This window comes from Ovis aries, chromosome 3 (assembly GCF_016772045.2).
Source record: "Ovis aries strain OAR_USU_Benz2616 breed Rambouillet chromosome 3, ARS-UI_Ramb_v3.0, whole genome shotgun sequence".
In the NCBI taxonomy this organism is placed as follows: Eukaryota; Metazoa; Chordata; class Mammalia; order Artiodactyla; family Bovidae; genus Ovis; species Ovis aries.
In genome coordinates this window covers 215,427,310-215,496,559 of record NC_056056.1, presented here as the reverse complement: position 1 = coordinate 215,496,559, position 69,250 = coordinate 215,427,310, and the positions used below count along the sequence as shown (strand labels likewise).

Sequence of the window (69,250 nt, the reverse complement as noted above, 5' to 3'; positions counted from 1 at the left end):
TCTCAAAATGTTGAGGACGTTCCGTTCAGTTCAGTTCAGTCGCTCAGTCGTGTCTGACTCTTGTGACCCCATGAATCGCAGCACGCCAGGCCTCTCTGTCCCTCACCAACACTGGTAAATTGTCTTTCCATTGAAATTGTGGAAAATGATACAAAATTGTTATATAAAGACGTGATCAAAATCAATTAAGCCTTTAAAAAGAAAAAATAGAGGTGTTTAAGAAAATTAGGGCTTCATTTCTGGATTTCATGATGTTTGTATTGTTAGCTTTTTAAAATTACAAATTGTAATTGCAAGATTTCTCCCACAATTTTCGTTGTGATCCTTCGTTCTAAATAAATAAATCTCTTTCCTCTCTTGTTTTTGGTTTGTTATTTTCTGTTCTTTATTCTTTGCGTAAGGTGAAGAATCTGCCTTGTAATGCAGGGAACATGGGTTCCATCCCTGATGGGAACTAACATCCCACGTGCCACAACTTATGGAGCCCAGGTGCCCTGTAAACTAGAATCCACACACTCAAATGATGATCCCACATGCCACAATTAAGATCGAAGGAAGACAATTTTTTTAGAAAAGAAAGAAATCCAACTTTGACCTGAGAGGAGCTGGGCCCCCACTGTAGACTATGAAATGTCTGATCACGGAGTGTTTGATTTTGCAAGGCTCCCTTATTAATGGAAAACCAATACTTCAAAGGGAAAGAAACTGGGGGCAGACCAAAGCTCCCGGAATAATTTTACCTGAGAGAGGTACTGAGAGAATTTAGCAGTTGAAAAGCTAGCCTGTTTCTCTTGATCTTCTTTGGCTTGGGATTTGAGGCAGGAAATTCTGATGCAGAAAAGCCGTTAGTTATAGTTAATAGTCATCCTGGGCTCTTCAGCTCTGTTCATGTCAAGCCCCACTTCCCAAGAATCTTGAGTTTGTTTGTAGTTGATGTATTATCTTGTTTGTTTCACGCTCCTGAAATGATCTCAGAAGCCTCTGCTCACTGCCCTTTGGGGCAGTAGTATGTAGGCCTTGTGAGACAAGTAGCTGAGTCTTCATACAATAGAAGTAGAAGTATCTTTAGGGATCATCTGGTACAGGAGTCCACTAGACAGGAAAAAAAAAAGTAGCAGGCTGTTTCTGAATGTATGTTAAATTGTAGCCTTCTTTGATAGAGACTATTGAAGACTTGTTCTTGCCTGCAAATAAATATTTACCTACTTTTCTGAAAAGGGCGTGGCCCTCATTCTACAATCTAAAATAGCAATTCTCAAATTGTTAAAAATATAATTGTCATGCTCATATATATATTTCTTTGTCATGCCACATGTCTTGATTGAGGTGATAGTCACCTGAGTGTATACATTTATCAGAAATCAGTGGCCTTGGGTTAAACCGTGGAATTTTCTTGTATATACTTTAAACCTCAGTACGTTGAAGGTCAGGAACAGTGGCGGCAAGGAGATACCCCTCGTCCAAGGTAAGGAACAGCGGCTGTGCTTTGCTGGAGCAGCCGTGAAGAGATACCCCACGCCAAGGTAAGAGAAACCCAAGTAAGATGGTAAGTGTTGCAAGAGGGTATCAGAGGGCAGACACACTGAAACCATACTCACAGAAACTACTCAATCTAATCACACTAGGACCACAGCCTTGTCTAACTCAGTGAAACCAAGCCATGCCTGCGGGGCAACCCAAGACAGGCAGGTCATGGAGGAGAGGTCTGATAGAATGTGGTCCACTGGAGAAGGGAATGGCAAACCACTTCAGTATTCTTGCCTTGAGAACACCATGAACAGTATGAAAAGGCAAAATGAGGGGATACTGAAAGAGGAACTCCCCAGGTCATTAGGTGCCCAATATGCTACTGGAGATCAGTGGAGAAATAACTCCAGAAAGAATGAGGGGATGGAGCCAAAGCAAAAACAATACCCAGCTGTGGATGTGACTGGTGATAGAAGCAAGATCCGATGCTGTAAAGAGCAATATTGCATAGGAACCTGGAATGTCAGGTCATGAATCAAGGCAAATTGGAAGTGGTCAAACAGGAGATGGCAAGGGTGAATGTCGACATTCTAGGAATCAGTGAACTAAAATGGACTGGAATGGATGAATTTAACGCGGATGACCATTACATCTACTACTGCGGGCAGGAATCCCTCAGAAGAAATGGAGTAGTCATCATGGTCAACAAGAGTCCGAAATGCAGTAGTTGGATGCAATCTCAAAACGACAGAATGATCTCTGTTCGTCTCCAAGGCAAACCATTCAATATCACAGTTATCCAAGTCTATGCCCCAACCAGCAACACTGAAGAAACTGAAGTTGAACGGTTTTATGAAGACCTACAAGATCTTTTAGAACTAACACCCAAAAAAGATGTCTTTTTCATTATAGGGGACTGGAATGCAAAAGTAGGAAGTCAAGAAACACCTGGAGTAACAGGCAAATTTGGCCTTGGAATGCGGAATGAAGCAGGGCAAAGACTAATAGAGTTTTGCCAAGAAAATCCACTAGTCATAGCAAACACCCTCTTCCAACAACACAAGAGAAGACTCTACATATGGACATCACCAGATGGTCAACACCGAAATCAGATGGATTATATTCTTTGCAGCAAAAGATGGAGAAGCTCTATACAGTCAACAAAAACAAGACCAGGAGCTGACTGTGGCTCAGATCATGAACTCCTTATTACCAAATTCAAACTGAAATTGAAGAAAGTAGGGAAAACCGCTAGACCATTCAGGTATGACCTAAATCAAATCCCTTATGATTATACAGTGGAAGTGAGAAATAGATTTAAGGGCCTAGATCTGATAGGCAGAGTGTCTGATGAACTATGGACTGAGGTTCATGACTTTGTACAGGAGACAGGGATCAAGACCATCCCCATGGAAAAGAAATGCAAAAAAGCAAAATGGCTGTCTGGGGAGGCCTTACAAATAGCTGTGAAAAGAAGAGAGGCGAAAAGCAAAGGAGAAAAGGAAAGATATAAGCATCTGAATGCAGAGTTCCAAAGAATAGCAAGGAGAGATAAGAAAGCCTTCTTCAGTGACCAATGCAAAGAAATAGAGGAAAACAACAGAATGGGAAAGACTAGAGATCTCTTCAAGAAAATTAGAGATACCAAGGGAACATTTCATGCAAAGATGGGCTCGATAAAGGACAGAAATGGTATGGACCTAACAAAAGCAGAAGATATTAAGAAGAGGTGGCAAGAATACAAGGAAGAACTGTACAAAAAAGATCTTCACGCCCCAGATAATCATGATGATGTGATCACTCATCTAGAGCCAGACATCTTGGAATGTGAAGTCAAGTGAGCCTTAGAAAGCATCACTATGAACAAAGCTCGTGGAGGTGATGGAATTCCAGTTGAGCTGTTTCAAATCCTGAAAGATGATGCTGTGAAAGTGCTGCACTCAATATGCCAGCAAATTTGGGAAACTCAGCAGTGGCCACAGGACTGGAAAAGGTCCGTTTTCATTCCAATCCAATAGAAAGGCAATGCCGAAGAATGCTCAAACTACCACACAATTGCACTCATCTCACATGCTAGTAAAATAATGCTCAAAATTCTCCAAGCCAGGCTTCAGCAATATGTGAACCGTGAACTCCCTGATGTTCAAGCTGGTTTTAGAAAAGGCAGAGGAACCAGAGATCCAATTGCCAACATCTGCTGGATCGTGGAAAACACAAGAGAGTTCCAGAAAAACATCTATTTCTGCTTTATTGACTATGCCAAAGCCTTTGACTGTGTGGGTCACAAGAAACTGTGGAAAATTCTGAAAGAGATGGGAATACCAGACCACCTAACCTGCCTCTTGGGAAATCTGTATGCAGGTCAGGAAGCAACAGTTAGAACTGGACATGGAACAACAGACTGGTTCCAAATAGGAAAAGGAGTACGTCAAGGCTGTCTATTGTCACCCTGCTTATTTAACTTATATGCAGAGTACATCATGAGAAACGCAGGACCGGAAGAAACATAAGCTGGAATCAAGATTGCCGGGAGAAATATCAATACCCTCATATATGCAGATGACACCATCCTTATGGCAGAAAGTGAAGAGGAGCTAAAAGCCTCTTGATGAAAGTGAAAGAGGAGAGGGAAAGAGTTGGCTTAAAGCTCAACATTCAGAAAACGAAGATCATGGCATCTGGTCCCATCACTTCATGGGAAATAGATGGGGAAACAGTGGAAACAGTGTCACACTTTATTTTTTTGGGCTCCAAAATCACTGCAGATGGTGACTGCAGCAATGAAACTGAAAGACGCTTACTGTTTGGAAGGAAAGTTATGACCAACCTAGATAGTATATTCAAAAGCAGAGACATTACTTTGCCAACTAAGGTCCATCTAGTCAAGGTTATGGTTTTTCCAGTGGTCATGTATGGATATGAGAGTTGGACTGTGAAGAAGGCTGAGCGCTGAAGAATTGATGCTTTTGAACTGTGGTGTTGGAGAAGACTCTTGAGAGTCCCTTGAACTGCAAGGAGATCCAACCAGTATATTCTGAAGGAGATCAACCCTGGGATTTCTTTGGAAGGAATGATGCTAAAGCTGAAGCTCCAGTACTTTGGCCACCTCATGCGAAGAGTTGACTTATTGGAAAAGACTCTGATGTTGGGAGGGATTGGGGGCAGGAGGAGAACGGGACGACCAAGGATGAGATGGCTGGATGGCATCATAGACTCGATGGACGTGAGTCTGAGTGAACTGCGGGAGATGGTGATGGACAGGGAGGCCTGGCATGCTGCAATTCATGGGGTCGCAAAGAGTTGGACACGACTGTGCGACTGAACTGAACTGAACTGAACTGAAATTTCATTTAAAAATTATAAGTAAAATTAACAACAAATGACTAATGGAAACTCTTTGGAACTTCCACAGTAGATACAAGATTAATACCACTAAGAGATTAAAAACATAATTCTCATACCAATAAAGAGTGAGCTTATTTATTCGTTAATGAAGGAAGCAACAGTATGACAGACGTGGCCTGAAAAGAATTTGAGAGGAGTTGATGGGCAGAGAAAGTGTCGGACACAACTGAGCACACATGTACAACGAAATGCTGAAATATGATTGCTAGGCACTTGCTTGGTGGGACAGTGGTTAACAATCCATCTTCCAATGCAGAGGACCCGGGTTCAATCCCTGGTCAGGGAACTAAGAGCCCACATCTGCAACTAGAAAAACTCGCACGCCACAACGAAGATCCGTGCAGCCAAAAAATAGAAAGAAATATGATTGCTAAATTAGATGCAAATCTGTGTCTTGCCCTCCAGAGTAACAAAACCATAACTGTGGTGTTACGTTCTTTACTGGATGTACAAAAATCACTCTACCTTATCAGTTTCCTACAAGCTAACCTCTAACTTTACAGAGTTATAAAAAAATCGTCACTGAGTCCTAGTCAATTGTTAGTCAAAGTTAAATTTCCCCAGAAAGTCAGATGTCCCTTATGTAGGTTTATTAGAAATTCTCTAGAATGGCATTAAGAAGTCACACAATCACTGGACATCATGCTTTTTCATACTAAATAATTTTCCTCCACACTAGTTTTCATTATTCCACATTTGATGGAGACAAGTGATATTTTAATTTCCCGTTAGCTCCATTAAAAAAAAAAATCACAGGTATGAGGGCAAATGGCAACCGCCGTTAGTCCTCAAATGGAGGTAACAGATAGTGGTGGGGACTGTGGCAAACCAGAATACTATGCCCCATCTAAAGGGGAAAGTTGCTATGCAGCTCCAGCCAATCATTGCCATGTGGGAGAGTTGGTCATGTATTGCTATACTGTCTTATTTTTAAAAGAATCTGGAAATAAAAAGTTTTATGGGAAAGATCTAAGTTTTTAAATGTTGGAAACCAATTCAAATTGCTCTAAAATACTGTGTAGGCCAACAGGATGAAGGAATGAATGAAGGGAAAGCCAAGCAGGTGTCAATATCTGACCTAGAACAATACTTCTGATGTTAAGACTGAAGCCCAAAGAAAGGAAACACTCGTCGCCAGATTATGAAGTGAGTCATGGCAGAGTAGGTCTTAGAACACAAGCCCCTGGATTCCCAAGCAGAAGCTTTTCCCACATGGCAACATTAGAGGTACTTTCTTTGTCTCCCAGTAAGTGCTTCATGTTCTATTTGCTAACTGACCAAACAGAATGACTTGCATATGGATGCTTGCCGCACCCTTAGATCAAGTTCATGCCCGTGTGATATGCCCACAATTGCATACGGTTTGCACTGGCATCACCAACTCGACAGACACGAGTTTGAGCAGGCTCCAGAAGTTGGTGATGGACAGGGAGGTCTGGCGTGCTACAGTCCATGGGGTCACAAAGAGTCAGACACAACTGAGCAGCTGAACTGAACTGACCTGCACCCTAAGCTTCTTTATAAGAACAACAACTATCACACTTTGAGCAATAACTGTACCACAGTCTGTACTAGGTTCTTGTATCATTGGCTTTGATCACTGGTTTGGGAAGATCATCGAAACAAGAAATGGCAACCCACTCCAGTACTCTCCCCTGGAAGATTTCATGGGCAGAGCAGCCTGGTGGGCTACAGTACATGGGGTCCCAAAGAGTTGGACATGACTGAGTGACTGAGCATGCACAAACATGATACAGGGACCACTCTTACTTTTATTTTGTGGCTAAGGAAATTGATGATACGAAAAGGAAAGTCCCTTGCTCAGAGCCATAACACTACATATTTATGGTCCAGTGTTGATGGTCTTAACCACCGGGACCTGCTATCTTTACTCATGCATTCACTCATTCCACCAGTCAGCTAGTCAAATAGTTACAATAGGCTGGCTCCAGTTGCTGAGCCAGGCATTATGAGGGAATACTGCCAGGGTCCAGCCCTGGTGGATCCACGGTAATTCGAAGGGGAGACGGAATCAGTGTCCTAGGAAAAAACTTATTTAATTACAGATATAGAGAGAGATTAGAAACGGATAGTGTAGTCGGAAATATTAGTGGAGAAAAAGATGCTGAATAACTTGGTTTACGTGGAATACCAATAAAACTCCAAGACAAGGAATTTGCACCATCTACGTTGGGCCACCGGTGCCCGTTTGAATATTGGAGGGTGCCCCGCCTTGGGCTCCCTCTCTCACGGATCTTAGAAGCTAGGGCAAGTAAGTAGACATGATGAGTACCCATGCTCCAGATGGGAATTCAGCCAGAGGGGAAAGAAAGAACAACACGGGGGAATCAGTCTTTCCAGAAACTGATCCGAATTTTTTTTATTTTTAGATTTGCTTACATGCCTTTTGTTATACATAGAGACAAATGGAAATGTTAAAGTCACGCGGGGGTCAGCAGTCCTGACATTTATCAAAATCAGGTGCTTCACATAAATGTATATAAAAAAAGGTCTTAGGGGTTTTACATCATCTTATGGCCATGAGGCTTGCTGACATTTTACTATCCTTTCTTTCTGATAACCAAAAAACTTATTTTTTCCAAGGGTGTTTCTTCTTAAACCAGGTGCCACCCTCTGAAGGTAGCAGATGAAGTTGCATTCCTATAGGGAGAGGGTGTAGTGGGTTACAACTAAGAAAGGAATTTATTTAACCTAAGGTTAACATGATTAATCTTAAAGGTTAATACTTATTTCTTCTATATGCTAGTTATATTCATTATAAGGGCAGGGAATATGGAGATTTAGCAGCAAACATCAGCCCAACAAATGAAAACCCTTCACCAATGTTCCCCTTAAGATCTATTTAGACTTAAGATAGTGATAAAGTTACATTTTTACATAGCAAGGACACAGTGATTTATAACAAAGTACAGTGATCTATAACAAAAGAGAAAATTCATTAACTCAAAAAGTCTAGTATTGCTAACATCAAAAACTACTATATTTCCTTTTCTATATTCCAAATACATTAATATATTCCCAGGTGCCTAAGGATATGGAGGCCTGGCGGCAATCATTGACTCAACAATGAGAAAAGCCCTATGCTAATTAAGATTTTCAAAATACTCCAAACTCTGTGCTGTTTATGGTTCAGTTCAGTTCAGTTGCTGAGTCGTGTCCAACTCTTTGCGACCCCATGAATCGCAGCATGCCAGGCCTCCCTGTCCATCACCATCTCCCGCAGTTCACTCAGACTCACGTCCATCGAGTCCGTGATGCCATCCAGCCATCTCTTCCTTGGTCATCCCCTTCTCCTCCTGCCCTCAATCCACCCCCGCATCAGAGTCTTTTCCAATAAGTCAACTCTTCGCATGAGGTGGCCAAAGTACTGGAGCTTCAGCTTTAGCATCATTTCTACCAAAGAAATCCCAGGGTTGATCTCCTTCAGATTGGACTGGTTGGATCTCCTTGCAGTCCAAAGGACTCTCAAGAGTCGTCTCCAACACCACAGTTCAAAAGCATCAATTTTTCGGCGCTCAGCCTTCTTCGCAGTCCAACTCTCACATCCATACATGACCACTGGAAAAACCATAACCTTGACTAGACGGACCTTAGTCGGCAAAGTAATGTCTCTGCTTTTGAATATACTATCTAGGTTGGTCATAACTTTCCTTCCAAACAGTAAGCGTCTTTCAATTTCATGGCTTCAGTCACCATCTGCAGTGATTTTGGAGCCCAAAAAAATAAAGTGTGACACTGTTTCCACTGTTTCCCCATCTATTTCCCATGAAGTGATGGGACCAGATGCCATGATCTTCGTTTTCTGAATGTTGAGCTTTAAGCCAACTCTTTCCCTCTCCTCTTTCACTTTCATCAAGAGGCTTTTTAGCTCCTCTTCACTTTCTGCCATAAGGATGGTGTCATCTGCATATATGAGGGTATTGATATTTCTCCCGGCAATCTTGATTCCAGCTTATGTTTCTTCCGGTCCTGCGTTTCTCATGATGTACTCTGCATATAAGTTAAATAAGCAGGGTGACAATAGACAGCCTTGACGTACTCCTTTTCCTATTTGGAACCAGTCTGTTGTTCCATGTCCAGTTCTAACTGTTGCTTCCTGACCTGCATACAGATTTCCCAAGAGGCAGGTTAGGTGGTCTGGTATTCCCATCTCTTTCAGAATTTTCCACAGTTTCTTGTGACCCACACAGTCAAAGGCTTTGGCATAGTCAATAAAGCAGAAATAGATGTTTTTCTGGAACTCTCTTGTGTTTTCCACGATCCAGCAGATGTTGGCAATTGGATCTCTGGTTCCTCTGCCTTTTCTAAAACCAGCTTGAACATCAGGGAGTTCACGGTTCACGTATTGCTGAAGCCTGGCTTGGAGAATTTTGAGCATTACTTTACTAGCATGTGAGATGAGTGCAATTGTGTGGTAGTTTGAGCATTCTTTGGCATTGCCTTTCTATTGGATTGGAATGAAAACGGACCTTTTCCAGTCCTGTGGCCACTGCTGAGTTTCCCAAATTTGCTGGCATATTGAGTGCAGCACTTTCACAGCATCATCTTTCAGGATTTGAAACAGCTCAACTGGAATTCCATCACCTCCACGAGCTTTGTTCATAGTGATGCTTTCTAAGGCTCACTTGACTTCACATTCCAAGATGTCTGGCTCTAGATGAGTGATCACATCATCATGATTATCTGGGGCGTGAAGATCTTTTTGTACAGTTCTTCCTTGTATTCTTGCCACCTCTTCTTAATATCTTCTGCTTTTGTTAGGTCCATACCATTTCTGTCCTTTATCGAGCCCATCTTTGCATGAAATGTTCCCTTGGTATCTCTAATTTTCTTGAAGAGATCTCTAGTCTTTCCCATTCTGTTGTTTTCCTCTATTTCTTTGCATTGGTCACTGAAGAAGGCTTTCTTATCTCTCCTTGCTATTCTTTGGAACTCTGCATTCAGATGCTTATATCTTTCCTTTTCTCCTTTGCTTTTCGCCTCTCTTCTTTTCACAGCTATTTGTAAGGCCTCCCCAGACAGCCATTTTGCTTTTTTGCATTTCTTTTCCATGGGGATGGTCTTGATCCCTGTCTCCTGTACAAAGTCATGAACCTCAGTCCATAGTTCATCAGACACTCTGCCTATCAGATCTAGGCCCTTAAATCTATTTCTCACTTCCACTGTATAATCATAAGGGATTTGATTTAGGTCATACCTGAATGGTCTAGCGGTTTTCCTACTTTCTTCAATTTCAGTTTGAATTTGGTAATAAGGAGTTCATGATCTGAGCCACAGTCAGCTCCTGGTCTTGTTTTTGTTGACTGTATAGAGCTTCTCCATCTTTTGCTGCAAAGAATATAATCCATCTGATTTCGGTGTTGACCATCTGGTGATGTCCATATGTAGAGTCTTCTCTTGTGTTGTTGGAAGAGGGTGTTTGCTATGACTAGTGGATTTTCTTGGCAAAACTCTATTAGTCTTTGCCCTGCTTCATTCCGCATTCCAAGGCCAAATTTGCCTGTTACTCCAGGTGTTTCTTGACTTCCTACTTTTGCATTCCAGTCCCCTATAATGAAAAAGACATCTTTTTTGGGTGTTAGTTCTAAAAGATCTTGTAGGTCTTCATAAAACCGTTCAACTTCAGTTTCTTCAGTGTTGCTGGTTGGGGCATAGACTTGGATAACTGTGATATTGAATGGTTTGCCTTGGAGACGAACAGAGATCATTCTGTCGTTTTGAGATTGCATCCAAGTATTGCATTTCGGACTCTTTTGTTGACCATGATGACTACTCCATTTCTTCTGAGGCATTCCTACCTGCAGTAGTAGATATAATGGTATCTGAGTTAAATTCACCCATTTCAGTCCATTTTAGTTCGCTGATTCCTAGAATGTTGACGTTCACTCTTGCCATCTCCTGTTTGACCACTTCCAATTTGCCTTGATTCATGGACCTGACATTGCAGGTTCCTATGCAATATTGCTCTTTACAGCATCGGATCTTGCTTCTATCACCAGTCACATCCACAGCTGGGTATTGTTTTTGCTTTGGCTCCATCCCTTCATTCTTTCTGGAGTTATTTCTCCACTGATCTCCAGTAGCATATTGGGCACCTAATGACCTGGGGAGTTCCTCTTTTGGTATCCTATCATTTTGCCTGTTTATTGTTGTGTGTAGTGTAGTTGCTCAGTCATGTCCGATTCTTTGTGACCCCACAGACTGTAGCCTACCAGGCTACTCTGTCAATGGGATTTTCCAGGCAATAGTACTGGAGTGGATTGCCATTTCCTACACAATTATGTGCATAGTGGCAGGAGTGTGGATAATCCTGTCACACAAGCTAGTCTGCCAGCAGAGAGGTTTGACCTGAGACACCCTTGTCACGCCCAGGAATTTTTATTGACTGGAGCTGCAAGTTTACTCCTTCTCCGAGAGAACCGGTGGGGAACAGCCCCCCATAAAGTCAGAAGTGTAGGTGAGAGCATGAAACAGTAAAGTAGGTAGACTCTGGTTTTGAGGGTAGATGCTCGGGAACAGGGGGTTTCCTGAGGCTCGATCCCGCCTTTGCGTATGCTAAAGCCTCTTTCCGCATGACCTTTGCCATGGGCAGAGTTCCTCACGCTGGCTCCCGGCAGAATACAATTTCATAGTCCCAAGTTCTGCTCTAAAACTCAGCTGGTTAGGCTAACTGGGTCCACATCCAAACCCACATCCCATTCTTCCAATCCTAAATAACAAGTGGTTCTTGCAGTACACAAAGGGTTGGGCTATGCACTTCAACAGAGCTGACTTAAAATTTAGAAGTAACAGCAACCTCTAGATGTTTAGGGATCCTGTTTAAATTAAAAGATTTCTGACAATGCAAACATCTTAGGAGACCAGATGGCTTGAAGACCAGACCCACTAGTAGGAGATGAAGAGAATTGTGTTTTAGACACCTTGATTCTTCAAAGAGAGACTGGAGGGATGAAGATTATTTTGGAGGTTATTACACGGAAAAAGTTGAGGAATGAGTAATAAAGTTAATTCAGCGTACACTTGGCAGAAGTGAGGTATAAACACCCAGAAGTCACTTATATTCTCTGGAGGCAGGTTTCCAGTAGGCTCTTTATTAAAGAGAGCAGTGTGATGGAAAGAGAGGATTTTCTATGTTCAAATCCCAGTCCTCCAACTTTTTAGTCTCATACACTTGGTTGATTCATATGACATTTCAAGACTACAGTTTCCTATTCTGCTAAGTCAGTATAATAATATCTACCTGCTAAGGCTCTTGTGAAGGAGAACTAAATGGCATAATATATATTAAGCAGTTAGTAAATGGTACCCATTCAATGTTTCTTTCTAGATACAAATGAAGTTGACATATGCCCTTCTCCTTCATGGGCAGAGGAGAAGAAGAAGAAGAAGAAACATTTTTCTCCATATGTTACAATGATAAACTTTACAGTGGTGTTCTGAGAACACTGCAAAATCTGAAAGTGCTTTTCAACTGTCAGAAAAAGATTACATTTTCACTGCGCTGAATAACAAGGAACAACTTTTGCCGGGACAGTCTTCCTCTCAAGAGAGCTGGGCATCCGTGAACAAGTCCGTTATCTCTCTGGTTTCAGCCCCTCGTACCTGGGAGAGGTCGCTAAGCTCACCGTTAGCGGTTTGCGGAACACTTCCTTGTTTCCGGCTCTGACTTCTCCCATCCGACGTGAGCCTCTCAGAGCGTACTCAGTCTGATTCTGTGTCCGGGACTTAGCACAGAGAATTTGCTGGCTCAGTGATTGCCTCTCGGACTCAAATGTTGATCACTCTCGTGTAATGATGTTGAGTTACAGTGTTAGTCGCTCAGTCGTGTCTGACTCTTCGCGACCCTATGGACTGGAACCCGCCAGACTCATCTGTCCATGGGGTTTTCCAAGCAAGAATATTGGAGTAGGTTGCCATTTCCTTCTCCAGGGGATCTTCCCGATCCAGGGATCGAACCCGGGTCTCCTATATAGCAGGCATATTCTTTAACGTCTGAGCCGCAGGAAAGTCCTTGAATTACAGAATTCGTTTCTTTGTAAATTAGTGATCAACGCCAGGGTTACGGAGAGAACGAACGGAATTTGTCGCCTTTAAAAGCTATTACTACACGGTTCGTGTTGCTAGCCCCACATTTTAACGTATTCTCGTTTCCTACTTAACACTGTGTATTTGTAGGAAGTTCTTTGTTTTTTTTACGTTCATTGATTTAAACATTTTCTTCCTCTCCTTTTCTCCGGCTTCTTCACTTTTCTTTGTGATTGGCTGCAAATCATCTTAACGTGATTGGCTAGGGCATCTGCCCGTTATCTTTTCTTTGCTCCGACGGGAGAAATAAGAAAAAAAAAAGTCTTAAACTCAGCTATTTTATTGGCTCCGGTAAGGACGTACGGCGAGGGGATTGGGCAGCTCAAATTTGTGATTGGTTCTTATACCCATCAGTCACACTGCCGGAAACCAAGTCTATTGCGGCTGGTAGGGTTTTCATTGGTCCGGAACTGCCCCGCTCGCTCGCCCGCTCCCCGAGCCCGCCCCCCCACCCGGTTGCCGTGGTTGCAGGCCCGGCCCGCCAGCTCGTCCGCTGACAGCGAGCCTTTAGGGCGGAGGGAAGCGGGTCCGTTGGTCCGCCAGGCACGAGGCTCCGCCGGCGGCCAGGCCCGCGCGGAGCCGTTGCCATGGCAGCCGCCGCCGGAGGCGCGGACGACGAGTCGCGCTCGGGCCGCTCGAGCTCCGACGGCGAGTGCGCGGTGGCGCCCGAGCCGCTGACGGGTCCCGAGGGCCTCTTCTCCTTCGCCGACTTTGGGTCTGCGCTGGGCGGCGGCGCGGGCCTCCCGGGCCGGGCGTCCGGCGGGGCCCAGTCCCCGCTGCGCTACCTGCACGTCCTGTGGCAGCAGGACACGGAGCCCCGCGATGAGCTGCGCTGTAAAATCCCCGCGAGCAGGCTGAGGCGCGCCGCCAGGCCCCACCGCCGGCTCGGGCCCACTGGCAAGGAGGTGCACGGTGAGGAGCGCGGCGGGAGGCGGGGCTGGCCCTCGGCTGATCTCCCCAGCCGGCTCAGGATGGAGTCCTCCGACATCTGCGCTACGGACCTGGAGTGACCCCTGAGTCTCCTTCCAGTAGGAATAGTAGTCGTATGACTGCTAAGAATCATGAGTGTAAAAAAAAGAAAAAAATAGTCTTCCTGCTCAGAAACAGTCCCGGAGGCTTTTCACATTGGGTAGTTGCTGAGTAGAAACGGATTCCTCGCCCCAGGTGTAGATAATACATGGGGTAGTGGAGAATATTTTCGTATCAGAGCCAAGTCGTACCAGCTTCTTTAAATGGACAGACCTGGGTTGGACTTTTCTAGCTCATGGTGGCCTTAGGCAAACTACAGATCCTTTCAGTTGCAGTTTTCTTATCTGTAAAATGGGAATGGTATGCTTTACAGGAATGTTGACAAGAGTTAGGTAAAGTAGGGAATGTATAGTCAATATTTGGCCTTCAACGTGTGCCAGACACTGTTGGGTGACAATGTGGTCATTTTCTTTTCTTTTTAAGATTTATTTATTTATTTTTGGCTCTGCTGGGCCGTCTTTGCTGAGCGCAGGCTTTCTCTAGTTACGGTGAGTGGGGGCTGTTCCTTGCTGCCGGTTCCCAGGCTTCTCATCGCCGTGGCTTCCCTTGTTGCAGAGCACGGGCTCTAGGTACACAGGCTTCAGTAACTGCAGCTTCTGGGCTCTAGAACTTAGGTTCAATAGTTGTGGCGCATGAGCTTAGTTGCTCAGAGGCATGTGGGATCTTCCTGGACCAGGGATCAAACCCGTGTCCCCTGTATTGGCAGGCAGATTCTTAACCATTAGACCACCAGGGAAGCCCTGTGACGGTTTTTGATCCTCATAATAACTCATCAAGATCCAGATACCCGTTCCCACTTTACTGAAGATGAAACTGAGGCTTGGAGAAATTGTCTTGCTCTAAGTCACATCAGTAGAAATTGGTTGTGCTGGTATTAGAACTCCTGCTCTGATACTTCTTCCATATTGTCTTTTACATTTTATGGATGCCGTGGAAACCAACACCCTGAAAGACTTAAGAATGGAGACTTTTAGATTCCCTCTAGGACCTACTCATCTTAGTGGTGTTATGAGGATTGAGAATTTGAAAGTGCTATATGAATGTAAGGAATCATTATATATCTGAGTTGTAATTTTTGTCCATTTCTCTGATGATAAAAGTATTGCTTTCTATTACCCTCTAATATAGAGGTAGTGTCATTGTGGAGAAAAAAGTTTCTGTGTGGGAATTATCAGATTTAAATATGCCATTTAGGAGAGGCCTGTTTTGAAGGAGAATATAAGATTATATGTGTAATCAGCTCACAAAGAGCTTTGTAAATCATCTCATTTGATTTTTGCAACAACTCAGGACTGTCAGGACAGAGCTCAACCTTGTTTGTTCTTGATAGATCTGAAGCCCAGGGGCTTAACTAACTTGTTCAAGGTCACCAAGTGGCAGAGCCAAGATCTGGCTGCAAAGGCCTTGGAGGATTTGCTACAAAATGTGACTTTTGCATGAGCTGTGCCACATTTCAGGTTTCTCCTGGTTGTATCCTGGCACCTCTCTTTCCTTTTAGATGCTTTTTTTTTTTTTTTTTTTCCATTTGGCAGTGCTGTGCGACACGCGGGATCTTAGTTCCCCAACCAGGGATCAAACTCGTGACCCCAGCAGTGGAAGTGCATGGGTCCTTAACCACTAGACTGCCAAGAAGTTCCCAGGAAGCCATTACTTTCTGCTTCATCATGGCCGTTGCTGGGGTTTTTTTTTTGTTTGTTTTTTTAACTGGCACTCTTATTGTCTTCACAGCTCTGAAAAGGCTGAGGGACTCAGCCAATGCCAACGATGTGGAAACAGGTGAGTGTGCAGAGTGAGTCCGCTCCATGGTCTGGTTAGGGAAGGAAAAGTCCATGTAACCAGTACCTGGGAAGACAGCGCCTGAATTCTGCCAGCTCAGCCCTGGGACCACTGTATCTATTGTATAACTGCTGTCACCTTACAGATGACAAGTCTCGTTCAGATGCTTACTCTTCCCATGCTTGCCTGCCACTCCTTCCTGATGTCAGAGTGTTTATTACCCTGTGAGCCCCCTCACGGCGGGAGCTTTTGTATCCCTGGCACCCAGCTGCAGAGTAGGAGTTTTTGGGAACTTCTGGCTAAAAGGAATGAGTCGTCAACTTGAACCGCAGGAGAGCCACCATCTGCATAGAACCCTTCAGCTGCTCCCCTGAGGCTTGGTGGTAGTGGGGTTCGTGGTTCTCAAACTTCAGTTGACAGAACATCTGAAAGGCAGGGGTGGGGCTCCTAGCAGGACACGGCTCTGTTTTTTTGTTGTTGTTGTTGCTCTTCATCCTTTACTAGCTGACAGGGCAGTAGCAGCATCAAAGGTACAAGACAAGTTATAGGAAAAAAAAAAGATTTAATTTTATCCACTGACTTAATTCGTTCTGTGAATCAGGGAAAAGTGGTATATTGGTTTTCTGTAACTGCTGTAACAAATTACCACAGATATACTTGTGTAAAACAGCCCCAGTTTGTCATCATACAACTATGAAGGTCAGAAGTCCAGCTTAGGTCTCATCAGGCTGAAATCAGAGTGTCAGTGGGGCTGTATTTCTTGCTGGAGGCTCCAGGAAGAATCTGTTTCCCTGCCTTTCCCAGCTCCTGAGGTTGCCCACATTCCTTGGCTCGTAGTCCTCTCCCTTCATCTTCAGAGCCAGCGATAGTAGACTGAGTCTGCACACTGGTTCTACCAATGGGAGAAGGTTCTCTGATGTTAAAGACTCCTGTGTTAGATTGGGCCTGCAAACTCCAGCATAATCTAGCTGCTGCTGAGTCGCCTCAGTCGTGTCCAACTCTGTGCGACCCCATAGACGGCAGCCCACCAGGCTCCCCCGTCCCTGGGATTCTCCAGGCAGGAACACTGGAGTGGGTTGCCATTTCCTTCTCCAGTGCATGAAAGTGAAAAGTGAAAGTGAAGTCGCTCAGTCGTGTCTGACTCTTCTCAACCCCACGGACTGCAGCCCACCAGGCTCCTCTGTATATGGGATTTTCCAGGCAAGGGTGCCATCGCCTTCTCCAATAATTTAGCTAGAGGTCGCTAACCTTAATCCTGTCTGCGAGGTCCCTTTTGCCATGTAAGGTAGCCTATCCATAAATTCTGGCTATTTAGCCATAGGCATCTTTGGGCGTTGTGATTCTGCCTATCTCACGTGGCCATTATTCTATTTTGAGAGTGCGATGCTGTGGTCAACAGATAAAATGTAAGTGTGGATAAAGGGCCGTGGAGAGGAGGTTGTTCCCCTCAGGAGGGTGTTTTCTTGAGTGGGTCACTTATCCCTGGCAGATCATAGTGAGCAGGCCTAGAAACTGGAGGGGTTTTCAGTGTTCTCCAATTTCATCTCTTCCATGAACTTTAATATTGTGGAATATTTGGGTAGTAACCAATATGACTTTTCAAGGAAAAATGATATATTCTCTTTTAAATACCTCTAGTGTGTGGCCTTGGCACCCCACTCCAGTACTCTTGCCTGGAAAATCCCATGGATGGAGGAGCCTGGTAGGCTGCGGTCCATGGGATCGCTAAGAGTCGGATACGACTGAGTGTCTTCACTTTCCCTTTTCACTTTCCCGCATTAGAGAAGGAAATGGCTACCCACTCCAGTGTTCTTGCCTGGAGAATATCGGGGACAAGGGAGCCTGATGGGCTGCCGTCTATGGGGTCGCACAGAGTTGGACACGACTGAAGCGACTTAGCAGCAGCAGCAGCAGTGTGTGGCCAGAGAATATTTTAATTATGTTTCCCTTCCACAGAAAGTCTAGTTTACCTTTTTTTAATAGGTTTACTTACACTCTCTTTTAAATCCAAGTATAGTTGATGTACAACATTATGTAAGTTACAAGTTTACAGTATAGTGAGTCACAAGTTTTACAGGTTATACTTCATTTATAGTTGTTACAAAATATTGGCTATATTCCCCCTGTTGTATAATATATCCTTGTAGCTTGTTTTATACCTAGTAGTTTGCCCCTAATAGTTACTTCCCCACCGCTATACTGCCTCACCTCTTCCCAGTGGTAACCACTGGTTGGTTCTCTATGCCTGTGAGTCTAGCTTATCTGTTCTTTTTCACAACAGTAAAAGATGTTTATCAGCTTTCACAATCATTAGCCTGTGTCTAGCTTATGTTGAATCAGGTGTCCACATGGTGGTTTTATTATTTTGGTGGAAATGCTGTAATTTTCCATTCAGAGTCTGTGACACACCCATCTTCAAATCTAAGTAGCTCATGGCTGTTAGATTTACCAGGCTCTTGCAGGACTCTGATAGCGAAACTGGCTGTAGTTCAGCTTTTTCACTCCTTTTTACTGTATGGTTAGCATTCTGTTTTCTTGCTTCATGTTTGTTGGGTCTTTTGGTGTAGGTTAGCAATTATAGTGCATGTAACATTTCTACCCTCCTATGGTTAAATTGTAAGTACCTTTCTGTGAACTCACAATCATTTGAAAGATTGTTTTTTTGGCTGCACCAGGTCTTAGTTGCAGGATGGGGATCTTTAGCTGCAGGATGTCTTAGTTGTGGCGTGTTAACTCTTGGTTACAGCATGTGAAATCTAGGTCCCTGACCAGGGAGCGAACCTGGGCACCCTCTGTTGGGAGCTCAGAGTCTTAGCCACTGAACTTCCAGGGAAGTCCCACTGAAAAGATTTTAAATGTGAAAATGATATATGCGTTTAAAATGTTTTAAACATTAGAAAAATATACAAGAAAAACATTTTTGATGTCAGCAAAGAAGCTAATCTTTGTTAATATTTTGGTGAATATCCTTCCTGTCCTTTTTCCTGTGCAGAGGAATTTTCTTGAGCTTGTAGACTATGCTGTATACACAGTTTTACAGCCTGCTTAATGCTTTATGTATCATAAACATTTCCCATAGTCTTCATAACCATTTGTTTTTCAAAACAGAAGTGTCATTTTTCCTATTTATAGAATAAATACATAGCTGTACAATTTTTGTAAAGGTTGTAAAAAGCAGAAATTACCTTGTAATTCCATTCCACAGCTAAAACCACAGTTTGTAATGGATGCACACTATGCCTTCAAAGGGCCAAAGCAAGAGTTACTCAGTCGCATATTTGCACACTGGTGTGTCACTATGAAGATAAGTTCCTAGGAATGGGGTTTCTACATCAAAGGATACGTGTATCTTGATGGCTTCTGATAGGTGTTGCTAAAGTGCTTTCCAAAAAGACTGTTAGCTGTACAGATCACAAAAATAGAACCATTTACTTTATCTCGGGGATGCTGGCTCTCTTTTGCTGGCTGCACTGATGAACACCGAGGTGACCTGAAGCTCTTCCTTCTTCTCCACTCTTATAAACCTTTCCCATTCATTCATTCCCAAACCATTCATTCATTTATCCAGTCAGTTGGCAACATTTGTGGAACAGGTCAAGTCATATCTCCGTCCAGGATATTAAGAAACAAAATAAAAACCTACAGTATAGCTGGAGAAGAAGAGTATAAAGTGACACCATTTCTAAAAACAAACAAAAAACCCAAGGAAAGGGAAGTCGTGTGTTTAGTGGGAGAGGTGAAAGTCCTTGAGCAGGAGAAACCTGGGTTCCTATCCCAGCCCTCCTGTCGGCTTGGTCTGGAGTCTGTCTCCTAGCCTGTAGCACGGACATGGTGCCATGCTGAGTGTTTGATGGCAGGCAGGCGCCTGATGCCTGGTTGGCCCTTGGTGTACAGGCAGTTGCTCTGAAAGAGCTCAGCGTGTTATTGTGAGAGTAGCAGGATGACAAGGGCGCTACAGAGACGTGGGGGTCAGGGGGCTCATTCACCTTAAGGAGACGGGAGAGATCCATGGAGCAGGAGATTATCTGGGCTTCGCCTGGAAGGACTCGGGTCCTTGAGAGGTTCGCTGGGGGATTGCTAGGGCATTTCACTGCTTGCTCTAAAATGATGTTTGGCAGCAATTTCTACATTTCAGTTTGGACATGGGCACGCAATACATAATGCCTCACATTTTATAATGGCTCCAGACTTTTCAGAAAAGGACTTTCATATCCATTATTCTCATCATGGCAGCTCTAGAAGTTGACTGGGCAGAAATTACTCCCATTTGCTGGTGAATGGGGGCCCAAATCTTGGCCTTCCTGGTCCCAGCCCAGCTTTTCCCACTGCTGCACGCTGTTGGCAATGAACTCCTTTCCTTTTTGCTCAGCTCAGTCTAGGACTTGGACTGCATGGCAGAGCCCAGGCTCTGTCCACTCTAAAGGGCTGCCTCATGGGAGCTAAGTGAGTGTCAGCCCACAGACGTGTCCCAGTTGGATGGATGTGTAGCCAGACTCAGGTAAAGGGGCAGGACCAAAATCAGTACTGGGGATTTCCATGACTCCAGAATTCCTGACCCTGAGGGCCGAGATCCTTCTGTGATGCTCTGTCCCAAGACACATACTTGAGCACCCAGCACCCGTGGTGCTCAGTTGTGCCCTCAGGAGAACAAGTCCCCCAGGGGGGGCTGCATCCTGGAGGGACTAGCTCTCCCACACATTATGGATGCCTTGCTGGAAGGGGCCCTAAGCACCCTTGCCCACCCCCAGGGCTGCAGCTTGGCTAAGCCGCCACTCTCCCTGCTTGCTCCCTCTGCCTTGGCGGTGCCAGTGCAGCAGCTCCTGGAGGATGGCGCAGACCCCTGTGCAGCTGACGACAAGGGCCGCACTGCCCTGCACTTTGCCTCCTGCAATGGCAACGACCAGATTGGTGAGTCCTGGGGAGGTAGGGGAGAGGGGCTGGGCGAGTATTCTCCCCCCAGAGGCACTGGGGAACAGCACACAGAGGGTGGGGGGCTGCTGGAGCTGAGGAAGGCTGGGCCCTCCCACGCCTCTGGCCTGTGGAACTGGCACTGCCAGGCTAAGGTGGGGCTCACCTGGGGAAAGAACGAGATCGACCCCAAGGTTGGACCGGACCTTCCAGACATGCAGGCAACATTTACTCAGTGCTAAGGGCAGCAGTGGGACAGCCCGCCCCCAAACCCAATTTTTTTTTCCCCCCAGAGGTCTTTTTAGGATGTGGTATAACTGGCAAACAGTGAAGTCTCTGTATACATACACTGCTGTGTCCACCTCCTGGATCAAAATATAGAATCTTTTCAGTGCCCAGCATTCTGTCTTATGCCCCTTAAGAACCTTCACTAGCAGCCACAGCTGTTGGGAGAACTTTCTTTAACCCTAAAATCTCAGTCCCATAATACCTGCACGGGCTCAGGGACCCTCCCAGAAGCCTTAGTTCACAGTGCCCAGCGTCATGCACACAGGCCTCACGAGTGGGCAAGGGAGTGAAGCTGCACAGGGCAGTGTACTGGCTCTCAGTGTTCCGTAGAGGGGTGGAGGCTAGGATGCTGTCAGTAGACGCCCCCAGCGGCTCCTCTGGGGCTTTCCTGTTTCCAGTGCAGCTGCTTCTGGACCACGGAGCCGACCCCAACCAGCGAGATGGGCTGGGGAACACGCCACTGCACCTGGGTGAGTGCCTGGCAAGCTGCCAAGACAGGCTCCTTTGATGGAGAGCCCGGCGTCCTGCAGGCCCCCAGCAGGCTCTCCTGTCCCCTGGGGAAAGCCTGAGTCCCCAGGGCCACACTCCCCTTGGGCTGTGTCCGTGGCTGACCCCATCCACTATTGGTCGACTGTGCCCCAAGCAGGGCTGATTTCACAACCTGAACTGGCTCAGCAGCTCTGCCAGGGGAGGTTCCTGCCCTGTGGCCAACTCTCACCATGGCTTGTGGCGAGGCGGGTCCCACCTCCCAGCCTCAGTTTCCCCAGCTGTGTAGGGAGGGAGTTGGGTTTGATCGCTGAATCCCCCCAGTTGCTGCCTCAGTGATGCCTCTTGGGGCTTGATCTGGCACCGGAACCCTGAGAGACACAGTCCTGCTCCCTCCCGCGGGCACCCAGGGCCAAGCCCCCTGCGGTCCTGAGCTCTCAGTCCCTGTTCTCCTTCCTCAGCGGCCTGCACCAACCACGCCCCCGTCATCACCACGCTGCTGCGAGGAGGTGAGTGCTCCCCTCCCCGTCCTTCCTCCTCCTCCCCCTGCTCAGCATGCTCACCGCTGCCTGTCCCCCCAGGGGCCCGGGTGGACGCCCTGGACCGAGCAGGCCGCACACCCCTGCACCTGGCTAAGTCCAAGCTCAACATCCTGCAGGAAGGCCACTCGCAATGCCTGGATGCTGTGCGGCTGGAGGTGAAGCAGGTGAGCGCCCCACTCGGCTGAGCCTGCAGCACTGAGCAGGTGACTTCATTCATGGTTCATGTGGACCCCAGCTGACACCTGGTCCAGCGCACCCCTGGGCAGCAGCCTCTGGCTGCTCTGTGCCTGTGGGCACAGCCTCAGCCTGCCCTCTGGTTTCAGATCATCCAGATGCTGAGGGAGTACCTGGAGCGCCTAGGGCGGCATGAGCAGCGGGAGCGGCTAGATGACCTCTGCACCCGCCTCCAGATGACGAGCACCCGCGAGCAGGTGAGCGCGGCTGCGGTCCAAACCCCAGCCTGGCAGGAGCTTCAGGGTGAGCTGGTCGCCACTCTGAGGCTGGAGAGAGAGGCATGGCTGCTGGTTGCCGTCGTCTGTGGGCCTCAAAGCCTCTGTCCACCTCCTTGGAAGCAGCCTGAGTCCTTCTCTCTGGGGCAGCGAGGATTCACCCTTGGACAGCTGCTCCATAGTCCAGGGTGAAGCCCTCACAGGCCCTGTGAGAAGAGACAGTGCCTGCCTCTGCACCTGTGGTGCTGTCGGGGGAGACCCGGGGCACCCCACCACAGAGCCTTGGTTTCCTCCCGCAGGTGGACGAAGTGACCGACCTGCTGGCCAGCTTCACCTCCCTCAGCTTGCAGATGCAGAACATGGAGAAGAGGTAGCGAGAGCCGCTCCCTGCCGTCCCTCCTGCTGCCCGCCCCGCCCCGCCCGCTGCCCTCTTGCTACAAAGAAAAGGCCTGGCACCTGGGACCCCGTCTGCCGAGGCCTCATCCCAGCTGCTGGGAGGCAGAGGCGTTCTCTCACTGACCTCAGCGCCACTCACAGCCGCAGTCTGTCGTGTCCATGGGCCGAGACCACAGCCCCCAGCTTCTTCCTTTGGCTCCCGCAGCAGCACAGCCATGCCTCTGCCCTGGCTGACTTGACACGCGCTCTCCTCACAGGCCTCGCTCATCCCACAGCCTCCCTGGTGCCCTCAGCAGGCCCCAGACCCTCCTCTGAGTCCCCTCCCGGCCGTGGGCTTGTTGCAGCCAGCCGGGTGGGCTTAGGGCAGGCACCCTCTGGCCTAGGGGGCTTCTTGGCTGGCCCTGCACCTCTCACCAGCACTTAGATCAGGCTTGTCACCAGACTTGCAAGGAGACATGGCAGCTACTTTGTTTGGTTTGGAAGGGGCCAGGGGGGTGGTGAAGCCTAGACCTTAGAAATACAAGGTTAGGGAGGACCTTGCTGAACCCAAAGCAGAAAATCCCTGGCCCTTTTTTCCCCAATCACTGAAACACCGGGAGGGAGTAACCTTTCTGCAGCCTAGTTGTAGTAGGCGAGGAGAGGTCCTCAAGATGGCCACGTTCTAGTCCCAGGAACCAGTGAACACCATCTTATATGATGAAAGGGACTTTCAGATGTCATTAAGCTAAGGTCTTTAGACAGGGCAATTATCCTGGATTATCCAGGCAAGCCTGATGTAATCACATGGATCCTTATTAGAAGGAAGCAGGAGCTCAGAGAGGACGTAGGGGACAGGGTGACCAAATCAAGAAACGAGTAGCACAAGGCAGGGGTCACAAGGCAAGGAATGAGGCGGCCTCCAGTAGCTGGAAAAGACAAGGAGGGCTTCCCTGGTGGGCCAGTGGTTAAGAATCCACCTGCCTGTGCGAGGGACACAGGTTTGATCCCTGGTCTGGGAAAATCCCACTTGCCTCCAGGTAACTAAGCCTGCGTGCCGCAACTACTGAAGCCTGTGCACAGCAGTGAAGACCCAGTGCAGCCAAAAAATAAATTAAAAAAAAATAATAATAAGGCAAGGAAATGGATTCTTCCTTCATAACTTCCAGAAGGAACCAACCTGCTGACACCTTGATTTTAGCTCAGAGACAGGTTTCAAATTCTGACTGCCAGAACTGTAAGAGAATAAATTTGTGTTGTTTTAAGCTACTAGATTTGTGGTAATTTGTTGCAGTAGTGAAGGGAAACTAATACTCTGGTGAAGGCTCAAAAACACACAACTTCTACTCTGGCAGAAGCCAACATTCCCCTTGGGGCTCAGAGATGCAGAAGGCAGCGCCCTCTTCTGGCAGGGATCTGCCACAGCGGGGAAGCCTGAAGGGAAGGCTTGCGAGACCCAGCTGTCTCTCAGAAACATTTGACTACAGAGTTAAGATAGACTTTTCCCAAATTATCAGTCCCGGTTCTGCTCTGGCTCTGCCCTACTTTCCCTCTCACCAGACTTGAGTCCTGGCTGCTTTTCAGGAGGAGGGGAGTTTGTCTCCCAAATCCCAGCTTGATCAGATCTGAATTGAACTCATGGGACCTAGCTGTTCCCCAGACCCTAAAGAAGAAAGGACCTCTGGGGAGGCAGGGGGTGAGATTCAGGCCGGGGACTGCCTCCTGGGCCCTGGGAGAAGGGAAGCTGCAAGCCCCATTGGGTTGCCAGGGTTGGGGAGAGAGGAGGGCAGAGGATGCGGTGTTATCCTGCATGCCACAGCCGAATGAATAAGTAAACATTTAAAAAAAGAGCAAACACTCACGTGGGCCCTGAGTGGGCTGGGCTGGGCAGGGCGAGATGGAGAACCCGACAGGTTGCCCACACAGGAGTCAGCTCTCTCACTAACTGCTCCAGGAATTAACTGCGTTTGTGGGGGAAGCAGTGGGGAGCACGGTGGTGGCAGGAAGGAAAAAATCCACGTCTGCTGATTTCACCTTCTGGGTAGGGTCCTTTTCTCTACTTCCCATTTCATTCACATTGGAAGTACCTCTCGGGCACTTGCTTTACACTCACCAGGGTTCCAGGTGGGAGCACAGCAGGGGAAGAAAACAAAATCCCTGCCACGCAGATGGTGGTGATGCTTGGAGAAGGGTATTCATGGGTTCTTACAGCCATCCTGTGAGACAGCTGGCTTTCCTGCTGCTTTGGATGGGTAAGAAAAGGCAGGTTTGCCAGAGTGACCCAATGGGGCAGCTGGGCTAGAACCTGGACTCATCCCCAAAGCTCATGCTTCCACCACGCCTGAAGTCCGAGTCTTCTCAGAAGCAGTTTCCTAAAACTGAGGGCCACAACATTTGTTGAGCTCCTGCTACGTGCCAGCAGGCCCATTATACAAGCCCTTTGATTTAGTGTTTGCAGTCAAAGGGTAGCCAGTGCCCTTGCTCACTATATTATAGATGCACAAGATTGAGGCTCAGAGAGAGAGTAACTTGCTTGAGGTCAGATAGCAGCATGTGACCCAGCCCAGCCCAGGAATCTCTGCCAAGATTCCCAAAGTGCCAATCTCCCCAGTGTTCGTAAGACACAGTAGACACCCATGGACCTTACTGAGTAAGTCTCTCTCCCCATGTGGGGAGGGGCGGGCCCTTTCCTCGCTGAGCACGTGGTGCAGTGTGCCTAGTGTGCGAGGCCTGCACCTGGCCACCAAGGGAAGAGAGGACGGGGCGGAGTCATGGGACTGAGCTGGGTCTGGAGTGGTCTTTGCCCATCTTTGGTGGCTGCCCATACTATTATAGGCCTTCTGAAGTGGTCAGAGAGCTGGGAGCAGCAAGAGCCAGGCCTGGCAGACAGATGGACACAGGCTGACTGTGGGGCCAGGAGATGGCATGGGAAACGTGGGGCCCAGGAGCGTGAGGGGCTGGCCAGAGAGGGAGGTGAGACCAGGCCACAGAGATCCTGCACAGAGGTCAGAAGATTTGCCCTGGCGACAGAAAGCAGGTGACGCAGACTCACCTCCACCCTCAAGGTCATATGCGTCCTTACCCAGAGCAATCCGGGCTAAGACCGGATTGAGCTCCGGGGAAAAGACCCCTCCCACCAGATCCCCAAACTGCTTCAGAGGCTGAGCCCAAGCCAGGGTCAGGAGGACAGGATGCTGGACTGATACATACCTGGGTAATCCAGCAAAGTCCCCATCTCACTCCAGCTATAGGGAATGAGAGCCCAAAGGCCCTGATGCTAACTCTCCAGTGAACACTGAGGCCTCAGTACATGCAGGGAGATATGATCAGTTCACTTGACAGTTGAGGAAACAAACTCAGGGAAGCGAAGGAGTCTTGCCCAAAGCCCCAGACCAGGGCCCAGAGTGGTCCCTTGTCACTGTGACTGGCCCATGCCAGCCTGGTGATGTTCTCCCACTTTGGAAGCTGGGGAAGATGGCACGTTTATTAAATGTCCTAGGCCATCAGAATGCCCAGAGGGGGCATAGGCAGGTGAACTGAACCTCCTCCACAATTGAGTTGGATTGTGAGGGTTCTTGGGGTTTTGTTTTCTTTTTTTTGGCCACACCATGCAGCTTGCGGGATCTTAGTTCCCCAACCAGGGATTGAACCTTGGCCCCTGCAGTGGAAACTCGGAATCCTAACCTCTGGACAGCCAGGGAAGTCTCAGATTGTGAGGGTTTTTAGGGTTCTGATGGAGGCAAGGATCTTTCTGAGAGAGCCCTGGGAACCTCTCGTGTAGGTAGCAGCAGCCAGGAAGCAGCCTGTGGCGGTGTGCCTACCTCGCAGCCTGGCTCAGGCAGCTCAGTTCCACAGTCCCAAGAGGTCAGCTGCAAAGTGCAGGAGCCAGGATTCAAACCCGGTGATGTGGCTCACCGTCCGTGCCTTGACCCCTGCACTGTGCCACCTCTCTGAGTTGACCTGGCAGGCCCACCAGATGCCCAGTCCAGCACCCTCCCCAGAACCACAGCCATCCAGAGCACCCCCAGGAACTCCCAGCTGGCACCCCTTTCCCCCTCAACCCTTCCTCACAACCCTTCCTCCTGCTTCAGTCTCACCCCTACACAGAGCCCAATCTGCTAAAGCAAGGTGGCACCCAGCAGATTCCTCAATAAATCAGTCTTGTCCTCTTAAGCCAGAAACAATTCCACCCCCACAGCCAGTCCTTCTGGCCTCATGACATCTTGGATCCAGCCAGCAACTTGCAAATGAGCCCTGCATCCAGGCTGAGGACTAATGTTCATTCATAGGGAAACTCAGGGTGGTTAATTGGTATTTATGTCCCCAGGTACACACATTGAAGTTGATAGATGGTGCTGTTCCTGTCAGCCAGAGGCAGGGAGAGAGACTGGTTAACACAGTGTGCCAAGGTCCTCACCTCACCCACCCTCCCGGAGGCTGAGTTTCACCTTGGCTACATTTGCTACCCGGGGTGGGCTGGCAGTGGGGGTCACCATTGCACATCCGAATTCCTCCCTCCCCTTAAAAAAACAAAAACAAAACTATCTGCCTCTTCTCTTCCTTTAAAACCATGAAACTGAAATCACCAACTTGAATTAGACCCCAGCTCTGTCTGGGACTACCTCTGTGATCTTGGGCCAGTGACTTAATCTCTCTTTGCCTCAGGTTCTCCAAATTCAAACTCTAAAGCAGATGAGACACACCTTCCAGGGCCAAGTACAAGGTCTGAAATACAGCAGGTGCCCATTTCACCACTGCCCCACGGACACCCTCACCATGTCCCCCAGGCCCCTCGTCTCAATGGGTTCCCACCAAGCTCAACATCCCCCCACTGCCACCCCCAGTAGCCTAAGCCAGAAGACTGGGAGTTATCTGGGACATCGCTCTCCCCCACCCCATAACATTTAATCACTATTTAGCCCGAACAATTGTACCTCGTATGTGGTTGTCCCATCTGTCCATGTCTCTCTACCCACTGCCATGTCTTGGACACCTTCATCTCTCTGGGTTCTCACACCAGCCTCTTAACTAGTCTGCCTACCCTCAGCCTCATTCTGCTCTCCCTCCCCAGGTATAGTCTGCCTTGCAGCCAGAAAGAGTTCCCTCTAGAGTATATCTGATCCGGTCACTCTTTTGTTCAAAATCTTTCCATGGCTCCCCTTGCCCTTGAGACAAAGTATAGTCTTGGTTACAGATAGGATTTAGAGAATCCTTTGCAGCTGCCTCCCCCAACCTCTTCCACCTCACCTCCTGCTGGGGCTCCCTTGTACCCTGTCCCAGGCCCTGGGCTCGTCGTGCCGTGCCTGAGTCCAGGTGGAGGACTCCAGGTGATCTGTGCACATGTCCTCCTGTCTCTCCCTTCCACATCTGCCCTGACTTGCTCTTCAGGGCTTGGCTTGGGCATCAGCTCCTCCCGGAAATCTTCTCTGCCTCTCCAAGCTGAGTAGGACCCTCCTCTGGGCTCCCACAGTCCCCCATGCTTCTGTCTTGCTTTCCTGCAGGAGAACTCTGTGCTGAGTAGGTGTTCAGACTTGAATGCTGCAGGATCATCCCTAAGAGGTTGGTACAAACGGGAGGGTGAGAAGGTTACATAATTCAAATCTCCTTTCAAATAAGAGGAGCTCCCTCCTGACCCCCAGGCTGGCCCAAGACCTCGTAGGAGGCTCAGGTCAGGCGGATTCTCCTGGGCCCTAGGGGCAGTGGCTGGGGCTCATTCAGCCTCTGGACAGCCCGATTGCCTGCCTGTGGTCCTCCAGGACTCAACTCTCTCCACCAAAGTACTACAATTATCTGCTCTTCCACACATTTCATTAGCCTCCTGAAGCAGACCCAGGAGCCTCAGGGGCTGAGCCTAAGCCCAGCATTAGGCCATCAATCTTCCTGCCAAATCCATGGCAAAAATAATCTCCCAGCTCCAGGCCAGGCCCTTGGTGGTAGCTTTCCTGGCCCAGGGCTCACAGAGCAGCCTCTGGGTTGGATCCTTGCTGCCGGCCTGGCACCTCCAACCCAGCCTCTACACAGCAACTGTGGGCCCCTCCCTTCCTGAAAACCTCAGGGGCATCACTGCCTGCCTGAGAGGATGGAGTTCCTGCCCCCCCAGCTGACCTAGGAGGCACACATGACCTCACTGCACCCACCCTCCCTGCCTCCCCAGACCCTACCCTACCCTATCCAACCCTGCTTCAGCTACACAAATCCACGTACTGCTCCCACCTGTACCTGCCCTGGCCTTTGCTCTGCCTGGCAAGCCCGTCCCACCTTTTCCCAGGAAAAATGCCTATTAAATGTCATCTCCTCTGGGTATCCTGCTTGGACTGGCCAAGGAAGGGAGGCCTTTCCTCCTCTGGGCCCTGTGAGCTCTTCTGTCATGGCCCCATGACGCAGTGCTATCCTTTCTTCTTTTGGTTTTTGGTTCTCCAGCTAGACTAAGCACTCCCGCAAGGCAGGGGCCAGGCCAGATTCACGTCATCTCTGACTTCCGCTCGAGGGCTAGATTAAGGCAAGCACTCAAATGTTTGAGGGATAAAGAAGGAAGAAAGGGTCACGCTTTGCCTTCCCTGGCACCTCTGTCCTCATGTATCATATGTCAGCCATGCGCCTACTCTGGGCCAGGCTGTATGGCCCTCCATTAGTCGGGGTGTCTGGGCTTCTTTATCTAGCTCCATGGGCCAGGGAGACCCACTCAGAAGCAGGAGTCAGAAGCAGGTGGCCTCGGGGTCCAGCCAGGGCCCCTCTGCCAGGCCACTATGCAGGGCTTCTGCTGACGGACCCCTCCCCCAGGCCTGGCTCTGTCACTCCCTGGCTGGGCGCTTGTCTCCTGCCCATTCTCTTTGCAGTCGGTCACCTGTCCGTGCCCACAGAGGTGACTGTGGAGGAGCACCAGCCCACCTGGGTGGCTGGACCGAGCATGGCAGAGGCCACCCTGAGAGATTTTATTCTGCACTCTGACTTTGCAGGCTCTCACCATTGTCGTGTGTAGCAACCTTGTCAGATGCTCTTAGATATTTTTCCAACACTTCCTGGGCTGCCCAGAGAGCCACTCCTCTCGCCCAGTTAGGATCCTGGCTCTTCCTCAATTTTGCCATTTGGCTATGATCAAGTACCTCATCTCGAGCCTCAGTTTTCACTTCTGCAAATGGAGGTTATATCCCTTGCCTGTTGGTGCGAGGCACGGATGAGGCAGGGGAAGTGTGAGTGATGGCTGTGGGAGACAGAGGCCACCCTGGGGGCTGCAGAAGTGGCAGCATCACAGCCCCTGCCCTCCAGGAAACTTTCCCACTGCTGCAGCCTGCGTCAGTTGGGGACATCTTGGCAGAGACCAGGGAGAAAGAGCCTGGGACCAGGTGTCAGCCCTGGTGCTGGGCCCTGGCAGCACTGGCTCCCCAGCTGGCTCTCAGCCTCCGCCTGAGAAGGCTGACTGCCACTCTGATCTCTGGGTCTGTGGCAGGTGGCAGGCAGTGAGGAGGTCTCAGCAGCTGCCCAGTGTCAAGGAGGGCCTTTCCAGGGTGCCCAGCAGCTGGGGTATGTGTGCCGGGGAAACAGAGAATCGGAAGGTCTCAGCCAGAAGCTAATAAACAATATTGGCTTACAGTGAAGGAGGAAGTGGGCAGCTCCACAACCATTGAGACTGATCTATTGGTTAATTAGGAGGTTTCCACAGCCACAGACTATGCCTGCTGTGTGTAGGGCCAGGTAGGGAGGGGGCCACGGGGTAATCAGGGCTGCTGGAAGGCCAGCTGGGGTCTGAGTGCAGCTCAATGTCTCCCCTGAGCCAGGAGCCTTAAATGGCTGAGGAATAATGCAAGAGGTTGGGGTCAGGCAATGGACCTAGGACTTGATGCCTGAGGCATGCCCATCAGGACCTGCTGTCCTGAATATCTAAACAGAATTCTGCTATAGCAGGGGCTGGGTGCCCTCTGCGGTTTCCAGGGCAGCCAGATGAGTATGGGGAGCTATAGGTTTGGGGAAGAGAGCTGATGCAGAATCAGGAAGAACCAAGAAAAACACTGGAAACCATGGGATCTGAGAACAGAGGTCCCAGAGGTGGAGAAGTCGGTTCTTCTAAGCAGAAAAAGGTAAACAGAAGTAGGTTTGAATCCAGACTCTCCCAAACACTAGTTGTGTGGCAAATCGCTAAACCCCTCTGATTCCTGATGTCTACATTTTTAAAGAGGAACAAATGATATCTACCTTGCAAAACTGTAATTCGATTGAAGAATGTAATACCACAGTAGCTGTTCCCCTCTCCAGGGAATCTTCCCAGCCAAGGAAACGAACCCAGGTCTTCCACATTGCAGGATTCTTTACCAGCTGAGCCATCAGGGAAGCCCCATGGGATACATATGAAGTGCTTAATATTTGCTATATTTATTTTGTATCTGTTAGTATTAAGTTACTCTGACTTCCCTGGTGGCTCAGATGGTAAAGAAATTGCCTGCAATGCAGGAGACCCAGCTTCCATCCCTGGGTTGGGAAGATCCCCTGGAGAAGGGAAGGGCAATCCACTCCAGTATTCTTGTCTGGGAAATCCCAAAGGCAGAGAGGCCTGACGGACTACAGTCCTTGGGGTCGCAAAGAACGGACACGACTGAGCGACCAAGACTACCACTACGCTATTAAGTTACTCAGGACAGCGCTTCGAAGGGAGAAGGAGCTTGGTAGAGGAAGCAGGGCTTCCAAGATGCTAACAGAGTTGGCAGAATGGGCAGAGGGATTACCCTCCTTCCTGCCAGATTTGCTATGGACACAGTCTGGGGGATTCCTGGCCTGGGGGCCTGCGCTTGGCTGCCTGGAATCATTTTCACCGTCCACGGGTGTCCACTCCGCGGACTGAGTATCCACTGCTCCTCAGAGGGCTCCTGGCTTTGGCCCCATCCTCTAGTACTGTCCGGCCCTGGAGGAAGAGGAAGGAGAGACAGACGGATAGTCGGCAGAGCGGAGGCACACAAAGTTTATTCTGGTCCTTTGACAGGTAGGGCCCTGCACGCCTCTCCACCACCTGCGGGCTCCGGCCCTCGCTCCCCGCCCCAGTCGCCGCCCGCCGGCAGCCTCCCGCGAGGCCGGGCGTTCCCGGAGCAGCCGTCGGGGTCCGGGGACCCCGGGCGGACGCGACGGAGGGCGCGGCGGGCACCACCCGCAGGGCAGCGGGCGCGGGGGCGGCGGCTGCCGCAGGGCCACAGGCGGCGGAGGCGCGCGCGGAAGTGGCGGGAGGCGAGCGCGTAGACGAGCGGGTTGAGGCAGGAGTTGGCGTAGGCGAGGCAGTGCGAGGCCAGGCGGCAGGCGTAGGTGGCCGGGCTGAAGGCGAAGCGGCCGTACCAGAAGCAGAGGATGAGCGCGTGGTGCGGGCCCCAGCAGAGGGCGTAGAGCGCCGCCACCGCCAGCATGACGCGCCCCGCGCGGCCCGTGGCTCTGCGCCGGGCCTCGGCCGCCGCCGCGCCCGCGGGGCCCACGGCGGCCCACAGGAAGCGCAGCGTGCGCCCGTAGGCCAGGCTCACCACGGCCACGGGCAGCAGGTAGCCGGCGGCGAAGGTGGCCACGTCGAGGGCGCGGCGGCGCGCGTCCTCCCAGGCGGGCACGCAGAGCTCAAGCGCGCCGTAGCGCACTGTGCCGTAGTAGCTGAGGTAGGGCGCCGAGAAGAGCGCCGCCAGCAGCCAGACCAGGCCCACGGCGGCGCGGGCGTTGCGCGGCGTGCGCAGGGCCCGCGAGCGCAGCGGGTGCCGCACGGCCAGGTACCTGCGGGCGGGCGCGGAGTCAGACCCGCGGCGGGCGGGTGGCCTGGATATCGCCCGGGTCTGAACCGCCACCGCGGTGACCGCGCGCCGGGCCTCGCTCGCAAGGTTGTGGGGATGAAGGGAGTTAGCGTGCAAAGCGCTTGGAGTAGCGCCCGGCACCTAGCGAGGCTCGGTCGGAGCTGAGCGAGAAGTGACCAACCGGCCCAAGGTCATCAACGAGTCAACTAGAGAGTGAGCCTGGGCTTGACCCCAAGTTTCAACCCCTGAGAGCCGGTCTGACCACAACTCGGGCCAGATGTGGGCGGTAATAAAATAGCTGATGAATTTCATTCGTGTGTTCCTTTTGCCATTCATTTCACGCTTTCAGAGCACGGACTAAGTGCCAGGCCCTGAGCTGACACTTGGAACACAAAGATGTTCTCTGGATTCGCCCAGTGAAGATGGGGTGAGGGCAGGATGACCCCCTCAAGTATGCCCTGCAGGTGCCCCGAGACTGGGTGGTGGGGGCCAGACAGCTGTTCTTTTTCTCCCTCCCCCTCCCTTTTTGGTCCCCCATTCCCTCCTTCCCCTCCTCCAGACCGGGCCGCGTTCCCAGCCCAGCGCACCTGTCCACTGAGACAGCCGCCAGGGTGAAGCTGCTGGCGTACATGGTGAGGTAGATGAGCAGGTGCACAGCCTTACAAACCAGGGCCCCGAAGAGCCAGTCGTCCAGCGTGTAGATGGCGGCCTGGAAAGGCACGCAGCACAGGATGAAGCAGAGGTCAGCTGCCGCCAGGTTGAGGATGAATAGATCCGTCGTGCTGCCCGGCTCCTGCCAGGCACTCGGGCCAGGCTGCAGCAGCACTGCCAGCACCAGCCCGTTGCCCACAGTGCCCAGCAGGAAGATGAGGGCAAAGACCACGGGCACTGCCACAGCCCCCATACTCCCCGGGCTGTCTAGCGAAATGTTCTGGATATCAGCCATCTTCCCAACAGATGGGCACCTAAGGAAGAAAAGCTGGAGTCCTCAGCTCTGGTCACTCAATTCAGGGGTCTAGTTCCCCCACCATAGGCCTGGCCAAGTCTCCTGGGGTGGAAGCTTGTGGGGGATAGGGGTGCTGGGCAGACAGAGACAAAAGTTATCCCTGAGACCCACTGTGCAAGCTCCTGGCAATCTCATTGGTGTCTAAGGTGGGTTTCTCAGTTTCCTAGGAAACATCCCAAGGCCTGAAGGACTGATTAGGTAGTTGATAGACACCTTCAACCAATGATGCAGGTAAAGACACAAGCAAAGTGAGTGCGGGGAGGGGCAGTTCCAACCTCAGGATCTGGTGTATTTTCCTCACTTTTCAATGGGGATCTGAAATACAGGGAAGACTTTTGGATATTAGTCAAATTCAACCAAACATGGGTGACACCCCTGAGTCACTGGATAGTCCAGCTTAGTGAGAGCACCACATGGCACAGCTGGGAGCACCATATAGGTCTCTGCCTCCTTCGCAGATGAGAAAACTGAGGCTCAGAGAGGGGACTTGGGAAGCTAATATCACACTCTGAGTGGTAGATCTGAGGTTGTTGCCACCCTGGTACTGACTCCCAGGCTGGAGCACTCATCTGAGAGCTGTTATAGGCGGTGCCCCTGACAACCTGCATGTGTGAGTGCGTGTGTGTTACATCTATGTAAGCCGTGATCACCTGACCCGTCACACCCCGTGGCCCACATCGGCTGCTACCTGTGGGTCTCTGTGCGTGCTTGGACCTCTGGGGTGGCTGGATGAATGAAGGGTAAGGGGGCCAAGCAGGGAGGAGGAAAGAAAGGTGGTATCTTTGAGACCCCCCCATCCCAGCATGCAGGAACACCCCCTCCCCCCGCTCCCCTCCCCACCGGCAAGCCCAGATGGGCGACACAGACCTCAACCCTGGGCACTGGGCTCCTGCTCTCCCTGGGTGAACTGACCAGGCTGAAGCTGCCTCCTGGCTCAGTGGCTGCCTCTTGGTGCCTACCTGCAGGTACAGCTCTGCCTCCCACTGCTCCCTCTTCTCCTTTAAGGCCTCTCCTCTCCCTCCAAAGAAGTAGCCGCCGCCTCCTCAGCCCCTGATTTTCCCCGGGTGGCATGCTCTTCTGCCTGGCTCTCCTCTCCTCCGCCTCTCTGCGTTGCTTCTGCCTTTCTGCAGCGAGTAACCCATTGATCTCGCTCTCTGAGATTCTCGCTTTGTGGTTAACCCCTCTGTGCCCAAGGCCCAGTCCATTCCTGGCCCTCTCACCTCCTATGGTCCTGCCTGCTCACTCCACTCCACATCCTCTCTGCTCCCTGCTCCAAGAAGGGCTCCAACCCAAGTTCAGAAAGGACTTCTAGTCTTTTTTTTTTTTTTTTGCCACATGGCCTGTGGGATCTTAGTTCCCCAATCAGGGATCAAACCAGAGCCGTCTGCATTGGAAGTGCAGAGTCTTGACCACTGAACGGTCGAGGAAGTCCCAGGACTTCTAGTCTTGAATGGAGTGTCCAGCACTAGGAAACCAGATTAAAAAGTCTCTTTTTTCTGCAGACTAGGATTCCTCCTGGCCTGAGAATTTCAAGACCCATCAGGTTCCCTAAGCTGATTCCAGGGCTTCAGCCTGCTTGAAGCCTGGAGGGTCTATGTGCATGTCTGGAGTCTGACTTTTAGTCTTAGGGCAGTGGGAAACTACAGAAGATTCTAGGGCAGAGATGTGACCTGCTCATTTATTTTGTAATTAGCTTATTATGGCCTGGGGTTAAAAGAATGGCTAGAAGGGGGAGTGATTTAATGAGAGACCCATTAAGAGCCTCTCCTCCAGGCAAACAGGTTACCAGTCTTGGTGAATGACGGGTGATTCAGTCATGGGGTTCTGGTCTGGACCTCCTCTTGGAAGGACCACATGGCCACATCTTCCAGAGGGTTAGAGGCCAGTGGAACAAGATGCATTGGATTTAACAACAAGGCGGTTGTTGGTACTAGACAAGTGTAGTGGGGGCAGAAGGCAGTCTGCAGTGAATGGGGAGGAGAGGTGGTAGGGGTTGTGTGGTCTTTCTAGAAGCTGGGAGGGTGGGGTGAATGTCAAGAAATCTGTGCAACGGGAAAGAAAACAGTCTGAGAGGATGCTGACGAAGCCAGGACTTGCAACCAAAGTCTGAGGAGCTGGGAAGAGACTCTTCAGAACTGGCTTCCCGAGGCCCTGGGATGCTCACCAGTGCTCAGGCTCCTCTAAAGCCTGATGCCACCCATCCCAGATGTGGAATATCCCCGAACTTTTAGAAGCAGAAACTCATTGAATTGAAGATATTAGGGATCATCCCTAGATTCTGCAAAGCCGAATTCAGAACTATCAAAACTGCATTAAGGAGTCAGAATTGTAGAATCTTGTGATCTCTGAAGAGCAGAACTGTAGGATCTAGACTTAGAGTGGTGGGATTTGAGAACCTGGGGGTCCACAACCGTCTTGTATGGAAGGAATGCACTGTGAGATGCCCAGAAGCCTGGCTTCACAAATGTGGCAGGCCTGACCCCTGAAAGTCCCTGACACACTGCCCTCCCTCCCTTTGGGAACCCCAAGCCAGCTATGCCCAGTCTGGGCTCTGGATGGGTTGGAGCAGTTTTAGGGCAAAGAGCTCCCAGGAGCAGCAGTGCTGAGCTGTGATATGACAGCAGAGGAGAGGAAGATGGTGGCAACCAGAGGGGGACCACCTATGAGGCAGGCAGGACAGGCACCTCGCCACGGCCTGAGCCCCAGCAGGCCCCGGGCACCCACACCTCCCCTTGTTCCAACTGCTGCTTCTGGCGGCTGTGGCCCTGAACCAATGCAGAGGGCAGATGGTGCACCCTGAGAGCAGTCCCTGGAGATCTGGGGCCTGCAAGACATGGAACTGCGACTTTGTAGCTGGCCCTCAGCCCCATAGCCTGTCTTGGCCTCTGGCAATGACCCAGGGTATGTGCTGAGCCCAAGCATATGTGCGAGAGGTGCCCCGTGCCTGCTGGCATGTCCTCTGACCCCTCGGGACAGTTGCAGAAGACCTGCGCCAGTACAGGTCACATGCTGAGCCATGAGCTGGCTGAAAACTTGGCGCCCTACTGCGACGAGCTGGCCCACAGTGTCACGGTGCTGGGCTGTCCCCAGGCACACAATGTCAGCAGCTGGTGGTGCTGGGAAACTGTAGGAGGAAGAAGCATGCACTCTGTGCCACTGGTGGGTGGACCTCACCTACGGCTGTCTTGTCTTGGCATCACTGACTGTGACCCGTCATCCTGTGGCTGCTCATGGCCATGCCATGACCTGCCAGCCTGAGCAGACCACACACATCAAGCTGCTGACCTGGCCAGGGGCTGGGCACCAGGCGGTGGGTACTTGCTGCTGAAGTACACCTGGTGCTAGATGCCCTACCCCGTGTGTGTGCCCCTGACGTGGCCACAGCAGCCCCCTTCCCTGAGGCTGTATCCTCCAGTACCCCAAACTCCTGGACCCCTAGCTTCAAGCTGCCCAGGATCACAGGCTAGGATTCTCAGAATCCCAGCGTTAAGACCCTGCTGGCTGGGGCCAGAGCTCACCAGGCTGTCCCTCTCTAGACATCCAGGCTGAAGGGAGGGCTGGGGGTGTGGGGCACCAGAGCCATGGTCCCCACCTTTCATGAAAAAGGGCCTTTTCATCCTCCCTGCCCCCTCGCCAGCAGACTATCAGCTCCCAAGGCCACACCATGCTGAGGCTGGTGACTCAGACCCATCCTTTACCCTACCAGGAGCCCATAAGGCTGAGGGGGAGGGCTACGGACAGAGAAGGGCTGCGACTGTGGGAAGGGACTGTCACCTCCAGCAGGGGAGCAGTGAGCTGTTGTCGGGGGGCAAGGGAGAATGGGGTCTTGCTGTGGGGCTGCAAAAACATCCTGTCCAAGGCCTGAAGTCTAGAGGGGGCTGGAAAGTAGCAGCCAGAACCCGAGCTCACTGTGCCCCGTGGCGGTTCCTCTGACCAGGCCAGTGAGCCCTGGGAATATGGAGATGGAAGGGCCCCAGATACCAATGTAACAGCCAGTCTTGGTATAGCAGGGAAGACCGTGGCACACATGGGGGAAGGGGCTGCCTAAGGCCACAAGAACGGAACGGAACGTCGCTCAGTCGTGTCCGACTCTTTGCGACCCCATGGACTGTAGCCTACCAGGCTCCTCTGTCCATGGGATTTTCCAGGCAATAGTACTGGAGTGGATTGCCATTTCCATCTCCAGTGGATCTTCCCAACCCAGGGATCGAACCCAGGTCCCCCGCATTGTAGACAGACACTTTACCGTCTGAGCCACCACAAGGCAGGGATAAAGTGGGGATAGAATATAGGGTTCCAGACTCTCGGGGCCTCTCCAATAGTGACAGACATTCTTTCATCTGGGGCACAGTCTTCTGCTTCTCCCAAACATGGGCTTGGGTGTCCAGCCCCTTCTTATCTGGGCAGCTGTAGGCCATCCTTGGGGTGGGGAGCAGAGGACGAGGGGTTCACCAGGGCTAGACTCTGGAGGCTGCAGAATAGGGGGGCGGGTGGCATGGGAAGGGGCCTGTAGGGCTGGTGCTCAGCTTCTCTCTACATCAGGAAAGCATCCAACTGAGCCAAACGGTGGCCCCGGCCTCTGTCATCCCACCTGCCTGGGTCCCCTCTTAATTTGGGAGAGGTGGTTAACTCTGAGAGCTCAAAGCCCTCAAAGCCCCATCTCCTGCCTGATCCTTTGACCAGCTGCAGGACTGGGGCTGCTCTGAGAGAATAAAGCAGACTAACACGTCACAGCTGATTTCCACACTGTTGCATTAACCTCACACCCACAAGCACAGGCCTCATCCCAGCCTGGCGCCAAGACTGACAGAGCTCAGAGCCTCTGGCCTGGGCTGATCAAAGGCCCTCCTTTTCACTGTGTTGGGAGGGGGACCTCGGCTCTGGTTGTCACTACCCAGAACTCAAGGCAGTGCCCCGTGCAGTCGCCCCACCTCCACGAAGGCCTCCACACAGTGGTCAATGTCCTCCTCGCTGTGCACTGCTGAGATCTGGACTCGGATCCGGGCCTTGCCCTTGGGGACCACAGGGTAGCTGAACCCAATGACAAAGATGCCTGTGAGGGTAGAGAGGGTCAAGCTGGGGCTCACCAGAGCCAGGCAGGTTCTGGGGGCATGACAGATAGCTCCTACTTTTCTGGGGGCTACAGAGGGCAAGGGAGCTGCCAAAGGTCTCTCAAAACTGGGACTGCCTCACAGCCGAGGGTTTTCAAGCTTGGACAGACATCTGATCTAAGAAGGGTAGTAGGGCTGGGGGAAGAGGGGATATTCACAGTCTAAGGGTTCCCTCCTTTTCTTTTAGGACCCACAGCCACATCTCAAGCCCCGTCTCCTTACCTCTCTTAAGCATGTCATCCGCTATGTTTAAGGCCAGCCGAGCGTCACCCAGCATCACAGGGCAGATGGGGTGATTGGCTCCTGAGATGGTGAAGCCAGCAGCCTCCATCTGACTGCGGAATCTGTGGGCATGAGCTGGGTGTCACTGGGAGTTGGGGGACTGTGGAGCAATCACACCCACTCCTGATGGACATGGATGTGACCCAAGGCTTGTGGCCAAGTCTGCAGGAGGAACCAACAAAGACAGAGATGGCAGATGGGGAAAGAGGCAGAGGAACAGGAAGACTAATTAGGAAGGCAGAAAGACAGGACTGTACAAGAAGGGGGAATGCAGGATCATTTGCAAAGAAATGCACCGGGGAGACTTCCCTGGGAGTCCAGTGATTAATACTCCATACTTCCAATGCAGGGGGCGTGGGTTCGATCCTTGGTTGGGGAACTAAGATCCCACAGGCAGTAGGGCCAAAAAATAAAAAAAATAAAAATACATAAAATGCACCAAGAAATGGAAGGAAAAGACAGATAGAGAGAAGAGGGCAGGGGCAAGCAGGTAGCCCCTGGTTAAGAGAGCCAAGTCCCAGTGCAACCCACTGGGGACACGGAGGTGGGCAGAGGCAGGACGCAAAGGCAGGGAGTTATGGGCTTGTGCAGCCACACAGAGCAGGCCCTCACCAGCTCCCTCGCCCCAGCGGGCCCCACCCTGCCCAGGACCGCACCGCAGGGTCTTGGCTGCCATAGACTGGACGATGGCGTTGCTCTCCATGAGCAGGTCCAGGGCTTTGGAGGCACAGCCAACAGCAGCAGGTGGCAGGCTGTTGGAGAAGAGGTAGGGCCGGGCACGTTGCCGTAGCAGGGACACCAGGGCCCCAGGCCCGGTCGTGTAGCCCCCTGTGAACAAGGGTGAGAAAAGGAGCCAGAGCTTACCCCATGGCCCTCCTGAGAGGACCGTCCATGCTGTCTTCTCCCCTGCAGCCCCAGGTCTCCCCTTCCCACCTCCCCCAAGACCCCTCCAGGGCTGTGCGTGCAGATAAAGGGAGCCCAGGGACCCAAGCCTGCAGACACCTGATGCTCCGCCCAGGGCCTTCCCCAGTGTGGAGTTGATGATGGTGACTTGGTCCATCACGCCCAGCAGCTCATCTGTGCCCCTGCAAGGGAAGCTGCCACTACCACCATGGCCACCTGAGCACCCAGGCTCATGGGTTGGGCGTGGGGGCTGGCCTGGTGGTTTCCCACCCACCCTGACGAGTCCAACCCAAGGCCTCAGGGGCCATGTGCTCCCACCGTCCTGTGGGCCCCAGGAAGCCAGTGGCGTGGCTTTCGTCCACAAAGACCAAGGCACCGTATTGAGAGGCAAGGTGGCAGATCTTCTGCAGGGGTGCAATGTCACCGTCCATGGAAAAGGCCCCATCAGTGGCCACCAGGCGCAGCCGATGCTTCTGCAGGCAAGATACGGAAGGCAGTGGCTGGTATCACGATTTGGACCAAGTCACTTCCTTTCTGTGCTGCTTGGCGCTCTAAAGGCTCACTCTGCCTAGTGCCCAGAACAGAGGGGAGCACACATGTACCCTCGTGCTGAGGCTGGCACATCCTCTCCCTCCTCTGGGCCTCTCTGGGCCTTCCCCATCTCTTCCAGGGCAGTCTGGAGACATGCTTAGCCACTGGGCAGTGAGAATGCTCCCAGTCTCCTCTCCAGAGGGCTGGGTGGGGTGGGGTCAGTTCTGTCCATAAGCTTATCCCACTCTGATGCTGGGCAGGGGCCTGCCACACATAAGGTGCTTCCTGGAATTCAAAACAGCTTTGTGCCATGGGATAAAGTTTTGGGTCTGAGATTGTTGATGTTGTTTAGTTGCTAAGTCATGTTGGGTCTGAGGATCTGGGTTCAGATCTTGGCTGTTTCGAACTTTCAGGCTATTTGCCTGTGAGTGAGGAGACGGCTTCTGCAAGCCTCTTTCCCTTCACCAGGGTAGGGGGCAGTTTGCGGGGGAGGCTGAGGTTAAGACCAGTCCTTGGCCCTGGAAGTGTAAGGCCCTGCTGCACCTGGGCCTCCTGCAGCTTGGCCTCCAGATCAGCCATATCCAGGTGGCGGTAGCGGTATTTGTGGGCCTTGCACAGACGGATGCCATCAATGATAGAGGCATGGTTCAGCTCATCTGACAGGACTGCGTCCTCGGAGGTCAGCAGGGCCTGGTGGAAGGCAATCAGAAGTAGGGCCATCACCCAACCACCATGGGGTTCTCCTTCCCTCATGACTCCCCCTGAATCAATATTTCACTGCCAACCAGGGCATTCTTCTGGGCAGGGAGGCAAGGAGCCCTCTGCCTCTCTCTTGATCCCCAGGCGTTCCAGGACTGGGCTGAATCAGGGGCCCTGCTCTAGCAAAAGCAGGTGAGAACATGTTTGGTGAATGCCCAGCCCCTAACACCCTCAGCCTTCCAGCTGATGTAGGTTACCTCCCAAACACCCTGGAAGCTAGCCTCCTAGTAAGCCCCAGGAGTCCTCCTGGAGACCTGCTAGCCCAACCTTGACCTCCAAAGAAATGGCCACTGGAGCCTCTCTACATGGCCCTGGCATCCTGCCAAGTTCTCTGGACTGCACACTCCCAAGCCCTGCTCAGCCTGGTGGGCCTCACCAACTCCCACCCATGGCGTCGCATACCTCAAAGAGGCCAGCGTTGGCATCAAAACAGCTGGGATAGAGGATGGCATCCTCCCTTTGGTGGAAGCGGGCTATCTTTGCTTCTAGATCTTTGTGGATGCTCTGAAGTAAAGGAACGAAATACATATTAATGCCTTTGGGGCCACATGGGACAAGTCCTGGGGACAGAGGCTTAGAGGGCCACAAACAGATCCTCCCCCTTCTTTTTGCACCCCTCTGTTCTGGGCACAAGGGTTCACCTGGAGCTAACACAGGAATCTGAAGCATTAGGGGTCCACTGGGTGCCCCTCTTCCTCATTGGGTTTTCATTTTACAGTGGGGGTCTGATGGTAGAATTATGATGCTAATGGCAGAGGAAGATATTTTCTCTATCAAACTGAGTACCCTTTTCTTCTATTTTTTCTTTATTTTCCTTTCATTCTTTTTTTTTTTTGCCACACCACACAGCATGCAGGATCTTAGTTCCCTGACCAGGGATCAAAGATCAAATCTGCGCCCCCTGCAGTGGAAGCACAGAGTCTTAAGCACTGGATCATGACAGAAATCCCTAAGTGCCTTTTTCTGTTGTTTAATGGCAAAAAGGAGGATTATGTAAGTATGCTAGGTTCATTTGGGCCTCCAATTGTTAGATTTGGAAGCTGTCCAGCCTAACCTGCCCTGGTTGGAAGTCAAAAGTTCCGTTCATTTCCCCTTCACCTTTCTGAGAGAACAAGTAATGATAATCACAAGGACTCAGAAGCACTGACTCTTGAGCGAGGCCATATGGGTTCAAGTTCCACCACAACAGGCTGCGTGCTCTGGGCAAGACAATTAACTTCTCGGGGCCTCAGTGTCCTCATCTCTACAACAGGGGCAAGAATAGCACTTAGAACTTGGGATTATTATCTGCATTAAGGAGTAATTTGCAATGTTCTTAAAATAGCACATGATACATAGTCAGCACTGTAAGTTTCATGTATAAAGGGTTCATTTTGTAACATTTACAAAATAAAATTATTAAGCAACATTTATTGAGCACCGCTGTGTGCCAGGCCTTGTTCTAAGCATTTTTACATGTATTGGGTTGGCCAGAAAGTTCATTCAGGGTTTTCCATAAGAAGTTATGGAAAAACTTGAACACACTTTTTTGCCAACCCACTATTAACTCTTTAATTTGGGATAATCTTATTATTATTTCCACTTTACCAATGAAGGCACTGATGCTCATACCAGTTAAGACACTTGCCCATGGTAACAGAACCAATATATGGTGGTACTAGAAACCAAACTCAGGCAGAATAGCTCCAGAAACCTTTATCTCAATCCCTGCCTTCTATTCTTCCTTTCTTGAAGAGAAACAGGTAAGAAGCTCTGTTCTGTGGGTGGGGAAATGGATGCTCTGAGAGGTTAAATTTCTTGCCCAAGGCTTCACAGCAAAACAGAAGCTTGAACCCAGTTTTTCCAGTGAACAGCCCTTAGGCTAAGCATGGGCCCAGAGTTCTGGGATGAGCTGAATTGCCTAAACCAGCCCTTCTGACTGCAGAAGCAGACATCTGAGGTCAGTGCCCAACACTGGGGACCACCCCGTCCTCCCCCGCCCCAGCCTGGGCCATACCCTCGGTGTACCTGGGTGCCACAGATGAAACGGACAGAGCTAAGGCCGGCTCCAAACTCCTTTAGGGTCTGCAGACCTGCCTGGATGACCTCCGGGTGGCTGCTCAGGCCCAGGTAGTTGTTGGCACAGAAGTTAATAATTCCTGAGATGGAGTATACGGGATGGACACAGGAGCTCAGGACAATCAGGGCCTGTAAAGGTGCCAGACCCTGGGGACTCAAGAGAGGAAATGAACCTGGAATCGCCCTTGAAGAGGCAACAACCACACAGTACGATCTGTTCCGGGGCAGAGGCCAGGTTGGGGTGGGGGGAGCCCCTAGAAGGCACCGAATTCAACAGCTATAGGAGAGGGAGGGGCAGAAATGGACTCCCAGAGCAGCACTTTGGAGAATGAGAAGGTTTGGATCACATTGACCCACAGCCCTTCCTCTCTGGCTTCTCCTACCTCTGAAGACAACCAGTAACCCCTAATCTGGCCCTTGGCTCTTTCTGGGTAAAAGAAGAGGGCATCACAGAGCCCTGCTATGGTCTCCAAACTCCACACAGTTGACTTTGCTGCCTGGTCAGAACTGTATGCCCAGCAGGGTGGCCTCTCTGAGACCTTGACCCTTGCATTTTAAAGCCCAAGGTGGACACAGCTGACCCAGGGAGGAAACTAAGGCTCCAAGAGGGCAAGGTTTACTCAGTTTGGGAGAGGCAAAACAGGATGGGAACCTGGGTCTCCTAATTTCCCACTGTTTGATCTGCTCCAAGGTTCCCTGGAGGAGGATAGAGACCTCTGTTTTACAAATAAGCACAACAGCACCAAATATTCCAGGCCTATTTCCTGGGCAGAAGACAGGTTTGGAGGCCTGTTGGTAACCAGCACCCCCCTGGGTCCTGGCACAGACAAGATGAGCAGTGACCACAGATAAGACAGAAACCAGGGCGGCCTGGTGGGCCAGTTCACAGTACGACTTGTGGGGCAGCCCTCAAGCCCCTTGCTCAAACAGTGATTTTGGCCAGAAAGTTGGTCTCTATGGACAGTTACATGACCTTCCAGCTCCAATATACCAGAAGAACTACACTAAAAGCCTAGCTCTTCCTGCAGCTAGCTGGGGGTTTATAGGCAAGACACTTCAAATCTATGAGCATCAGCGTCTCTTCGTTTGTAAATGGGACCAGTCATGCCCATGTTTTGAGATTTGCAGGAGTGCAGGCGCAGCAATTAGCAGAAATCTGAACAAAGCAGCAGCTCCTATGCGGGATTTCTTGCTGCTGCCTCCCCATCACCCTTTCTTGAATCCGTATGGTGGGAGCCAACTGGCTGTCTCTCTTTCTTCCTTACGTTCTCACAGGCTGGATCTCGGATCGAGTCCTGGCCTCTAAATAAAAATGGTGCTGAAAGGGCAAATTACCTTCTTTCTGGAGGAACGGATCTAATCAGGTTAGAATTAACTGTGGGAAAAGGCAAGCCGGCCTGACATATGGGAAGCGGTCCAGCAGCGGCTACGTGTGCCTGTGCTCCGGCCCGCTCACTGCCTCCAGGACCTCCACTTCAGCGAAACCCTCAGGACACCCCGAACACCCGGCCAGGTCTGGCGATTCCCAGGAGGGGGTTGTTACCTCCCGGGGCGCCTTCCACGTGGATATGCGGCCCCTGACAGGACGTGATGACTCGCTCGCTCTTCCAGGTGCCAGCTCCGCGGATGCTTTCCAGTTCCTCCTCCAGAATGCCACGCAGCTGAGCCAGCGCTGACTGCGCCCGGCTGCCGCGGGGGGCCCGGGACAGCGTAGCATGTAAGACGCGGCCAGCCCACATTTTGCCCACCTCGCCGTAGCTAGACTGCAAGCTCAGGTCCTTGCGCACCGAGGCCGCGGCGTGATCACGTGCGGGGGCTGGGCCCCGGCAGCCAATCGGAGCGAGAAGGGCTCTGCTCTAGGGCAGGGGAGGCGGACCTAGGAATAGGAGGGCGGGACCTGGCGGGATCAGCAGAGGACGAAAGTGGAATGACTTGTAAGTTGAGACTGGAGCTGTCCGTGTTGGGGGAGAGGAAGCGACGGGGATTGGAAAGCACATCAGGGCCAGACCCGCCAGACCCCCACCCCATTCCCATGCCGTGCCTACACACATCTCCCGGAAGGTAGGGACGCCCTCTGGACGCGGGCGCCTAGAAGCAGGCTGAGGCACGTTCCATATGCTCCGGCCCTAAGGTCTCCTGGGTTCTGTCTTGCTCTTGGAACTCGCCCCAGCGCTTAGGTGCAAAAGCCCCCAGGTTTCGCCCACCATATTGCTCCGCATTCTCCTTCAGTTTTTAGAAGTATGGAAAAAAACACACCGCTCAGATTTTTTCCTTTTTTTTTAAAATTTTATTTTAAAGTTTGAAAATTACAAAGACAGCAAATTCTTCCAGGCACAAATAACACTTATTTTAAAATAAAAAGGGGCGAGGGGGGTGGGGAGACCGCAAGCGCGCCTATTTAAAAAAAAAAAAAGGAAAGACTGTACAGGGTTTTTTTCTCCCAGCTCCCGGGTATGAAACGTTAAGTACTACCCCTAGATATGTATATATACATACATACATACACACCCACATATACACACACACACACCCCACACACACACACCAGACCTAGCTCTGTAAAACTACTTAGCAATTCAAAGTCGACTGCAGTATGTCTTACTGTCCACTCCACTCCCCGCCCTCCCCTCCTCCCCCCGTCTACTACTACATATAAAAAAAGTAAAGAGGTCTGGAGGTTTTTAAGTGGTGGGTGGTAGGGCTGAAGCCCCACTGGACTGCCAAGCAAAGCCACCTCTTATACAAGAACCAAAAATCAGGGGGGAAAGGAAAAATGTCCTCCTAGGAAACAATACAATTGTGTGGAAAAACTCAAGTTTCAACAGGGGCACACTGAGGCACTTGGCTGACTGACTCCTCACCCTTCCCCTAAAGTTTCCACTCCCATTTAACAGGAGACTTTCTGAATCCACAGAAACCCCCACAGTGGCTAGTTTCTAGCTGACTGAAAGAAGCTACAGTCTCTAGGACCAGCTGTCACTTTAACCCTCCCTCCCATTCCCTAGGACAATAGAGAGGCTACAGGGACAGACTAACAGAAGTGAGAAGGAAACTGGGTTTGACGTCCCACTCTCACCACGGGAAGGTGGCATACAGCCAAGAGAGGGCTTCCCCCCACCCCCATCTACCTCCTTTGCCGTCCAGCTGCTGCCATCCCTCTCTCCTCCCCACCAAGGTTCTGAAACTCTCACAAGGAGTGCTCAACTTAAAGCTTGATGGTCTCTGAGAAACTCCTACAAATCTTACAGTTCCTGGGCTCCCTTGTCACCTAGCCCCAACAAACTACCTTCCTTCCCCCAACCCGCCCCCACCCCCACCCCCACCGCCACGCGACTTTTACCTTCAGAGTGAACCAACCACCCAACTAAAGAAAACACACAAACCCACCCAAATTCCCAAACCCACAAGCAGATTAGTAACAAATAAAACAAAATATAAGTACATTCTCATCATTACAGAGATATTTGTTGTTGCTGTCCTTGCATGGTTGGTTAAGGAAAAATGAATTATTCCCTAATTTCTGAGGAATACAAATTCTGTCTCTTTACAAAGTCAGAAGGGAAAGGGGCAAAGGATGGCAGATGAGACCAAGAGAGAAGGAGAGAAAGTATTTACAGAAAATAGGCAGGAGTGTCCACAAGAAAAGCCTCATTGTCACTTCTTCTTGCCGGTCCTCTTGGCACTGGACTTGGCTTTGGGCTTCACTGGTTTGGTCTTCTTAGGCTTGGATGCCTTGACTGGCTTGGCTTTGACAGTCTTAGGTTTTTTGGTTTTCTTGGGCGTGGCAGCAGGCTTCTTCTTGGCCTTCTTGACTGGGGTGGCTTTGGGCTTCTTGCTTGGGGTTTTGGAGGCAGCCTTCTTGGGCTTGGCTGCCTTCTTTGGCGTGGCCACCTTCTTGACTTCCTTCTTCGTCTTCTTGAAGGCCACGGACCTTTTGGGCTCGTCGCTCTTGGCCAGGCGGAAAGACCCCGAGGCACCCACCCCTTTGGTCTGCTTGAGGACTCCAGTGGTGACCAAGCGCTTGATGGACAACTTGATCTGGGAGTCCGCATTCTCACCCACCTTGTAGTGGCTCTTGATGTACTTCTGGATGGACTGGCGCGAGGAACCAGCGCGGTTCTTCTCCGCTTGGATGGCAGCCACGATCATGTCTGAATACTTGGGGTGGTCTGTGGACTTCTTGGAGGCCTTGGCCCGCTTGGGCTTGGCCGCAGGGGTGGACGTGGAGTTCTCGGTCATGGTGGCCTGCCTGGTCCTGCTGTTGAAGAAGGGACCTTCCAAAGGGCCAGCCCTCGTCGGAAGCCAAGGAAAGCCTGATTCGGGATCTGCTCTAGAGCCTCTGGCTCCCAGGCCAGTCCAGAGGCCGGCTCTCGGGGGCCCGGCTCGGGTCGCGGGGAGGGCTCACTGGGCCGTGTCTGCGTGGCCCAGCCCCGCCGGTCTGTCGGTCGGTCTCGGCGCCCGGCTCTGCCTCCGCCTCCTCCTCTTCTGCCTCCCTTTTCCCAGCTCCGCGTCTGGCGCTCGGGCGGCGCATCCGGGTATTTAGCGGCGGCGGGCGGACCGCGGTGAGGACAGGGCTGCTGGCTGCCTGCTCCCGGCCCAGAATGGCGCCGCGCCGCCGCCATCTGTGTTTCTTCCGCCGAGCAAATCCGACCTTTCCTCCCAGCCCGGGCCTTCCTGCTCCCCGCCGCCGCGCCGGGCCGCTGCCTGGCTCTCTGAGCTCCTCCGCCAGGCGTCCAGCTGCCTCGGCCGCCGCCCCCCGCGCCCGCCACGCGCCCCAAACAGCGCTGAGGACCGCTGGCGCGCCGGCACATTTCCCCTTTGCGGGGGGCTGGCTCTGCGGGGCCTGGGAGTCCCGCTGCTTGAAAACCCCCGTAGGAAAGCTCCCCCCTGGGGCTACCGGAGACCCCACTCCCGGCCCGCGGCGGGACCCCCCAGCCCAGCAGAGGAGCCCGAAAGCGGCCCCAACTAACACACGCGGCCCCGAGACGGGCGACTCCCAGCCGGGCCGAGCTGGGACAGGGGGGAGGGGTCGCTCCCCCGGGGTCCGGTCACCTCTCGGGGGTCATCCTGCCACTGGGCCCCCCGCACCTCTACCATCTCTCAGTCCATGGGATCCCTAAGTAAACTTTCCCTGGAAGAGTTGGAAGGGCACTTTCAAACTTTGTCCCTTCCCCCTCCTCTGTGATCGCTCCCCCAGCGCGCCCCCGACATCTGCATCAAGGATCTCTCCTGAGGTCGAACCCCGAATGCTGCATGGGTCCCTGAGGGAATGAAGAGGGGTCTCCCAGGTCTCCTTCTCTCCTCAAAGCGCCCCCCCCCCCCATCCTCCATGTATCCTAACTGGTAATTCATATATAGTTCTTCCTCAGCCTAGGAGTTTTGGGATGTCAGAGACAGAGCTTGCTGCCCCCACTCCTAGGACCCAGCCTGGGGGTCTAGTCCCCCTCCCAGAGCTCCCTGAAGACAATGAGCGGGGAAGTCCACAATGAAGGCATTGCTCAGAAGGCTCTAATTCAAAGACTGTCTTGGGGACCCCTGGGATGAGGAGAAGCCCTGAGAGCTTTGGGAGTTTGGGAAAACGGGGCTCTGGCGGGGAGGTCGAGGAGAGGGTCATATTGTTTGAGTCCTGAGTGATCTTCAGAAAGTGCGAGTTGTTCAGGGAGCCCTGGCCGGGACCACCTCCATTTTGCTGGGAAGATGCGATGTCTTTGTTAAAATGTATGTATCTTTTCCCTTGCTGCTTAGCAGGTACAGATAAGGAAAACAAGGGGCACCACCGTCTGTGGGGAGCCTCGGAGGCTCAGAGGGCCTTTAGTGGTCAGAAGCTCAGTTCAGCGTTCCTGGGACCCCTCATCTGCCATAGACGTCCTATATTCACATGCAGGGTCCCTCTTGGCAGGGGTCCTAGGTTGAGATTCTATAATGCTCCCTCTCTGAGCCGCCTCCCGCAACAACCCGCTTTTATTCTCCAAGCAAAAAAGCCGACACTCTTAGCTTAAACAATACCCTGGTGGTGGGGGTTTATAGCTAGTCAAAGTGATGAAGGCATCTGGGTAGTAAGGTCCAGGAGCTGTTTGCAGACACCAGCTGTAGAGGGGGAAGGGTTGGAAGGTTTAGATGGGGGAAGAAGGGGGAAACTGGTCGCAATTGGGAGGTGTGTATATGTGGGGAAAGGCTCCTACTGGACTTGGGAGTCTCTGAGGACAGGGAAATTAATGGGTTCCCCCCCCCCTTCATACACACACCAAGGGTTGGATTAATCCAGATGATTGGGAACGGGGAGGGGGAGTCTTGAGACTCTATCGGTATGGGATACCTTCTCTGGGGCTTATCTTGGTGGCACAGATGAGGAAGAGAAACCAGGAAGGGCCAGGTTAGTTCAAAAGCTCAACTTTCTTATTTGAATATTGTCAATTACTCCGAAGTCTCCTGGCTTGAAAACACAACATTCTGATGGGTTTGCTTTGGTTATTGTCAAAGACAGTTCTTCCGGTTCCCACTAAGATCTGGATGGGAAAATAGGCATCCACGTGACAGCCACAGGTCCGAGATGCTGTTTCACTCAGGGATCCTATAGACATGTCATCCTCTTATCCCAGGTCCCCGCGTGTCTAAAAATAAGGCCTGAATGAATTCAATGGCACCATGATGAAATAATTTTATTTGCACAGCCCTCTCCAGCTGCTTCTTGATCCTTCGCGCCTCCTGCCTAGGGAAGCAGGTAACGCGATCACTCTCCTGCATCACTCGCATTTTACGGTGAAGGTCACGGGACTAGGAAGGATGGACGTGGAGGCGCTTGGTGGGGCTCAGCTCCCCACGCCCCCATGCCTGCACTTCATTTTGTAGTTCTCACATCTCGAATCCCCGCCCATCCCAGCAACCGGTAAATTCTCTCCCGGTCCTGAAGCCAGAAATGGAGGGAGGTGTCACCTCGGAGTTTCGGGGGCTTTACCGCCGGCGGACATCCTTTCTCCCTGCAGGCCCCGAGATTCTCTGCCCCTCCCCTTGTAAGGGAGAACTGGATAAGAAGGTGGGGCGCTGGGGTGGGGGTTGGCAGGGGTTTCCCCGGAGTTAGCCATAGAGTCCCAGACCGAGGTGGGCACGAAGAGAACAGGGTGCCTCCAGATTGGCTTGGGCTCACCTCGCCTCGCAGACCCTGCAGAGTCTGGGGGGGTCTTCTAGACCGCGACCCGGCCCCACCCGCCTACCCTGGCAGGGTACCAAGCTTCGAGTCGTTTAGTGGCCGGCAGAAGGCGGAACTCCCTCCGCCTCATTTAACGCGAGCCCTTTAAAAACCAGGGAGCCGCAGCGCTGCGGGCAGTTCCTCCTGGGAAATGTAGTCCCCGGGTGGCAGCCCCGCACTGCGTCCCGCCGGGGACCTCCCGAGCCTCAGAACTGCGGAGCCGCCCCAAGCATGGGGAGGGGGTCAGACCTCGCCTGTCCATTCATGTAGGGAGGGGCCCAGACCTCCTTGCAGTTTTTCGGTTGTCGAAAGAGGCCCTTGGTGTTTTCATTTATCATAAAGGGGCTCTACCTACCTCTGGGGTTGAAATGCAATCCTGTATGGAAAAGGGTAAATCGAGCTAGAATGCGGGGGTCTTCTAACATGCCTGGGTGAATGTGCCCGTAAATTTACTGACTACATTCAAGCCATACTTAACATCTCCATTTTTCAGAGAGGAGGTCTGTGATGGCTAAATGATTTGTCCAAGGTGGGTGAACCAGGAGGGTGACGGGTGACAGACTCTCAAGCCAGTGGCTTTCCCGCTCCAGATGTGAACTCATTCTGGTCTTTGGAAAACTAAGGTATTCATTTGATATGTGCCAGGCCCTGGGATAGGGCTGTGAACAAGAGACCTCTGCTCTTGTGGAACTACTTTCTAGTGGAGAAACTAGGTAAGCAAAGAAGTCCGTTGTATGGTATGTCGGAGAGCCTTGATTGCAAAGACAAAAATTAGAGCAGGGAGACTCCCCAGGTGGTCCAGTGGTTAACAATTCACCTTCCAATCAGGGGGAAACTAGTTCAGTCTCTCCCTGGTTGGGGTACTAAGGTCTCACATGCTGTGGGGCAGCAAAGCCCAGGTGCAGCAACTACTGAGCCCAGAGCCAGTGGAGCAGGTGCTTCACAACAAGAGAAGCCCTCGCACCACGTGAGAAGACCATGTGCCACCACAAAGACCCAGTGCGGTAATTTAAAAAAAAAAAAAAAAGGCAGGGTAAGGGGGAGCTAAGAGTGCTGAGAGAAGAATGTTTGCAAGTTTAAATAGGGTGGTCAGAGAAGGACTCACTAAGAAGTGCACACGTGAGCAGATTCAAAGGAGATGAGAAAGGGAGCCATTTTTATTCTTGGAGGAAGAATCTTTCAAGCAGAGGGAATACCCAGTGCAAAGGCTCTGTGGCAGGAATGTACAGGGCGGGTGAATTAAGAAGGACACTAAGGGAGATGAGGGTTTAAAAAAAAAAAAAAAAACAAGATCTGGGGAACAAAGGAGGCACAGGTCACATAGCTCGGGATACCATTGTAGGGACTTTGGCTTTTACTCTGAGGGAGATGGGAGCCACTGGACAGTTTTTGAGCAGAGCATGATGGGACCCAGGCAGTAGCCAACCAGTCACCTGTTGCAGCTGTGTGGAGAAGCCGCAGACGGCAAGGACAGAAGCCGGGTAGGGAGTCTGTTGCAGTAATCTAGGTGAGGGATGATGGCAATTTGGTCCATAGGGCAGCAGTGGAGGGGACGGAAAGCGGTCAGGTCCCAGTAGGGCACTGTGGATTTTGGCTTGAGCAAGCAAAGATAGAGTTGTCATTAAGTGAGGCAGGCAAGACTGAGGGGTTTCAGAGTTCTGGCTGGGTTAGGTTTGAAATTCCTCCCAGATGTGTGAGTAGAAATGCTGAGAAGGCCGATAAATAGAAGAACCTGAGTCTGGAGTTCAGGGAGAGAGATCTACCTTCCTTTTCTCCCATTTAAAGACCCTCTACTTTGGCCAGGTGGGAACAAAACAAACTTGGTTCGGTCATACAGGGCTCAGAGGCCACTGGGGAGACGCCACTGATATCATTGCAAACTGTGATTGTGTCAAGCGCAGATAAGGCTGAGAACCAGGACCTGAGAAGGAGGTCACAGGTGGGCTTTTGCAGATCAAGCCGCAGGGGAGGCCATGTGGTTAGAGGGGGGCAGGATGGGGAGTGTGATGGGAGATGTCCTCAGGTTGAAGTGCCAGCTGGAGCACGTGAGGCTTTAAGCCACGGCAACAGGTATAGATTTTGCTTTGAGTGCAGTCAGAAGCTGCTATAGAATTTTAAGCTTAAAATTTTGTTTCTTAATTAACCCAGTTATTTTAAAATAAAAAATTTCAATCATGACATACATCACCCATGCAAGAGAGTATGCAACGTATATTCAGTTCTAAAACCAATGTGGAGACAACTGTTTCTTTTGCTCAAGTTAACATAAGAAACATCATCAGTCCATTGGAAACCCTGTTTATTGCTCTCCCTGATCACATCTCCGTGACCTTTACCCTGAAATTCTGTAAGCAGTTCTCTTGTGTTTCTTTTTTTATGGTTTCCCCACATGTGTACTTAACCCCATACACTACTGTATAACTTAGTTTTGCCTGTTTTTGGACCATAGACAAATGGAATCATATCATGAGTATTTTCTTCTGTGACTTGTTTCTTTTATTCAGTGTGTTTTTGAGAGTCATCCCATTGGTGCAGGCAGCTGTAGCTCAGTGGTCAGAGCACATACTGGTTGTGTAGGACCTGACATTTATACAATTTTTAGAGTCCTTTAAAAAAATACAAAATTGTAATAGAATATTAGGTAACAAGTGGATTTATATTTAGAGTGAGAAAACTCACAACAAATCCTAGATTTAAAAAAAAAAAAAAACCTGGTAAATATCACAAAGATCATAAAATCCAGAAATACATCTTTTCTGATGCACTGTTTGACCCACATTGCTAGGATCCCTCTCACGGCCATACAAGGGGCTTGTGCAAGGGAGAGAACTTTCACTGAGGCAGCTTCACAGTGAATCCATCCCAGAAAGTGGTATGTTCCACTGTAGGAAGAAGCTGCAGTTTCGCTTCATGCTACTTGTGATAAATGGCTCCCAGACCTGTCCACATCCTCTTTCCTGGAACCCGGGCATATGTTCTGTCACATGGCAGGTTTGCAGATGGAGTAAAGTTAGCCAACCTTGAGATGGAAGACTACCCTCGATTATCCAGGGGGACTCCAGTGTAATCACAAAAGTCCTCAAGTGGGGGAAGAGGGAGGCTGAAGAGTAATAACCATAGAGATGGCATCATGAAAGAACTGACCATTCTGGGCTTTTAAGATGGAAAGAGCCCGCAAGCCAAGAGGCGGGCTGCCTCTTGAAGGTGGAAAAGGCAGAATCCAGGTCTTCCCCTACAGCCTCCAGAAAGAACACACACCTGCTAACAGCTTGATTTTAGCTTAGTGAGCCCCTATTTGGATTTCTGACCTCTAAAACTGTAAGGTAATAAATTTGTGTTGTTTCAAGCCACCAAATTTGAGCCCATTTGTTTCAGCAGCCTTAGGAAATTAATATACTACTGTTTGGGTTGATATTTAGGTTGTTCCAGTTTCTTACTTTCCAGATAACGTTGCTGTTTGTGCAGCCTCAGCTTTACCAGGTCGAGGCAGCTGCTTCTCATAGGCTACAATTTGGCTGATTTGGGGAATGGCAGGATGAAGGTGTTGAGACCATTAGGGGCCATTTCAGTGAGCTAGAGGTGAGAAGTGACAGTGGAGGTGGGAAGAAGGGTCAAATGTGAGAAATATTAAGGAGGGCTAGTCCGCAGGACTCCCTAAAGGGTTCCCTGTTGGAGGTGAGGGAGCAACCAGAAAGAGTCCCGAGTTCTGGAGGAGAAGCAAGGATGGTGGTGGAACCAGAGATGCTGATGGCTGGAAGTCTGATACCAGGACCCGTCCTCAAGGGCATCCCCATTCCCACCCTCGCTGGTGGCTCTCCTGGTCCCTTCTCATCCTTTACAACCTCATGCCTTGGAAGCTGACCTCTCACCCACTTCTCTCAAGTTAGGAAAATGGTCGAAATCCCATGTGAATTCAGAGCCAAATGATGGACAGAAAGATAAACACACACTCCCAGGACAAAGGAATGAAAATGCAGGTGATAGCTTCACCATTAAACTTTAACTAATCTAGCTGAACTAAACTTTAACTAGTTTCCTAAGATTTAAAGCAGCAAAGACATCAGCAAGGCAAAGACTGAGAGTTTTGATTCTTAGAAACAGTTTAATCTCCTGCATTGGCACCATCCTTTGGGAACACATGTGACTCTTCCACAGGAGAGGAGGCTGTATGTGCAGATTTGGGAGGTGTCTGTAGTACACCAATTCAGAAAAGCAGACTGAGAACAATTTATGTGGGGATCTAATTTTTATAAAATAGGGCACTTCATCCAGGTATATAGTAATAATTCACATGGAGCTATTACTGTGTGCCCAGCATTGTGCTGAGGGCTATCTGCTCTGTTGATAGGCAGTAATGTGACAGAGGGTGAGATGGTTGGATGGCATCACTGACTCAATGGACATGAGTTTGAGGAAACTCTGGGAGACAGTGAAGGACAGGGAAGCCTGGGAGTGCTGCAGTCCATGGGGTCACAAAGGGTCGGACACAACTTAGCAACTGAACAACAACAACAATGCATTTGGACCTTTTTTTGTTATTGTCACTTCCTCTGACAGATGGGGAAGGAACCTGTCCTAAGGGGTCTGACTCCACGCTCTAACCAGTTCTCAAAGCTTCCCCTCCCTTGGAATTCCCTGGTGGTCTAGTGGCTAAGATTCTGTGCTCCCAATGCAGGGGGCCCCAGGTTTGACCCCTGGTTGAGGAACTAGATCCCGAACTACACCCGTTCGGGTGTCACAAATAGAAGATCCTGCATGCTGCAACTAAAAAGATCCTGCATGCCACTGCTAGGACCTGACACAGCCAAAGAAATGAATAAGGAAAAACAAATGCGTATTAAACAAACAAACAAACTTCCCCTCTCTTAATCTGGGGACTAGGAGGGCAAATTTGTGGCTGTCCCTGGGAGCCCCAGGAGGAAAAAGGTCTGAGCACCAAGCCCTCTCTTATACAGGTCATTGAGATTAGCTGCCATCTGACCCATTGAAACAGTCCTGACCAAGGTCATCTGGCAAAGAAGACACCTATGCCCCTGAAGAGGGAAGTCACTCTGTGGGAAGGCAGACATCACATGTGGGCGGGAAGCCATGCTCTCCCCAAACTGTGCCCCCACCTTCTGGCATCATTCCCATTTCAGGGATCAAGAACTGAGCTCCTGGTATGAACCTTGGGGCCAGCAACAGCCAGGCTGGGAGCTATGGAAGTGGGATTGGCCTTAGAATCCAGTGAGCTCTGAGAATCTCAGGCTATTCTGGAAGAGACCTCGAGAGGGAGACACTGGGCCTCTTTACCAGTAAATGCATGCGTGTGCATGACAGATGGTTTTTAAAAAAGCAACCACAGGACTTCCCTGGCAGTCCAGTGGTTACGACTTTACCTTCCAATGCAAGGAGTGTGGGTTCGATCCCTGGTCGGGGGGCTAAGATCCTAAATACCTTGCGGCCAAAATGAACATAAAATAGAACCAGTATTGTAAAAAAATGTAACAAAAACTTAAAAAAAATAAAACATGCTGAGCTGTGACAAGTAGGTCATTCTCCAGGCTGGACAAGTGGGCTATGGATATGTGTGTGTACATCCATGTTATTATTGCCAGTTTTCTCTGAGGAGTAGAATTAGGTAATGGCAGGCTTTTTCAAATTTTATACTTCTGTTTTGTTTTAATTTTTGAAACAATAAACATGCATTACTTTTGTAATGAACCTTCAGAATGTCAGAAACATGCATATGAAGAAAAGGCAAAAAATAATATGAAAAAACTGCTTCAGAGTAAATATGATGAACAGTAAATGTTCAAAGCATATAGAAGAATGTTACAAGCCCTTGGAAGGACAATGGTCACACCGCAGTGGGAAATAGTACATAAACAGATAAATTATAGACAAGTAAAAACAAATAGCTCATTTGATCTCATATATAAGCTAAGATGTGCAGCATTAAACAGTAGCAATGTCAGATTTTCCACCTTTCAGGATTTTTTTTTTTTTTTTTTTTTGGTCGCACAGCTTGCAGGATCTTAGGTCCCCTTAGTTCCCTGACCAGGGATTGAACCCAGGACCTTGGAAGCGAAAACATAGTGTTAACCCTGAAGGAATTCCCTAAGATTTTTACAGATGGTAACAGGACTGGGAGTGAGTCAGGCACACCCTTCCCCTGCTCGCGGGAGAGGACATTAGATCAACATGTTTGGATAACAATTTGCTGCTAGGACTCGAGGACCTTGAATTGCTCAAGGATCTAATCATGAGAAGAGAACCAGACAAACGCAAACCAAGGGATGTTTACAAATGTCCCTGGAACCTCCAAAACCATTGAAGTCATGAAAACCTACAAAGTCAGAGACATGTCCCAGATTACAGAAGACAAAAGAGACCCAACTAAATGCCGTACGTGCTTCTGGATGGACCTTGGATCTGAAAGAGAATAACTTCTAACAGACATTATTGAGACTGTTGAGGTAGTTTGAATGCGGGCTCTGTAATAGATAACATTGCACCTGTGTTCCATTTCCTAAATACGATCTTTGGATTGTGCTCTTGTGAGTGAATGTCTTTTTACTTAAGAGATGGATGCTGAAGGGCTGAGAGAGTGTTGTGATGTCTGCAACTCAGATCACTGAGCAAAATATATATATATATTTAGACAGAGATATAGAATATATATAGACAGAGATGTCAACAGAGAACATGAGAGACAAAGCAAGGATGGCAGAATCTCGACAGTTGGTGAGTCTGGGCAAAGGATACATGGGAATTTAATTGGACTATTTTGGGGATAACATTTTATTTATTTATTTTTGGCTGCACAGCATGGCATACGAAGATCTTAGTTTTTGTTTGTTTGTTTACTTTTTGGCCATGCCCCCGGCATGAGGGATCTTAGTGTCCTGACCAGGGATCGAGTTCATGCTCTCTGCGTTGGAAGCACAGAGGCTTAACCGCTGGACCACTAGGGAAGTCCCAGCAAGGATTTTAGTTTTCATATGGGGATCTTAGTTCCCTGACCGGGGATCAAACCTACATCCTCTGCACTGGAAAGCAAAGTCTTAACCACTGGATACCCCAGGAAAGTCTCCCTATTGAACTTTTCTTGCAGCTCGTCTTTAGGTTTGAAAATGCACAGAATAAGTTGGAGGAGAAGTGTTTAAGGTCAAGTGAGTCCAGTGGCACAGCCCAATCTCAACTCAGGCTTCTGAGTGACAGGCAGGATGTGCAACCTGGTGGGGCTGTCCCTGGCACTGGTTCCAGCACCCCCCAGCTTGCTCCTGTTCTCCTCTGTCCTTCGGGTCCCAGCCCTCAGCACTTCCGGGCTGGGGACCCTTTGCAGACCTGTCTGGGGGGTTCATGGCACGTGCTGCTACTGCGCCCTGGTTTCACTCCAGACCCCAAGCCAGTCCTTTCTCCTCAACCCCTCATCCCACGGCCAGGATGAGGCCAAACTGGGACCTTAATCTCAGCTCTCCCTCTGCCTGTGATCTTTTGCCCTCATCTACCCCTCCGTGCTGCCCTGGGACCACTTCCTCACTGGACTTGCCTGCCATCCTCCCTAACACTGGAGGCTTGTGTCTTTTCCGGCAAGTGTTGCATGGGCAGCCTCAGCCTGGAAGATCATGGAAGCCCCCAGAGGTGGGGGTCTCCTGGGAGAAGCTGGGAGCACCCCATCCCAAATCTGAGGCCCTGCTTCTGCCACCCCAGTGCAGGCCCTGTGGAAGCCCAGGGCATGTGGAAGGTCTGTTGGATTTTATTTTTTCAAAAACCAGCAACCCCCAACGTCAGCAGCAGTTGTTCTCCTTAACCTCGGGCCACATGCTCTGCTATTGAAGTGGTCAGCTGAGCTTGACCTTGGGGCCCTTCCAGTGAGTAAGAGCCTGCCTGGATGAGGACATAAAGTGGGGTCCCTGGGTAGGGGCAGGGGGACCAGGGCGTCTTGCAAACAACACTCAACACAAACAAAACCAGAGTTTCTGGGAAAAGATGGCAGAGTACACAGGTCGTGGCCCTTTCCCTCTGAGAGATCGAAACCAGCTGCCTGTCAGCTCTGATGTTTTCCAGGCAGCCACTCCCTGACTGCCCAAAGGAGGGACCGTTGGCATTCCTTGGCCCTAGCTTTTGGGAGTGAAGGTCAAAGATTCTAGAATCAAAGAATTCAGAGAAATCATGGAAGCCAAGAATTCGGTCCTCATATTAGAATCCTCACTTTCGTTGGAATTCTTAAATATTAGATTCAGAATCTCCTATAACTGGACTTCCCTGGCGGTTCAGTGGTTAAGACTCTACACTTCCATTACAGGGGTTCGATCCCTGGTCGGAAGACTAAGATTCCAAGTGCCACATGGAAAACAAAAAACAAAACCAACAACATAAATCACCAACCTCTTATGGCTGGAAAGTGATTAGACAGACGGGCAAATACAATTTTTCTACTCCATGCACCACACTCCCAGATACCCTAACTAGTACTCTGACCAGCGCCAGCGGCTAAAGGAACCTGGAAGCGAGGCTGGGATGCCCAGGATGGCGAGGAGGCCTACATACGGGGTCTAGCTGCTCTCTGGTGAGAGCCATGCCCAACTGGAGCCCGCACCTATCTGGCATCACTCCCTGCAAGTGTTCAAAACATGCTTTGGTGCTAGCTGGGGTGGAGAGCAAAATGCTGCTCCCAGGAAGGGGTGGGCAAAAACTCCAGGTCTCTGCGGCATCTCTGCAAAGGTTCAGGCCTCTCCCCATGGGCACTGAAGGTGTTTAAACACACCTGAGGAGGCAACATGGGTGGGAGAAACACCCGAATCTGCTATGTGACCTAAAATAGCTTGCTAACCCTCTCTGGGCTCGTGTGCTCTCTCCTATAAAAATCAGCATTGGGAAGGCCTCACTGACCCACTAGACGTCTACAAAGTCTAGCCTGGTGATGAGGTCCAGCACCATAGATTTATGTTATCTGGGTTCAGAACCCAGCTTTACCACTTACGGGTATGCGGTCTGGGCAAGCTGACACTTCCGTGTCTCGATTTCCTCCCCCTGTAAACTGGGGACAGTAGTGGCACATCCCTGGTAGCGTTTCCACAAAGACTAAATGTGTGTATATGTGTATAGATAAATGTGTGTGTGAGCTTCCCAGGTAGCTCAGTGGGAAAGAATTTATCTGCCAGAGTGGAAGACTCCAGTTCCATCCCTGGGTCAGGAAGATCCCCTGGAGAAAGAAATGGCAACCCACTCCAGTGTTCTTGCCTGGAGAATCCCATGGACAAAGAAGCCTGGTGGGCTACAGTCCATAGTGTTGCCAAGAGTCAGACAAGACAGCACCTGAGCACGCACACATATGTGTATATGTAATATGTTTATAGTAAATTATATGTCATTTACCTAACATCTATAATATTATTATAATATGATATGATTACATCTATATCACTTAGAAGAGTGCCTGACACATACTCAGCACACTTTAAGCATTAGCTGTTATCATCATTGTTGGTATTTCATCACCTGAACGGAAATGATGTGTTTACCCACAGTAAGACGGGAGAGACTCACAGATGTGATAAGTGTCTTTCCTTTTGGCTGAGATGTGTGTCAGTTCAGTGTGGAAACAGTGGATTTGCTCCTGCTGATCCAAACCTCTGACTGGCAGTTCCATATGGCTTTCCTTAATTTTTTTTTTTTAATGTAGAGATCTATTTCTGAATTGTAGGTTGTTTGAGAGACCAGAATTTTTAAAACGTGAAAGAGGGCCACTTAGAGGAATCCAACCTAATGAGATGACCCTTAAATTCACACAAATATTTCTTCATGAGGATGTTCACTGTAGCATAATTTTTAACCCTAGAAAAATGGAAAGCATTTTATTCTGAAACAAAATAATAGTGGAGTAAATCTTGGTCTTATCTCATGCCAGTAAGAATAATAGTGGAGCTCTCCAGTTTGTTGTCATGAAAAGATGCTGATGTGTCAAGAGGTTAAAAGATTTCAACAGAGCATTTTTAGCATTTTGCGGTTTTTGAGTAGCCTATGCGTCATGTGATTCCATGAAAAGCATATACGTTTTACATCAAAAGAAGTATACAAATGTGCATGGTTGTTTGTATACATAGGGTTACAAAACAGTCTGACAGGATATTCAACACCTTCGTAAAGTTTTGCTTCTAAGTGGTAGGTTTACTGCTGATTCTTCTTTTAGCTCATCTGGTTTTGCTCACTTTCAAAAATTCACATACTTCACTTGTATAGTAAATGTTTTTAACTTATAGGGGACAAAATAAAAGTGACCAAAAAGCTGGTTCCTGCTGTACCTGAAGAACTCCAGGCCCCTTGGTGGCTGAGCCCCAGTCCCATCCCAGTTCCCCTAGGTCTTTGCTGGTCAGGTGATCTCATTCCTCTCCTCTCAGGGCTGGTTTTCTGAGGATCTCTGTGCTGAGCGTCTGTGTTCATGATACCATCGTGTCTTTAAGATCTTCCTTTGAGGCAGGAGTGATTTTTCCCATTTTATAGATGAGGAAGCTGAGAGTCACAGAAGTTAAGCTACGTGCCCAAGGTCACACAGCTGAAAGGCACTGGAGCCAAAACCAAACGTACTGGACTCTAAAGCGCTTGCCTGTAATGATTGAGTGGTCCTCTCTCCTTCCTCTGAACTCTGGCTGAAAGTCACTGCCAGCCCTTCTCTGCACAGGCAGTTCAGGCTGGGGTACATAGAGTCCTTTTTTTTTTAGACTCTTTTTTTTTTTTTTTTTAACTACAGTTTTTGTGTTCCCAGCCTGGCAAAGAATTCCCAACATACTGTCTGAATTTTAGGGAGTTGGGCTGGTAAATACTGATGATGGTGGAGTCAATATCCACATCCCCCTTGGAGCACAGTGACATATAGTCTCCAATGTCTGGCTTGGGCATGTGACCACCCAAAGTGGAGGCTGCCTTTTCCACCCTCTTTTACAATTAAAAATGGCCATGTGACCACCAAGTTCTGGCCAAAGGAATATAAATAGAAGTGTTGTGCTAGGGCTTCCTTAAGAGAAAGCTGGCATAGGCCCTTTGCCCCTTCCTCTTCACTTCACTTCTCCTACCTCCTGGCTGGGATGCAGATGTGTTGACTGGAGCTAGAGCAGCCATATTGGACAATGAGGTGCATTTGTGAATGGACCCACTGTTTAAGATGGGGTGTAGGTCCTAGATATAAGTATATAAGGAAGCAGGATCCCAGACACTGTGACTCAGCTCAGCTTGGGATCCTTCCTTCAGACTTTTCCAGATAAGGCAAATAAATATCTTTCTTGTTTAAGCTACTGTTTGGTCACACACAGCTGAATATGTCCTAACTAATTCACTCACTGATGACTCTCTTTACCGGAATTTGGACTGGGTTTTGGGAACAAAGACAAATCAGACATGAGCTTTATCTTCTCGACACTCACAGTTTGAGGGGGAGACGAAGATGAAATAGATAATCCCAGGACAACTCAAGTCTCAGTTTCATACAATAGGCAGCCAATTGTTCATAGAGTCAACTCTTGCCAAGAGATGGGCCTTCTGTTCAACACCAGGCACTGTACTGGGTGCAAGAACACAGATGCCGCCAACCCTCAAGGGGGCCCAGGCTGTGAACACACATCACGATCCTGGAGCCTTCTTTGCATTCAGAGTAGTAGCCTCTGACTCAGTGCCTCTGGAATGTGGTTTCTGGCCTCCTATCAGTCTGGGTCTGCTATTAGTGAGTCTGAGAAGGCGGCTGGGGCCTGGGGAACTGGCTTGGTTCAGGCTGGGGCAGACTTTCAGACGACCTGCCTCACTGCCCTGTGTGCATATTTTGCTCGGGAAGAGAGGGTGGAGGTGAAGTGAGCACCTTTAAAGGATGCTTGTGTGCAGACACGTGTGTGCTTGAGGGTGTGCATATACATACATATGCACATTTTTGTAGGCATACATGAGATATGTGGTGTGTACTAACAGGCTTTTGTGTATGTATACATAAAATACTTATTTAACTTATACGCACAGTACATCATGAGAAACGATGGGCTGGAAGAAGCACAAGCTGGAATCAAGATTGCTGGGAGAAATAGCAATAACCTCAGATATGCAGATGACACCACCCTTATGGCAGAAAGTGAAGAACTAAAGAGCCTCTTGAAGAAAGGGAAAGAGGAGAGTGAAAAAGTTGGCTTAAAGCTCAACATTCAGAAAACGAAGATCATGGCATCCGGTCCCATCACTTCATGGCAAATAGATGGGGAAACAGTGGAAACAGTGTCAGACTATTTTTGGGGGCTCCAAAATCACTGCAGATGGTGATTGCAGCCATGAAATTAAAAGGTACTTACTCCTTGTAAGGAAAGTTATGAACAACCTAGATAGCATATTAAAAAGCAGAGATATTACCTTGCCAACAAAGGTCCGTCTAGTCAAGGCTATGATTTTTCCAGTGGTCATGTATGGGTGTGAGAGTTGGACTGTGAAGAAAGCTGAGCACCGAAGAATTGATGCTTTTGAACTATGGTGTTGGAGAAGACTCCTGAGAGTCCCTTGGACTGTAAGGAGATCCAACCAGTCCATCCTAAAGGAGATCAGTCCTGGGTGTTCATTGGAAGGACTGATGCTGAAGCTGAAACTCCAATACTTTGGCCACCTCATGTGAAGAGTTGATTCATTGGAAAAGACCCTGATGCTGGAGGGATTGAGGACAGGAGGAGAAGGGGACAACAGAGGATGAGATGGCTGGATAGCATCACCGACATGAGTTTGGGTGAACTCCGGGAGTTGGTGATGGACAGGGAGGCCTGGCATGCTGTGATTCACGGGGTCGCAGAGTTGGACACGACTGAGTGACTGAACTGAACTGAACATAAAATACATGTTAATATAAATCCTCTAGGCATGTATTTAGTAAAACATTAATAGAGTCTATGAAATATGAACACATCATGTAATGATATTAATGCATCATTGAGTGTGTTAGAATTCATATTAACATGCCTATTAGAAATCATAACAGTGAATATCTGTTGAACAGTGTTCTCAGTACTCTACAGGAACTACCTCATTTAATCCTTACCATATTCCTACAAGGTCAGTACTGTTATTATCTCCAGGTAAGAGATGAGGAAACAGGCTCAGAGAGGTTAAGTGATTTGCCTGTGGTCACACAGGTATTCAGCAGTCTGTCCCCAGCCTGCACCCTCCACCTGCAAGGCCCACCTGCAAGGTCCTATGCGGGCTGGATGCCTTAGCGAGGCAGCGTGTGAGTGCAGAGGATGGGGTGGTCGTGGGCACAGGTGTTTTCGACAGTATGCATCTACAGCTCTGTTTACATGGTGTGGCTCCAGGTGTCCCTGCCCACTCCCTCAGCCTGGAGTGCCCTTCTCTGCCTTTGTCTCCTGATGACGCCCAAGTCCATCCCCAGAGACTCAGTGTGGGCATCACCTCTCCCTACAGGCGGCCCTGACTCCTCTCGCTGAGGCAGTTGCAACATCCACCCTCCCTGGTACTGTCTTCACTAGGGGTGAGGGTATGTCCTTCACATCTATGTCACCGAGGTCCTGGGACAGGCCTGACCAGGACATTAACAGCAATGATGACAGCTGCCACTTGGTGGGCACGGGCCCTGTGGCCAAGTGCCCTGTGGCCAAGTGTGCTCAGGGGCGGTGCCCCCATGACCTCACTGAATCCTGTTTATCAATCCGTTCCAGATGATAAGGAAGTAAGTACTTTGCCGGACCAGAAATTGAACCCCAGGCTTGGCTTTAGCTCTGTGGTTCCCGTAGTGTGCTCCTTTGGGGCTCTTTTATTTATTTTTTACTATACACCAGGTCTTAGTTGCAACACATGGGATCTTTCGTTGTGGCATGTGGGATCTAGTTCCCTGATTAGGGATCGAACCCAGGCCCCCTGCTTTGGGAGTGCAGAGTCTTAGCCACTGGACCACCATGGAAGTCCCTTATTTTATTACTTAAGCTTTTATTTATTTGGGAATAGCTATCACTGCACCTGGGAAAACTCAGGACAGCCTACAACTTCAAAATAAGAGTCCCTTCCCCTGTCACCCACCCTTCCGGACCCCTCCCAAGGCAACCACTGCTCCAGGCTTTTGCAGGGCCAGGGCCATATTCCCCCTGGGTTTTCCCTCTCCATGTGGCACATGAGTGTGTCTCCTTCCAGAGAGGTTCTAAGCATCTCTAAGTACACATGCCAATCATACCTGTTGTATTTTCTTTCTTTTACATAAACAATGGCACACCCCACACCTGGATTTGCCTGTTGATTTCCTTACTTCACATCTTGGAGACTCTCCACATCAGTATATAAGAACTTCCTCACTGCTTTTAAAAAATTAATTAATTAATTAGGGGACTTGCTTGATGGTCCAGGGGTTAAGACTTCGTGCTCTAAATGCCAGAGGCCCGAGTTCAATCCCTGGTGGGGGAACTAAGATCCCACATGCTGCACAGTGCCACCAAATTAATAAAAAATTTTTAATTAATTAATTAATTTGGCTGCATTGGATCTTCGTCGCTGCATGGGCTTTCTCTAGTTGCAGCAAGTGGGGGCCACTCTCTCGTTGCGGTGCTTGGGCTTCTCACGGAGGTAGCAGCTCTTTTTGCAGAGCACAGGTTCCAGGGCACCTGGGCTTCGGCAGTTTTGGCTCGAGGGTTCCAGAGCACAGGCTCAGTAGTTGTGGCTCATGGGCTTAGGTGACCCACAGCATGTGGAATCTTCCCAGACCAGGGATTGAACCTGTGTCCCCTGCATTTGCAGGCTGATTCTTTACCACTGGACCACCAAGGAAGTCCCCTCACTGCTTTTTATAACTGCTTGACGCATGTGGTGGGGAATTTATTAACCACTTCCTATTCCCAGGGTGGCAATGAACGTCCTTGTACAGGCACAGACTTTGACTTAATAAATGGATCAGTGAAGGGGTGAGAGGATGCCTGAGGTTGGGGCCTGGGTTATGGGGAGACCCTGAGTGTGGAGTCAGAGGTACCTCCAAACCTGTCTTCCTAAGGAAATGGGAGAATATGAGAATCTCCTGGAGTCCTGAGGGTCCCAGCCGGCTGGGTCCCAGATGAAGGTCTCCCAGCAGGATCCCCTCAGCTCCTCCTCAACAATGCAGCAACGTCTCACTGCCGGTGAGGTATGTCCACCATGAGTCACCTTTCATGCCCACTTGGCCAGCTGCCCCCATCTCTTGAAGCTAGAGATGCCTCGCTGAGGTGGCAGGACCCATGGGTGGCCACACCACATGAGCATCTTTGGGACGCAGGCTCCACGCCTTACCCTGATGGTGGAGATGGAGACACAGAGACGGCCACTGATCTCGGTGAACCATGATCTCAAGGAAATGCAAGGGCGCTTGGAGAGTGGCCAGCTGGGTCCAGCGTGCCCAGAGCCAGGAAGGGTCTGGTGTGGGGGTTCAGAATGGGGTTGGAGGTCCAGGCAGGGAGCAACACTGCAACAGCTCAGGAGCTTTGAGAAGAAAGTGTTTGGCAGCCGCCCAACCCAGATCTCTTCCCTGGTGGCTCAGACGGTAAAGAATCTGCCTGCAAGGCAGGAGACTCAAGTTCAATCTCTGGGTTGAGAAGATCCCCTGGAGAAGGGAATGACTACCCACTCCAGTATTCTTGCCTGGAGAATTCCATGGACAGAGGAGCCTGGCGGGCTACAGTCCATGGGGTTGCAGAATCGGACATGACTGAGCAGCTAACCCTTTCACTTTCACTGACATGGGGTGATGCTGGAGCTGCGGGATGGTGAAGGGACAACAATGCAGGCCCCTTCCTGCCCTTCCCAGAGGCCCTAGCCTTCCTAGCCCACTTGGGAGGAAGTTCTCTTGATCTGCATAACTGGGGAAACTGAGGCAGGAGTATGGAGGTGGCTCATCAAGTTAGCCCAACAGAGGTGAACCCCTACCTCCCTGCAAACCTATGTCCCAAGCAAGAGACCCAAAGCATGTGGTCTGTGGGTGGTTTCCCTGGGTCAGCCTGGGAAGACCCCTGTGCTAAGAGACCCACTGACCTGGACCCGAGCTCTCTGATTCCTGCGCTGCTGGGTCCCTGCCCCTCACCTATAAAGTGGAGGTAACAACAACAACAAAACAAAAACAGAAAAAAATTTTTACAGAAAGAAACAAAAAAAAACAAAACACACAAAAAATAAAATGGAGGTGACTATGCACCTCCCTCACTGGCTGTTCTGGGGATTAAAAGAGATGATGAATGCAAATGCTTATTCTAGAACCTGGCACACAGTTAGCGCTCCACAAAAGGTAGATATTTTTCTCTTCGGCAGGTAGCCTGAGTAAGAAGATTTGGGCTCTAGAGCCAGACACGCTATAATGTGACACACTAAGTCATTGACCTTGGTGAGTCCTGTCCCCTCTCTGAGCCTCAGCTTCCTGCTCTGCAAATGGGGACAACACATCACAGAGGTGTTGTCTGAAAATCCACTCACAGCAGATGCTCCCTCAATGTGAGCTCCTCCTTCCCTGGGCCTCAGAGCCCAAGGGGCCCTCATAAAAGCCAGAAGGGGACGCTGGGATGACAGGCTGACTCACGGTTACAACCTGGGCTCTTTCATGTAAAGGAAACTGCCATTAGCTCCCAGCGCCTCCGGCTGGTTGCTGAGCTTCCCAGCTGGTTTATGGGGAGACCTCACCCTTTGCCATTCGGCATGGGAGTGAAGCTGAGGCTGTGTCTGTGCCCTGTCTGGAGGGTGCCTGACTGGGTAGTCATTCATTTCCAGTCAGTCAGTCAGGGAGTCAATCAACAAACGAGAATCCAACTGAGACTCTAGGTGTTCTGTGCTGGGTGCTGGGGAAACAGGAGTGAGAGCTGGCCCCTGGCTTCAGAGGGCGCCCAGACTGAGTGAGCCATGCAGAGAGAACATGTCAGGTGGAAAGGCTGTGGAAGCCAGAGCAAGCATCAAGGTCCATTCGAGGGAATCTGGGTGGGCTTCTTGGAGGTGGCAAGTGATGACTAATCTGCATCCTGACTCTGCCAGGGGCCTACCAAGGGAAGGGCAGGAAGTGGCAGGTGCAAATGGAGGAGAAGGGTGAGGACAGACAGGTGTCTGGGTGGGCACACTTGAGAACTGCTGGTGCCTTTGTGGAGTGGAAACCCAGAGCCCAGGGGTCCTGAAGGGGCAGGGAGAGGAAGCCATGGTAGGGGCGCATGTGCCGAGACTCAATCCTAAGGACAGCAGGGGCTCAGGGCAGGGTTTCACAAAGGGAGATCTCTGTTCAGAAAACCCACGCTGGTGGTGTGTGGATTGGGTGGGAAGGGAAAAACCAGAGGCTGGGGACCAGGGAAGAGGGTGACTCAGGTCCCAGTCGTTGGGACGGGGGAGGACGCAGAATGAATCATGGGCTTAGAGACAAAGATAAGCAGAAGGAGCAGCCAGTTCCCCACGGCCAAGTGGGCTCCTCCCAGAATGCCAGGTGCCCCTACTTGGGATCAAGAGGGCGCGGGGATGAGATGGTGAGAGCTTGCTAACAGGACTCTTTTCCAGAGGATTTATCAGAGCCCCTGAAGGGCTTGGCTGACATGGCAACAGATCCCCACCACACCCCCCTAAAGAGAAGTCTCAGGATGCCCTGACAAGTGATAAGTGGGAACCTGCCAGATGGGATAAAGAGGCCTGGATTCTCGCAGGCCATGGAATTGGGGTTTGGACCAAGTTCAACCAGATCTCCTGGAAATGGCAAGGGGCAGGGGCAGTCGGCTAACCTCTGACTAAAAATATAAAATAATAGTTCCTGTTTTGAAATACTGTATTGTGGGCCCCATGCCATGCATTTTACTTCCATCATTTCATTTAATCCTTATAACCACCCCATTACAATAACAATCACGGCAATAATAACATTTTTATTGGATTTTACTAGATCCCAGGCACTTTTCTCACCGTGTTACATCTTTTGGCTCATTTTTGAGCTTCACAACATTCCTCAGAGGGATGTACTACTATTCCCATTTTACATATCAGGAAACTGAGGCACAGAAAATTTATATAACTTGCCCAAGTTTACCTAGGAGCTAGGATACGGTTGAAGGACCCTCTGGGCCCCTTACTCCCTGCCGCCGACCTGAGCTCTTCCTTGCTCCTCATCCTGCCTCCCACAGGCATCAGAGGAGGCGGAAGGGAAGGGCTGCGTCACCAGCGCCTTCTGAGGCAACACTGCCCTGCTCTTCCCAGAGGAGCTGCGGGTCCCTGGAGCTGAGGGGCAGAATAAAGTCTGACAAGGCGTAAAAAGTGAAGGTGGTAAGGAAGTGACAAAACTTTATCCTCTCCCCATAGCCCCTGTCCCCCACACAGCTCCCCACCCTCCGTGGCCTGAGGAAATCCAACAGGCCCTTGGTGGGCCTTTTCTCCCAGCCCATCAGCTGGTCCCTTCTCAAAGCATTCACTCCCTGGGGCTGTTGGGAACCTACCTACTGCTCTTCCCTGGGTCCTGTCCTCCCCTCCAACCCCCACTACATGCCACCCCTAAGGCCAACTCAGAGCCTTCACCAACCCCGTGTGCTGAAGGGGTTGTGCACACTCCCATCTTTGCCCAGACCCTCATCCTGAAAGAGGGCAGTGCCCACTTAAAACTCCCCAGTGGCTTCCCACTGGGTAAGAATGCAGCTAGAGCTTGGACCCATGCTACCCACCCTCCTTGCAGTTTGAATTCCAGGTCTGGCTTGTTCCTGCAGCCTCATTTTGGATCCCTCTATACATGCCAACCTCAATCCACATCCAGCTGCTCTGTCCCTGAATGGACTTTTCTTTCCATCTGGTATCTTTTATTTTTTTTGCCCATGCCATGCAGCACACAGGATCTTAGTTTCCCAACCAGGGACTGAACCCATG

At 50.4% G+C, this 69,250-nt stretch overlaps 4 protein-coding genes across 7 annotated transcripts; 1 reads left to right on the top strand and 3 right to left on the bottom strand.

The window, feature by feature from the left end:
• The first annotated feature begins 13,466 nt into the window (after window positions 1–13,466).
• On the top strand, window positions 13,467–24,097 carry ANKRD54 (ankyrin repeat domain 54). Of its 2 annotated transcripts, none has more exons than XM_027968092.3 (8): window positions 13,467–13,890; window positions 15,736–15,783; window positions 20,593–20,691; window positions 21,378–21,449; window positions 21,927–21,974; window positions 22,047–22,171; window positions 22,331–22,438; window positions 22,756–24,097. In XM_027968092.3, exons 1-8 carry the CDS (start codon window positions 13,566–13,568, stop codon window positions 22,828–22,830), a joined length of 900 nt encoding a protein of 299 aa, XP_027823893.1. In that variant the 5' UTR covers window positions 13,467–13,565; the 3' UTR covers window positions 22,831–24,097. The 2 variants fall into 2 exon arrangements, with proteins under 2 accessions (XP_027823893.1, XP_027823894.1); XM_027968093.2 differs by having other exon boundaries at window positions 13,703–13,890; window positions 20,598–20,691.
• Window positions 24,098–31,744: 7,647 nt separating this feature from the next.
• Window positions 31,745–33,628, bottom strand: GALR3 (galanin receptor 3). Its single transcript, XM_015093987.4, has 2 exons — window positions 33,165–33,628; window positions 31,745–32,560 (listed from the first exon to the last, which is right to left on the bottom strand). The coding sequence occupies exons 1-2, from the start codon at window positions 33,521–33,523 to the stop codon at window positions 31,780–31,782; spliced, it is 1,140 nt and encodes a 379-aa protein (XP_014949473.2). The 5' UTR covers window positions 33,524–33,628; the 3' UTR covers window positions 31,745–31,779.
• Window positions 33,629–38,318: 4,690 nt separating this feature from the next.
• On the bottom strand, window positions 38,319–45,036 carry GCAT (glycine C-acetyltransferase). Of its 3 annotated transcripts, none has more exons than XM_027968091.3 (9): window positions 44,771–45,036; window positions 43,177–43,374; window positions 41,572–41,673; window positions 40,954–41,100; window positions 40,198–40,352; window positions 39,979–40,061; window positions 39,633–39,804; window positions 38,917–39,038; window positions 38,319–38,636 (listed from the first exon to the last, which is right to left on the bottom strand). In XM_027968091.3, the coding sequence occupies exons 1-9, from the start codon at window positions 44,942–44,944 to the stop codon at window positions 38,485–38,487; spliced, it is 1,305 nt and encodes a 434-aa protein (XP_027823892.1). In that variant the 5' UTR covers window positions 44,945–45,036; the 3' UTR covers window positions 38,319–38,484. The 3 variants fall into 3 exon arrangements, with proteins under 3 accessions (XP_027823892.1, XP_042103649.1, XP_004007030.2); XM_042247715.2 differs by having other exon boundaries at window positions 43,177–43,356; XM_004006981.6 differs by having other exon boundaries at window positions 43,177–43,307.
• Window positions 45,037–45,491: 455 nt separating this feature from the next.
• LOC101102223 (histone H1.0) lies at window positions 45,492–47,785 on the bottom strand. Its single transcript, XM_004006980.4, has one exon. It carries the CDS (start codon window positions 47,464–47,466, stop codon window positions 46,882–46,884), a length of 585 nt encoding a protein of 194 aa, XP_004007029.1. The 5' UTR covers window positions 47,467–47,785; the 3' UTR covers window positions 45,492–46,881.
• Window positions 47,786–69,250: the final 21,465 nt, after the last annotated feature.

Bases quoted from the DNA above. Each gene is read 5' to 3' on its own strand.
- ANKRD54 (XM_027968092.3), top strand. From the start codon at position 13,566: ATGGCAGCCGCCGCCGGAGGCGCGGACGACGAGTCGCGCTCGGGCCGC. The intron at 13,891-15,735 runs GTGAGGAGCGCG...TTGTCTTCACAG, and splicing joins CACTGGCAAGGAGGTGCACG to CTCTGAAAAGGCTGAGGGAC. The intron at 21,450-21,926 runs GTGAGTGCCTGG...CTCCTTCCTCAG, and splicing joins GAACACGCCACTGCACCTGG to CGGCCTGCACCAACCACGCC.
- GALR3 (XM_015093987.4), bottom strand. From the start codon at position 33,523: ATGGCTGATATCCAGAACATTTCGCTAGACAGCCCGGGGAGTATGGGG. The intron at 32,561-33,164 runs GTGCGCTGGGCT...GCCCGCCCGCAG, and splicing joins GCGGCTGTCTCAGTGGACAG to GTACCTGGCCGTGCGGCACC.
- GCAT (XM_027968091.3), bottom strand. From the start codon at position 44,944: ATGCTACGCTGTCCCGGGCCCCCCGCGGCAGCCGGGCGCAGTCAGCGC. The intron at 40,062-40,197 runs GTGGGAGCACAT...CTTCCCTTGCAG, and splicing joins TTCCTGGGGCCCACAGGACG to GGGCACAGATGAGCTGCTGG. The intron at 39,039-39,632 runs GTGCGGTCCTGG...TCATGCCCACAG, and splicing joins ATGGCAGCCAAGACCCTGCG to ATTCCGCAGTCAGATGGAGG.
- LOC101102223 (XM_004006980.4), bottom strand. From the start codon at position 47,466: ATGACCGAGAACTCCACGTCCACCCCTGCGGCCAAGCCCAAGCGGGCC.